This window comes from Lethenteron reissneri, chromosome 46, assembly GCF_015708825.2.
Source record: "Lethenteron reissneri isolate LAM-NWPU_2019-01 chromosome 46, ASM1570882v1, whole genome shotgun sequence".
NCBI classification, from domain to species: Eukaryota; Metazoa; Chordata; class Hyperoartia; order Petromyzontiformes; family Petromyzontidae; genus Lethenteron; species Lethenteron reissneri.
Genome location: NC_083824.1, coordinates 5,065,245 through 5,136,982, shown reverse-complemented (window position 1 = coordinate 5,136,982; position 71,738 = coordinate 5,065,245). Strand labels below are relative to the sequence as shown.

General features: G+C 49.4%; 2 protein-coding genes across 2 annotated transcripts; one reads left to right on the top strand and one right to left on the bottom strand.

Annotated features, from left to right (window-relative positions):
* Positions 1-14,068: 14,068 nt before the first annotated feature.
* LOC133354172 (uncharacterized) lies at positions 14,069-20,665 on the bottom strand. Its single transcript, XM_061570806.1, has 2 exons — positions 18,803-20,665; positions 14,069-14,998 (listed from the first exon to the last, which is right to left on the bottom strand). The coding sequence occupies exons 1-2, from the start codon at positions 20,102-20,104 to the stop codon at positions 14,984-14,986; spliced, it is 1,317 nt and encodes a 438-aa protein (XP_061426790.1). The 5' UTR covers positions 20,105-20,665; the 3' UTR covers positions 14,069-14,983.
* Positions 20,666-22,953: 2,288 nt separating this feature from the next.
* Positions 22,954-47,240, top strand: LOC133354089 (tetraspanin-3-like). The gene is given in 8 exon segments (XM_061570661.1): positions 22,954-23,191; positions 29,416-29,427; positions 29,429-29,608; positions 35,162-35,236; positions 38,483-38,584; positions 39,438-39,590; positions 42,820-42,903; positions 46,852-47,240. Coding segments are annotated over 8 exon segments (765 nt in total). The 5' UTR covers positions 22,954-23,128; the 3' UTR covers positions 46,948-47,240.
* Positions 47,241-71,738: the final 24,498 nt, after the last annotated feature.

Sequence of the window (71,738 nt, the reverse complement as noted above, 5' to 3'; positions counted from 1 at the left end):
GTGGGGGGGTCTAACAGTGGGGGGGGGTCTAACAGTGGGGGGTGGGGGGGATCTAACAGTGGGGGGTGGGGGGGATCTAACAGTGGGGGGTGGGGGGGATCTAACAGTGGGGGGTGGGGGGGATCTAACAGTGGGGGGTGGGGATCTAACAGTGGGGGGGGGTTCTAACAGTGGGGGGGGGTCTAACAGTGGGGGGGGGGATCTAACAGTGGGGGGGGTCTAACAGTGGGGGGGGGGGTCTAACAGTGGGGGGGGGATCTAACAGTGGGGGGTGGGGGGGATCTAACAGTGGGAGGGGGGGGTCTAACAGTGGGGGGGGGTCTAACAGTGGGGGGGTGGGGATCTAACAGTGGGGGGGGGGGTCTAACAGTGGGGGGGGGGATCTAACAGTGGGGGGTGGGGGGGATCTAACAGTGGGGGGTGGGGGATCTATCAGTGGGGGGGGGGGTCTAACAGTGGGGGGGGGGGTCTAACAGTGATGGGTGGGGGGGATCTAACAGTGGGGGGTGGGGGAGATCTAACAGTGGGGGGGGGTCTAACAGTGGGGGGGGGGGATCTAACAGTGGGGGGGGGGTCTAACAGTGGGGGGTGGGGGGGATCTAACAGTGGGGGGTGGGGGAGATCTAACAGTGGGGGGGGGTCTAACAGTGGGGGGGGGGTCTAACAGTGGGGGGGGGGGGATCTAACAGTGGGGGGTGGGGGGGATCTAACAGTGGGGGGGGGGATCTAACAGTGGGTGGGGGGTCTAACAGTGGGGGGTCTAACAGTGGGGGGGGGGGGTCTAACAGTGGGGGGTGGGGGGGATCTAACAGTGGGGGGTGGGGGGGATCTAACAGTGGGTGGGGGGGATCTAACAGTGGGGGGGGGTCTAACAGTGGGGGGGTCTAACAGTGGGGGGTGGGGGGGATCTAACAGTGGGTGGGGGGGATCTAACAGTGGGGGGTGGGGGGGGTCTAACAGTGGGGGGTGGGGGGGATCTAACAGTGGGGGGGGGGATCTAACAGTGGGGGTGGGAGTCTAACAGTGGGGGGGGGGGATCTAACAGTGGGGGTGGGGGGGATCTAACAGTGGGTGGGTCTAACAGTGGGGGGGGGGGGATCTAACAGTGGGGGGGGGGATCTAACAGTGGGGGGTGGGGGAGATCTAACAGTGGGGGGGTCTAACAGTGGGGGGGGGGATCTAACAGTGGGGGGGGAGATCTAACAGTGGGGGGGGGATCTAACAGTGGGGGGGGGGATCTAACAGTGGGGGGGTCTAACAGTGGGGGGTGGGGGGGTCTAACAGTGGGGGTGGGGGGGATCTAACAGTGGGGGTGGGGGGGTCTAACAGTGGGGGTAGGGGGGTGGGGATCTAACAGTGGGGTGGGGGGGGGATCTAATAGTGGGGGGTCTAACAAACGATCCCATTATTTGAACTGCCGTGTAATGAGAGGCAAAAGTAACGTCTGGACCAAGGGCGTCCTACATTATTCAAATTATATATTGAAAAAAAACTTGTTTTTATTGTACTCAAGCGCGGAAGCGTGGGGATTGCATCCAGCGTCCCCAGCGCCGTGGGCTTCGTGGCTCTGACCGATGCAACGGGGTGAGCGCGGCTCCAACGCAGCTGCGGCCTGTGCCTTCGGCGAGAACCCCAACGCGGTCGAGTGTGGTCGACATCGTCGCCACTGGATCCGAACGAAACTCGCCTCCGGCAACATCCTCATTCCGCTTTGTGCCGCGCCAAACAAATTCAAATGAATCGCCCCACCTCTGGTCACGCGCGTCCGTGTCTTTTTTTTGTTGAGAACGTGGTGGTGGTGGGGGTGGTGGTGGGTAGGCGGAAAAGGTGTGCAGCACGTGACGGTGCCACGTCGTTTTATTTTTTTACTTTGTCCACAAAATATGCGGTCAGGTGAGATTATCATACCCAGGCAAACAACACGTGATAGCAATGCGTGGGTTTTTTCGCAGTTGCGCTGTACAGGGTTTGTCCAGGATGTCTTGCGACTCCCGTTTAATTATCTCCAACTTTACATATTTCCTGTAGACAGAGTGTCCCAACGAGCCATCAGGTCTCTTCTCGATAAAAACATCCAGGAATGGTAGCTTGCCATCATTTTCCACTTCCATGGTGAATTTGATAGATGGGTGTATGGAATTGATGTGATTGAGAAATTGGTTCAGTGCTGGCAGGCCATGTGGCCACCCACACGGATGCCTATCTTAAGCCTGACTCCCACCACCATCCAGCCTAGAAGAATTCCCTCATCAAAACACTACACCATAGGGCCCGTTGTATATCCGACCAGCACCACCTAGCCAGTGAGCTGGAGCACGTACACCAACCCCTCTGGATGAATTGATATTATGACCATATAATCCGCAAAGCTGTCTCCCCAGCCATGGGGAGACAACCATCTGAGGATCCAATCAAACCAATCACCTTGCCATACATAGCAGGGGTTACCAAAACGATTTACAAAATCTTAAACAAACACAAAATCCAGGTTCGTTTCAACACAGTACACAAAATCCGTGATTTGATCCCATCTGTAAAGGATTTGATTCCTGACATGCAATACCCTGGTGTCTACAAACTAAGTTGTGGCTGCGGCAGCAGTTACATTGGGGAAACGAAACGACATGTCTCGGACCGTGTTGACGAACACAAGGCGGATCTGAAACATGGTAGGACCAATACCTCTGCCGTTGCTGATCATTGTTTTAACGCTGTGGGCTCACACGAAATGGATTTTTCTAAGACGAAGGCACTCTGCAAACCCACCGGCTATCATCAGAAATTTGTTCATGAAGCCATCCAGATATATAAACATAGACACAACTTCAACCGAGAAGATGGGTACAAACTGAACAATCATTGGAAGGACGTTATTAACCAGTAAAGTCTTAACTGACTATGATGTTTCCATCCGACCTGCCAATGTCAGCTGTTATTTCTGACTCTTTGTGTGTCTCTCTCTGTGTCTCCCTCTCACCATGTGTACCTCTTGCTCTTAGGGATTTTTTTTATTCCTGTTGCCCGGCTCTCTGACATTGACATGCTAATCTCTCACATTTACATACAAATCCCTTCTCTAGCTCCGCCCACTTACCCTTGGGTTGGGCCCACCAAAATCCTATATAAACTCTTGTTGCAGCAGCTCTTTCTCCTACGTCAGCAGTCCTCCTGCTGTGTTTGTTTCACACCTGATGACGGTTGCTTGTGTTGCGATCGAAACGTCGTGATCTATTATTTCTTCTACCTACGTGACTTTACCGAAGGAACCAAAGAGTATGGATTCCTGCAGTCACAAAAGCTTCAAATCAAGATTCTGTAGAACTGATTTTTGTGTTTAGTTTGTTGTCCTTCCACCGGCACCTCCGATTAGCACGGTTGGTTAGGTACTGTGCGAAAGAAGTTTAACATACGTACATTGAAAAAAGTGAGGCTATTTATAGGTTTCTGTACTCGGGTGGCAAAATTCCACAGGTAACTGAAGTCCGATTATGAGAATACGTTCATGATGGTAAAACGAAATCTGGTGCCATTTTCGTAACTTTTCAATCTCCAATTAAATAAAACTGCGTCATCGGATGATCAGTCGAGTCGTGGGAACGTCTCCTTAACTTGTTTTTTATCGTCTCGCGAGACAGGTTTTTACGAAACGTTATTGTGGTCGTAACTTTAGGGCATACACGCGAAGAAGAACTGAAAATCATGGGTGGCTGAGTGGCCCAAATATTTTTTGGAACACTGTTGCTGACCACAGGCCCACAATGTTAATAGGACAGCAACAAATGGCATGATCAGAGTTGTAATAGATATCAGTTTATACTACATTGAGCACTCTACCTCCTTAACCTCTGGATTTGAAGCTTTCGTGACTGCAAGGATTCATATTCTTGGGTTTTTTCGGTAAAGTCACGTAGGTAAAAAAAATAAATTTAAATTAATAAAAGTAAAATAATAAAAAAATCACGACATTTCGGAGGCAACACAAGCCTCCGTCTTCAGGTGGAACCGTCACAGCACGCTCGCTGTATCAAGTAAATGAGAAATTCCAAGAGATCCGACCCCGTATATATAACCTCCTTCCATTACTTTCTTAAAGCCTCACCTCTTCTCTATTTCAACATTATCTTCCTCTTCCCTCCCTCGCCCTTCCATTCCTTTTCGTCCCTCCCCCGTATAGCCATTTCGTGATTCTCAAGCACAGCTCTATCGCTGTCACTCACTCCTAAATCGTTGTAGCACTGCCCCTGTCGACTCAATCGTCAACTCTATCATTCAATTCTGTCAGCGTTTTGTAAGCGTTGTAAGCCAAGTCAAGCTATGCCTTGAGTGAACGCACTCTATCAATATAGATTCGATTAGATTAAATTGGGCGAAGTTATACGAACTTGGAAAAAGAAGATGATGGGAGGGAATATCACAGCCGACGAAGCAGATAAGTGTTGTTGCCTGCAGCGTGGTCGATGAACACTGAATGAGACGAAAGTCAGTTTGGTAAACATAAAATATTGTTTTTGTATATACCGGCATTATTGTCATGAACCCTCCATCAGCTAACACGATTGTCATGCTTATAAAAAATATTGCAGTATTTACGTGCCAATGTATTGATCAATTTCTGACCAATAAAGACTTTTTATGACTGAATTTAACATCAAAATATGTCGGCTTACACAAAAGCATTTAAGTTTAATCGGGTATTAAAATCTGGTCTAAATGGGTTATTTCCACGTAGAAAAAATTGGGTCTGGCTACTTTTGACGTGTACAATTTTTCAAACATCTTCAAAGAAATCTATTTCAACGGATTAAATAAAGTGGGCTACTGTTAATATTTGAAGAATTATTTTTTTAATTTATATGTAAAAAAGTCTTTCAAAAGACCGCATTGACATGGACGCATTGTATGAATGGTAATGTTTCGTGTAATTAGTGAGTCGTATTGTTCTTACAATTTACTTGTCAGGTTAAATGTATATATTACTTGTGTTGGTTCTGTTTTAATAATGAGTGTGACATTTAGTTTGAAGTTGTCTTCATTACTCTCTGTCCAAAATATCTTATCTGATTACACGCTGCCAGTATTATTCGATTTTGTAGAGGACATCCACTTGATCGAAATCCACCATGTCCCCCCGCCCCGTGACACGCGTGCTCTAACAGTCTGGTAGGCCGAGCCGTCAACAAGGGCAGAGGAAGCTCACATAAACGGTAACAATGGTAGTAGCAATAGCAGAGTGATAAGGAGGCAACTGTTCACTGTGTCCCAGACTCTGATTCAGCACCATTGAGACCCTGGGTTCGATTACGGGGTTCGGCCAGCCGTGAATACGGCATGATCTTTGTCTGTGGGAATTCGTGAGCTTATTAGGCTCAGCCGAGATTTTGAACAACAGTATAATATGGTCCCACTCTGCCACCTGTCCTAATTTGAGTACATTTTACAGGGAATTAGAAGGCTGATTCAGTGAGTGATGTGTCATTGCATTTGGTAATAGTGTCATCTACAAAAAACACTGTTTAGGAAGGCAAGAAATATCCTGCTCAACAATTGTTTCCTCGTTATAATTAGAATAATAATGATTTATAAGGCGCCCTCAAACAATGCATCTCAGAGCGCCGTGCACGTAAAGGAGGAAACAACAGAGAATTAATTCTAGATTTGAAGTTTTCGTGACTGCAAGGGTCCATTAAATCACGACGTTTCGGAGGCAACACAAGCTTCCGTCTTCAGCTGGAACCGTGACTTCAACTGAGAAGTAACCCGGGGGAGAGACTAAAGAGACGAGATAGAGAACTGGAGAGGCACGTTTACAACATGTTGTGTCTTCAGCTGGGTCTTCAAATCTCCATCGACTGTGAGCTCGCGATTTCTCCTGTCGCAGGGAACTGCAGAGTTGTGTGGCTGAAAGAACCTCAGTGCGGCGAGGATGTAGACGTGGGAGAATGAGTCAAGGAAGCTCCCTTTAGGCAGATAATTTAGAATCATGAAATAAATGATCATATGGTGAAATATGGCATCGGATCGCGATGAATGACAACGCAAAAACTTGAGTAATCGCTTTAATCTGCAGGCTGTGGCGATTTTCCCCACAGGCAAAGTCACATGATGCTTCTCTCCACCCACGCCTGTTCCGTTGGGACACGCGCAGCTGATGTCAGCAGATAAAAATACCTCCGCCGCGCTCAGGTAGAGACTCGCATTCTGCCGTGAGGCGGTTCATCAAGGGACCCGTGCCACCGATTATCACGGTTAGCCACGCACGGTGGGAGAAAGAGTGAGAACTATATTGTTGTGTTTTTCAGCATCTATGATAAAAGCCCGGCGTTCCTGTTGTCCGTCAACTGAATGATAAGAGCCTTTCAGAAGACCTGATTCAAAAAGTTACAAAAAGTGGAGCCCACCCGCCACCAGATGTGGGGGTGAAAAGTTGATCCAACTTGGTTACAACAATTGTCGACCCCCCCCCCCCCCCAAAAAAAAATGTCACCCCCCCTCCTCAAAATAATTGTATTTCTAGCATACATATATATGTCGACACACCCTACATACAATAGAGTCAGTAGTATTGGGGGCGTTGGTGGGGGGGGGAAGAGGACATCATTCTAGATTTGAAGCTTTCGTGACTGCAAGGATTCATACTCTTAGGTTTTTTCGGTAAAGTCACGTAGATAAAAATAAATAATAAAAATAATAGAAATAATAATAGAAACATTTCTATTATTTATAAAAATTAAAATATAAAATAATAGAAATAATAATAGAAATATTTATATTATTTTTCTTTTTATTATTTACTTTTACCTACGTGACTTTTCCAAAAAAACCTAAGAGTAAGAGGACATCAGTGGGGGTGACAAGCGTGGCGTAAAGCGCCGAGAAGCCCTTCGTGGGAGGGCTACGAAAGGCAAAAAAATTAACCCGTAAAAACAAAGTTTTTTACTATAAATCCTTTATATGCGTGGCGGCTAGAGTCCTCTCGTCCTCTGGCTTGAGATGGCTGCCACCTATGGGTCAGATGATTGTGTGTCAGCATTAACCAATTGGTAAATACATATTTAAATGTTTTTCCCTAAACAGTGTAACATTTTGGAATTTTTTTCACGAAAATTCATTGTCACGCACAACGAGTCTGTGTGCAAAATGTCAGCTCGATTGGATCACGGGAAGTGGGTTAAAAAACGACCGAAAGATATGCACGGTCGTAAGCAAGAAAGCAAGCACGCAAGCAAGCGAACTTAATATAAAGGATTTAAAAAGGACCCATACACATAACTGATCGAGCCTAACTACAAGTGTTCTGATACTTGCATTTGTCTTTGTACTGTCCGCCTCTTGGCGTTCTCTGATCTAACACTGGCGAGGCAAGGCCTTAAAGAGGTGTGTCTCTGGTGTAGGCCAATCCGTTTCAAAGACAACGCAAATATTATCAGAGCATGTTTTATTTGCATGTTTTTCCACAAGTACGTGTGGTTAATGTGGGCCTGATGCCTTGCAAAATGTATCTGTTTCGGTGTTTGGATATCTTAACACCTACTGTTTTATTTCCAGTAGGGTAAACAATATTCTTATTTTTCATAATACTGGTAAAAAGGTCCAAAAGATATCCATACATCTGCTACTTCAGACGTACAGATTATAATTTATTTTTATTTTATTTCCACCGAGATGTTTTCAATTTAGTTCTTCTCTATAAATTTAGCGTCGTGATTTTAAACTGTCTTGTAATTTAAATATTTTCTGATGATTAGAAAATGTATATCATTTTTTGTGGTTTGAGATCTTGGTTTTCGTAACTATAATCGTTTTGTGGTGCTTGATGCATTAATGTATTATGTAGAACTTCTTTCGCACTGTAGTGTCCAACCGCGCTAATTCTGAAAAAAAAATTCTGTACTTATTAAATCGTAAGTTACATTTCATTATTTTAAAAAGCCAATTGAAATATTGCCATGCTCAAATGAGTGTGTGACCATGCTTGATTTCACTGGCGGCCTGAAAGCGGCACTGGAAATTCCATATTCCTATGACGAGCGCTGGTATCTCAACAAGGCACCCACTATTGACTTCTCACAACGCGTGGTTCATATTCCCGACCGTCTGGAACTTCCTTCCCCCAGCCATGCGTGCCATCGACTTCCTGCCCCTGTTCAACTCCACGCTCAGCACCATGCTTTCACTTAGGGGCCGTCCATAAATGACGTCACGCGATTTTGGACGATTTTTGACCCCCCCCCCCCCTCGTCACACGGCGTCACAAATGTCTGAACCCCTCCCCCCCCAGGTGCGTGACGTCATTATGGACGGCCCCTTACCTATATGGACCGATTGCGTCTTTCTCGCAGTTCAGTATTATTATATTCTTAGGTTTTTTTCGGTAAAGTCACGTAGGTAAAACATCAAAATTAATAAAAATAAAATAAAATAAAGATCACGACGTTTCGGAGGCAACACAAGTCTCCGTCATCAGGTGGGACCGTCACAGCCAGATTAGCTGCATCAAGTGAGGCAGGGATTCAAGATGCAAGCCCTTAAATACAAGTTGAGGTGGGAGGAGAGGGGGGGGGCTTATCAGAATGTGGTAGCCAATGAATGGAACGTATCGGGAGGGAGGGGGGCGGGAGCTTCAAATCTAGAATTAGTGCAGTATTACTTGAGCATGTGTCATCCTGGGATTTAATATATTTTTTAAACGTCTCTTAATTGCCCTTATGCTACAGCGACCACTACTGTTAAAATTGTGAATTTCTGTTATAATAAAAATGTCATGACGACTCAAACGTGCATGTCGCAAAGCGTCCGTTCTGTTCGTGGGCGGTGGTAGAAACTCCACATGCCCGCGACAGGGGACCAGTCTATCCATAGCAAACCCATGGTAGACCTCCCACAAAGTGATACTTCCGCTGCAAATTCGCAGCGTTCAATCCACACGGACTTTTAAGAGACAAACCCACGTCCATGTTTGTCTGTGAACTATTGAAGCGCGTTATAAATTGCATTACCACATTAATATATCATTGCCACTTTTATCATGATGAGTAAGCCACGTGGAATTTATGGAAACATTTCTCTGCACTGTATTACCAAACTACCGAACATTAAACCTTGTGCCACACAAATATTAATAAACGTCCAGTTCGCACGGGGGTCGGCAACCTGTGGCACCGGAGCCGCATGCGACTCTTTGGCTGCCCCCTTGTGACTCTTTGGCAATAATGATTTGACACTTTTAAATATTTGTGCCTCCAATGTTTAATGCGGCAATAATGCCAGAGAGGGTATAGCCTAATCTAGTTTCATTATTTTGATAATGTCAAAATAACCCATATATAAGAGAGATAGAGTTTAAATACGAAACTTTTTTACACCATGGGAACTGATGTTATATTTTAAATGAATAGTGACGCTATGGATAGCTTTTGAGAAACATACAACCCCATCAGTCATCACAAAGGTATGACGACATGATCCAATTTGTATTAAAAGTTAAATTATACAATTTTGTCGGCACGCTACATTATGGGTGGAACCTATTGTAGTCAGGTCAATGACACCCCAATGAGCATTATCCACTTAGCGACTCATTCCTGAATCTAATGATCCTTGCAATATGATTAGAGAAGCTCTCCACATCACTAAGGATCAAAGGTAGCTGATGATTTGGGGATGCTGCTGCTGGAAAACCGTGTCAACTCATGGTTTACCCCGTATTCTTATACAGGGAAATTTAATTTCCAGGTTCATACGGCATACAGCCGTTTCAATACGGGTGATTGTAGTGGTGAGTGTGCTAGTGGTGAGTGTAGTGGTGAGTGTGCTAGTAGTGAGTGTACTGGTGGTGAGTGTTGTGGTGAGTGTGTTAGTGGTGAGTGTAGTGGTGAGTGTGCTAGTGGTGAGTGTACTGGTGGTGAGTGTTGTAGTGAGTGTGTTAGTGGTGAGTGTACTAGTGGTGAGTGTATTAGTGGTGAGTGTTGTGGTGAGTGTGCTAGTGGTGAGTGTGCTAGTGGTGAGTGTGCTAGTGGTGAGTGTAGTGGTGAGTGTACTAGTGGTGAGTGTACTAGTAGTGAGTGTACTAGTGGTGAGTGTAGTAGTGGTGAGTGTAGTGGTGGTGAATGTAGTGGTGAGTGTGCTAGTGGGGAGTGTGCTAGTGGTGAGTGTGCTAGTGGTGAGTGTGCTAGTGGTGAGTGTAGTGGTGAGTGTGCCAGTGGTGAGTGTGCCAGTGGTGAGTGTGCTAGTGGTGAGTGTGCTAGTGGTGAGTGTACTAGTGGTGAGTGTGCTAGTGGTGAGTGTACTAGTGGTGAGTGTACTAGTGGTGAGTGTAGTGGTGAGTGTGCCAGTGGTGAGTGTGCTAGTGGTGAGTGTACTAGTGGTGAGTGTGCTAGTGGTGAGTGTACGAGTGGTGAGTGTAGTGGTGAGTGTGCTAGTGGTGAGTGTGCTAGTGGTGAGTGTACTAGTGGTGCATGTGCTAGTGGTGAGTGTACTAGTGGTGCGTGTGCTAGTGGTTAGTGTACTAGTGGTGAGTGTGCTAGTGGTGAGTGTGCTAGTGGTGAGTGTGCTAGTGGTGAGTGTGCGAGTGGTGAGTGTGCTAGTGGTGAGTGTACTAGTGGTCAGTGTAGTGGTGAGTGTACTAGTGGTGAGTGTGCCAGTGGTGAGTGTGCTAGTGGTGAGTGTACTAGTGGTGAGTGAGTGGTGAGTGTACTAGTGGTGAGTGTGCTAGTGGTGAGTGTGCTAGTGGTGAGTGTGCTAGTGGTGAGTGTGCGAGTGGTGAGTGTGCTAGTGGTGAGTGTACTAGTGGTCAGTGTAGTGGTGAGTGTACTAGTGGTGAGTGTGCCAGTGGTGAGTGTGCTAGTGGTGAGTGTACTAGTGGTGAGTGAGTGGTGAGTGTACTAGTGGTGAGTGTAGTGGTGAGTGTGCTAGTGGTGAGTGTGCTAGTGGTGAGTGTGCGAGTGGTGAGTGTGCTAGTGGTGAGTGTGCTAGTGGTGAGTGTGCTAGTGGTGAGTGTACTAGTGGTTAGTGTAGTGGTGAGTGTACTAGTGGTGAGTGTAGTGGGGAGTGTACTAGTGGTGAGTGTGCCAGTGGTGAGTGTGCTAGTGGTGAGTGTACTAGTGGTGAGTGTGCCAGTGGTGAGTGTGCTAGTGGTGAGTGTGCTAGTGGTGAGTGTACTAGTGGTGAGTGTGCTAGTGGTGAGTGTGCTAGTGGTGAGTGTGCTAGTGGTGAGTGTAGTGGTGAGTGTACTAGTGGGCAGTGTAGTGGTGAGTGTACTAGTGGTGAGTGTGCCAGTGGTGAGGGTGCTAGTGGTGAGTGTACTAGTGGTGAGTGTAGTGGTGAGTGTACTAGTGGTGAGTGTAGTGGTGAGTGTACTAGTGGTGAGTGTACTAGTGGTGAGTGTAGTGGTGAGTGTGCTAGTGGTGAGTGTGCTAGTGGTGAGTGTAGTGGTGGTGAGTGTAGTGGTGAGTGTGCTAGTGGGGAGTGTGCTAGTGGTGAGTGTGCTAGTGGTGAGTGTGCTAGTGGTGAGTGTAGTGGTGAGTGTGCCAGTGGTGAGTGTGCCAGTGGTGAGTGTGCTAGTGGTGAGTGTGCTAGTGGTGAGTGTACTAGTGGTGAGTGTGCTAGTGGTGAGTGTACTAGTGGTGAGTGTACTAGTGGTGAGTGTAGTGGTGAGTGTGCCAGTGGTGAGTGTGCTAGTGGTGAGTGTACTAGTGGTGAGTGTGCTAGTGGTGAGTGTACGAGTGGTGAGTGTAGTGGTGAGTGTGCTAGTGGTGAGTGTGCTAGTGGTGAGTGTACTAGTGGTGCGTGTGCTAGTGGTGAGTGTACTAGTGGTGCGTGTGCTAGTGGTTAGTGTACTAGTGGTGAGTGTGCTAGTGGTGAGTGTGCTAGTGGTGAGTGTGCTAGTGGTGAGTGTGCTAGTGGTGAGTGTGCTAGTGGTGAGTGTAGTGGTGAGTGTACTAGTGGTCAGTGTAGTGGTGAGTGTACTAGTGGTGAGTGTGCCAGTGGTGAGTGTGCTAGTGGTGAGTGTACTAGTGGTGAGTGTAGTGGTGAGTGTACTAGTGGTGAGTGTAGTGGTGAGTGTACTAGTGGTGAGTGTAGTGGTGAGTGTGCTAGTGGTGAGTGTGCTAGTGGTGAGTGTGCGAGTGGTGAGTGTGCTAGTGGTGAGTGTGCTAGTGGTGAGTGTGCTAGTGGTGAGTGTACTAGTGGTTAGTGTAGTGGTGAGTGTACTAGTGGTGAGTGTAGTGGGGAGTGTACTAGTGGTGAGTGTGCCAGTGGTGAGTGTGCTAGTGGTGAGTGTACTAGTGGTGAGTGTGCCAGTGGTGAGTGTGCTAGTGGTGAGTGTACTAGTGGTGAGTGAGTGGTGAGTGTACTAGTGGTGAGTGTAGTGGTGAGTGTGCTAGTGGTGAGTGTGCTAGTGGTGAGTGTAGTGGTGAGTGTACTAGTGGTGAGTGTGCCAGTGGTGAGGGTGCTAGTGGTGAGTGTACTAGTGGTGAGTGTAGTGGTGAGTGTACTAGTGGTGAGTGTAGTGGTGAGTGTACTAGTGGTGAGTGTACTAGTGGTGAGTGTAGTGGTGAGTGTGCTAGTGGTGAGTGTGCTAGTGGTGAGTGTAGTGGTGGTGAGTGTAGTGGTGAGTGTGCTAGTGGGGAGTGTGCTAGTGGTGAGTGTGCTAGTGGTGAGTGTGCTAGTGGTGAGTGTAGTGGTGAGTGTAGTGGTGAGTGTGCCAGTGGTGAGTGTGCCAGTGGTGAGTGTGCTAGTGGTGAGTGTGCTAGTGGTGAGTGTACTAGTGGTGAGTGTGCTAGTGGTGAGTGTACTAGTGGTGAGTGTACTAGTGGTGAGTGTAGTGGTGAGTGTGCCAGTGGTGAGTGTGCTAGTGGTGAGTGTACTAGTGGTGAGTGTGCTAGTGGTGAGTGTACGAGTGGTGAGTGTAGTGGTGAGTGTGCTAGTGGTGAGTGTGCTAGTGGTGAGTGTACTAGTGGTGCGTGTGCTAGTGGTGAGTGTACTAGTGGTGCGTGTGCTAGTGGTTAGTGTACTAGTGGTGAGTGTGCTAGTGGTGAGTGTGCTAGTGGTGAGTGTGCTAGTGGTGAGTGTGCTAGTGGTGAGTGTAGTGGTGAGTGTACTAGTGGTCAGTGTAGTGGTGAGTGTACTAGTGGTGAGTGTGCCAGTGGTGAGTGTGCTAGTGGTGAGTGTACTAGTGGTGAGTGTAGTGGTGGGTGTACTAGTGGTGAGTGTAGTGGTGAGTGTACTAGTGGTGAGTGTAGTGGTGAGTGTGCTAGTGGTGAGTGTGCTAGTGGTGAGTGTGCTAGTGGTGAGTGTGCTAGTGGTGAGTGTACTAGTGGTTAGTGTAGTGGTGAGTGTACTAGTGGTGAGTGTAGTGGGGAGTGTACTAGTGGTGAGTGTGCCAGTGGTGAGTGTGCTAGTGGTGAGTGTACTAGTGGTGAGTGTGCCAGTGGTGAGTGTGCTAGTGGTGAGTGTGCTAGTGGTGAGTGTACTAGTGGTGAGTGTGCTAGTGGTGAGTGTGCTAGTGGTGAGTGTGCTAGTGGTTAGTGTACTAGTGGTGAGTGTAGTGGTGAGTGTACTAGTGGTCAGTGTAGTGGTGAGTGTACTAGTGGTGAGTGTGCCAGTGGTGAGGGTGCTAGTGGTGAGTGTACTAGTGGTGAGTGTAGTGGTGAGTGTACTAGTGGTGAGTGTAGTGGTGAGTGTACTAGTGGTGAGTGTACTAGTGGTGAGTGTAGTGGTGAGTGTGCTAGTGGTGAGTGTGCTAGTGGTGAGTGTGCGAGTGGTGAGTGTGCTAGTGGTGAGTATGCTAGTGGTGAGTGTGCTAGTAGTGAGTGTACTAGTGGTTAGTGTAGTGGTGAGTGTACTAGTGGCGAGTGTAGTGGTGAGTGTACTAGTGGTGAGTGTGCCAGTGGTGAGTGTGCTAGTGGTGAGTGTACTAGTGGTGAGTGTGCCAGTGGTGAGTGTGCTAGTGGTTAGTGTGCTAGTGGTTAGTGTGCTAGTGGTGAGTGTACTAGTGGTGAGTGTGCTAGTGTAGTAAGTATATATGGAGGCTTGACGACAGGATCGGAGGCACACTTATTTATTACACCAACACAGTTGTACAGGTCACTTGGCTACAGGGATTCTCGACAGCTAACCCCTCTAACCTATATCAATTCCTCCACTACGGGACTAGGGGAGGCTATCTGTCCCAGCTTGGTTAAGCTGGGATCCCGGCTCCCTGAGTCACCAGACCAGCTTCGTCTGGGCTCTCGGGGCCACGCCACCGGCTTGCCCTGGTCGGCCCTTATAAGGACAGCGAGCCAGGGGAGCTCTGGGGCCTACACTAGCTGGTCTTCCGTCTTCTCTGGTTAAAGCTGAGTCCCGACCTCGAGCCCTCGAGCTCATCACCTTTTATAGGACTCGCCCCCGAGGGGGGGCCCGTGGGGGATACACATGCGGACGTCGGTGCTAGCGCCACCCTTGTGTACGGCCGTAACCCCGCCCCTTGTGTTTGTTGGCCATCCGTGGCCATGCATAATCACACCTCAACATTCGTAGCCATGCGCAATTACACCTCTACATCACCCCCCCCTGTACAGCTCGCAGCCGTCCCTGGCTGCAAAAAAAAATCAGAATAAAGGTGCATCCCTCACAAAAACCCCGTGTGTGTGCCTCGCGTAATTTTTAACAAGAACAAGAGAACCTTAACAAGAACAACAACAGGAAGAGAGAGAGAGAGAGAGGAAAAAAAATAACCCGACGCACCCCCCCCGAATAAATACCCCAAAACCAACATATATACACACACTCCGGACGCCACCCCTCCCATTTTCCGCAAGGCCCCCCAACGGCCGACCTCACAATAGTCTGCGCGTTTTGGCGCGCGTCCGCGCGGCGGGCCCGTCACAAGGGCCCGTCCTGGCACGCTCAGTGACGGTTGTTGACGGTCCGGGTGCAAGAGAGTCAGGCGTCGCTGCCGAGTGACCCCCGACCCCTCCGGGAGGGGTTGGTGGGTGTGGACCCGTCACTCCTGTTTCACCTGGGGACGGAACAGTTGGCGTCAGGTTAGGCGAGTGCAGCGACGACGGGGAGTCGGCGACACCCTCACACGTTTGGCCATGCGTGTGTGTGTGTGAACCACGGGGCGGCGCGACAAATGGTTTTAACCTTGAGGGGTGCACATACCACCGGCGCCTCCCCCATTTGACGCGAACACATTGCGGCCGCAAAACCTGCACGACCTCCACTGGCCCCCGCCACGGCCGTACCAATTTCGACGAGGTTGCCAGCGGCACCTGAGGACAGTGCAACCACGCCCTGTCCCCTGGTTCCCATTTGACCACCTGCACCCGCCCCAACCGAAGCCTCTCGTTCGCCTTCTGGCGGAGTTCAGAATTTTGCACGGCCGCTTCCCGCGCCTCAGACAATTTAGCGATGTTAAATTTAATGTGTTCGGACAAATTAGACTTCGCCGGGAGCGCCGAGAGCTTCAGCTGGGTCGCCACAGGGGGGTTAACTTCGCGCCCATACATTAAAAAGAAAGGGGAAAATCCGGTGGCCGCATGAGGAGCCATTCTGTAGGCCTGCAACACACCGGCTATGCGGAGGTCCCAATCCGTCTGGGATACCGACACCTGCTGGGACAGCATGGACGTGATGGTCCGATGCAGCCGTTCCACCATCCCGTCAGTTTGTGGGTGATACGGAGAGGTCCGAACCTTCTCCGTACCCAAGAGGTCGCACACCTCACGTAGGAGTTTACCAGAAAAATTCCTACCCTGGTCAGTAAGCAGCCGTTCCGGAGCACCTTTGTCGAGGACATAGCCCTGGACAAAGGCCTCCGCGATGGCTGCTGCCGACTGGTTCGCCAGGGGCCAGGCCATAGGCCATCTCGTGAAGTATTCAACCCCCGTTAGTAAATACCTATTGCCCCTGGGCGTAGCGGGAAATGGCCCAAGTATGTCCAGAGCGACGAGCTCGTTAACCCGGAAACTTTTATGGACTGCAGCGGAGGGTTGGACCCCCTCGCAGGCGGCTTCCTCTGCGCGCATTGCGTGCATGACCCCAAGAGATCCCCCACGTCCTTTTCCATGCCCGGCCAGAAGAAATCCAGCTGGAGCGTGGCAAAGGTCTTGTGAACCCCCAAGTGCAGAAGCCGCTCATGAACAGCCCATACCACCTTACCCCTTAAAGCAGCAGGCACCACAAGCCGCTGGCGCCGGGTTTTTCCATCCCAGTGCATCAAAAGACCCTGGAACAACCCCCACGAGTCAACGTTTTCCACCCCCTGACCAGCCCCCCCGACGCGACGGCGCAAAGCGAGGAGGGAGGTGTCCTCCATTTGGAGGCGTCCCCATTCCGCGACCGGCAACCCCAGCAACGAATCCCTCCCTTCTTGCTCGATAGGACCCGAAGCCGAAGGTGCATCGGTAGCGGCCACGAGGACCGAATCGGTGGTGACGTTCGGGGGCCTACAACGCCCCGAACCCAACAGGCACGCGCACTCCGAAGTGGGTGGCAATCGTGACAGGGCGTCAGCGTTCGTGTGGCGGACACCCTTACGATATGTGGTGACAAAGTCATAGTCTTGGAGGATCTCCAACCATCGAGACAACTGGCCCGATGGTTGTTGAACCCGCAGGGCGTACTGTAGGGCCGCATGATCTGTACGGACGGTGAACCGCCGACCGTACAGATACGGGCGGTACTGCTGAATGAAATAAACAATGGCCAATAATTCCCGACGGGTAACGCAGTACCGCTGTTCGGCTGGAGACAGTACCCGACTACCGTAAGCCACCACATGCTCTACGCCCCCGATGAGCTGGGACAGCACACCCCCGATGCCCGTGTTACTTGCGTCAGTATCGAGCAAGAAGGGTTGTGAAAAATCCGGGTAATTCAACGGCGGAGCTCCCACCAAAGCATTTCTGAGGGCGCGAAAAGCAGCCTCCTCCTCCGGCCCCCAATGAAACCTGACTCCCTTGGACGTCAAGGCATGCAATGGTTTCGCAATCGTAGCGAAGTCAGCCACAAATCGCCGATAATACGACGCGAACCCAATGAAACTCCTGACCTCTCCCACAGAGGTGGGAGTCGGCCAGGAGCTGACGCATTCAGTTTTGGCGGGATCAGTGGATATCCCCGAGCGCCCAACAATGTGACCCAAATATCGCACCGATTCGCGGAGTAAATGACACTTCTGTGGTTTAAATTTCAAATTGGCAGCCCGCATTTTGAGAAAAACAGCACGCAACCTCTGGAGGTGTTCCTCGAAGGATTTGCTAAAGACGATGACATCGTCTAAGTAAATCAAACACGAATCCCATTGCAAACCTGCCAAGACCAATTCCATTAACCGCTGAAAAGTTGCCGGCGCAGAATGTAAACCCATCGGCAAACGGTTAAATTGGAAGAGGCCCTGCGGTGTACGAAAAGCAGTCTTAGGTTTCGATTCGTCATCCAGAGGAAGCTGCCAGAATCCAGATAGCAAATCAAGGGTGGAAAAGAATCGCGCACCGGCCAAGGCGTCGAGCGACTCATCCATCCGAGGAAGCGGGTACGCATCTGCCACAGAGATTTTGTTGAGACGCCGAAAGTCAACACAAAATCTCAGTGAGCCGTCGTGTTTTTTCACCAAAACGATCGGCGCGCCCCACGGGCTGGTGGAAGGGGAAATGATATCGGCGGCTAGCATGTCATCAACAGCCGATTTGACATGATCCTTTTCGGCGGGACTCAACCGAAAGGGATTTTGGCGGATTGGCGCGCTGTCACCCGTGTCAATATGGTGTCGCAGCAATTTTGTACAACCAATATCAAATTTGTGTTGACTAAAAACGTCAGCAAATTCGCTCAGGAGAACTCGCAGCTGCGCGCGCTGCGAGTCAGACAGGTCCACTGAACCCGCGCAAAGCGCATCCAGCCATCCGTCATCAGAGTCCGAATGCGGTCGCGACGGAGGATCGGTGGATACCTGACCCACGAGTGGTTCCTCATAGGGCACCGGCGTTGCGTGTGCAAGCACGGTCCCTTGAGGAACCACGGCCGTTCGCGATCCCACATTAAGGACTGCAATGAAGGGGTCCCCATCCCCTCTCACCATAGTCTGAGCCGCGAGCAAATCGGGTCCATTGACCCCGGCCCGAGATGGACCCAACAAGACCCCCCGATCCGCAACCCCTGCATCAAACGGCCGACGCAACCTAAGAGGGACGAGCATCTGAGCCCCCGGAGGCACGCGCACAGTTTTTGTGACGAGCGCCTGCACGGTGGCAAACGCCCGACGCTCCGTGGTGGGGGAAGACAGAAATGTAACGCGTCGGCCCGATGGGAGCTCAATGCACCCTTGGTCAATAAGGATACGGATGGGCATTTTGGCCAGAAAATCCGTCCCCAACAGGCACGGAACCGCGAGTGAGGAGGAAACCAAAACAGGGCCGGATAATTTAATGTCCCCAATGCAGATAGTGGCGCGGATTTGGCCAATAATGCCCAGAGAGCCCCCGTTAGCGGCATAGCACGGCACGTCAACAGGGAGCAAGGGACGACTTTGAACGGGAAGGATGTTATAAATTAAATCAGATATAATGGTCGCCGATGCCCCTGTGTCAATTAAAATCCGCACCTCTACCCCATCAATGTGACCGACCACGACCGATGATCCCGCCGACGCAGCAACGACACGATGGGCGAGCTCCGACCACTGACCCGGTTGGAGCGCTCGCCGCATTACCGAACAATCGCGCGCGACGGACGGGGAATTTGGAGCCCTGTTTAGTTGAGCGCGTGAGTGTGTGTCGGATGTGTGCGTGGGCCAAACGTGTGAGGTGCCGCGACTCGCCGTATTTCTCTGCTGGAGCTTGGGAGGAGACGGCGTGGCGTCCTGACGAGGTGTCGCCCCGCGCTGACGGGGAGCCCGGCATCCAGACGCAACGTGGCCTTGCAGGCCACAGTTGTAGCAGCGTGTGAGCGCCCCAGATGACCTGGGCTGCTCCTGGCGGCTCGGTCCATTCCGAGCCTGCGGTGCCGCCGATCTCCGTTCCCCTCGCCGCTCCACCCCGCAGACCTCCTCCGATGGGAGGGCGGTGGTCGCCATGGCATGGCCGGCCGCCCCCTTTGCCGCCTTCCGACGCAGGGACCGCAAGCCCCCGTGGATGTGGCGCGCGACCAGCAGGGACGACATCTCCGCGTCGTCCTGAGCCAAGACGTTGACGTCCAGCTCGTCAGCGAGTAGCAGCAGCTTCTCAGCTACCATGGCATCCACTCCTTCCTCGTCCATCCTTGGGAAAGCAGCCTTTGCCAGAGCCAGGAGAGCCGTCCGGAAGGCCAGGGGTGACTCGTTGGCGCCCCGACTCCGATCGTGGAACAGCTGCCTGCAGTCCGAAGGCGGCCCATAGACGGCTGACAGCAGCTGCAACGCCAGGTGTAGAGTGGCGCGCTTTTCCCTCGGCGCCGAGGTGAGGGTAGCCAGGGCGTCGTTGTCCAGCATCGCTGGCAGCGCGCGTAGAGCCTCGGCGTCCGTCCAGTTCGCCATCTCTTGATGAGCGATGAACCGCCTCTTGAAGCCGCCCCAGTCTCCGTCAGCGCCGACAAATTCTTTAAGAGGCGGCAGACGCTGTTGTAAGGCGGCGTCCGTGGCCGCAGAACGCTCTCCGTCGCTCCCCGCCGATGATACAGTGTGGGCGGGCCGTGCACATGGCATCGCCGGTCGCTCTGATGTTGACGCGCCGGCCGGCGTTGATGATGTCACGGCTTGTGCTTGGCGCTCAGCAGACACGTGACGCGGGCCGGCCCCGCCCTCCGCTCGTACTGTAGAGATGGCGGGAAATTTGACCGCGAGCCGCGTCGGGGTGGCGGGAAACGTCGCCCCGCGCCGGCTGCCGTCGTCGACCCGCGCTGCTCCTCCAGCCCCCAGCCGCGTGATCTCCTCCAACGCGGCGGCCGCGGCGTAGAGCAGGTCCGCCAGGCGGGAGTGGGCCAGCCGGAGTCCTTCGGCCGACGCATCCCCCTCCTCCTGTCGTAGCGGCGCGGGCGTACTCGGCCCCGGCTGCTCCGATTCGACCCCGGCCATCACTGGTGGAGATTCGGCCGCGGCGTCTTCCATCTCCGTCTCCCTGGTACGTGTCGTCCCTCGTGTGTCCATCGTTGGACGTTTACTTCTGACACCAGATGTAGTAAGTATATATGGAGGCTTGACGACAGGATCGGAGGCACACTTATTTATTACACCAACACAGTTGTACAGGTCACTTGGCTACAGGGATTCTCGACAGCTAACCCCTCTAACCTATATCAATTCCTCCACTACGGGACTAGGGGAGGCTATCTGTCCCAGCTTGGTTAAGCTGGGATCCCGGCTCCCTGAGTCACCAGACCAGCTTCGTCTGGGCTCTCGGGGCCACGCCACCGGCTTGCCCTGGTCGGCCCTTATAAGGACAGCGAGCCAGGGGAGCTCTGGGGCCTACACTAGCTGGTCTTCCGTCTTCTCTGGTTAAAGCTGAGTCCCGACCTCGAGCCCTCGAGCTCATCACCTTTTATAGGACTCGCCCCCGAGGGGGGGCCCGTGGGGGATACACATGCGGACGTCGGTGCTAGCGCCACCCTTGTGTACGGCCGTAACCCCGCCCCTTGTGTTTGTTGGCCATCCGTGGCCATGCATAATCACACCTCAACATTCGTAGCCATGCGCAATTACACCTCTACACTAGTGGTGAGTGTGCTAGTGGTGAGTGTGCTAGTGGTGAGTGTGCTAGTGGTGAGTGTGCTAGTGGTGAGTGTAGTGGTGAGTGTACTAGTGGTGAGTGTGCTAGTGGTGAGTGTACTAGTTGTGAGTGTGCTAGTGGTGAGTGTGCTAGTGGTGAGTGTACTAGTGAGTGTACTAGTGGTGAGTGTACTAGTGGTGAGTGTGCTAGTGGTGAGTGTACTAGTGGTGAGTGTACTAGTGGTGAGTGTGCTAGTGGTGAGTGTGCCAGTGGTGAGTGTACTAGTGGTGAGTGTGCTAGTGGTGAGTTTGCTCGTGGTGAGTGTAGTGGTGAGTGTACTAGTGGTGAGTGTGCTAGTGGTGAGTGTACTAGTGGTGAGTGTGCTAGTGGTGAGTGTACTAGTGAGTGTACTAGTGGTGAGTGTGCCAGTGGTGAGTGTGCTAGTAGTGTTTGTCTATGTGTTTGTGTTCCTCCCTTGTGATGGGACTTTGTAGGATGAACTTTGAGATTTATAAGGGCACGAAGTGACTAATAATGTCTGAATTGGTCGGTAACAAGGTCGGCCACTGATAAGGAGTTGACAGGTGTGTAGTAGTGGAGTGTATAGTGTATTGTACAGTGTGTAGTGTCGTGTATAGTAGTATATAGTGTAGTGTATAGGATGAATGTAAGAGATTATATAAGGGCACGGGGTGACCAATAAGGGGCCGTCCATAAATGACGTCACGCAATTTTGGACGATTTTGACGCCCCCCCCCCCTCGTCACACGGCGTCACGAAAAGTCAGACCCCCCCTCAAATATGACGTCACAAAGCTCTGCCCCCCCCCCCCCCCAAAACCATATTTCCATTTTGAAAATAAAACACGCTTAAAATCGCTTTAAACTATTGTCATTGTAGTACGTATTTAATGTGGCGCTGCACTCTGATGTTGTAGGAGAAAACATTTATTTAAAAGTATATTTAATTAAGTAGAACGCGTTGTCTATATTTATTTAAAGTTGCGCATTTTTGATGTGACGTCACATTTCTCAAACCCCCCCTCGTCACAAATCGTCACAAATGTCTGACCCCCCCCTAGGTGCATGACGTCATTTATGGACGGCCCCTTATCCCTTGTGATGGGGCTTTGTAGGATGAACGTTGAGATTTATAAGGGACACGGGGTGATCAATACGGTCTGAATTTGTCTGTAACAAGGTAGTCCACTGAAAACGGGTTGACATGTAGTAGTGGAGTATATAGTGTATTGTGTAGTGTATAGTGTAGTGTATAGTGTAGTGTATAGTGTAGTGTATAGTAGTGTATAGTGTAGTGTATAGTAGTGTATAGTGTCGTGTATAGTAGTGTATAGTGTAGTGTATAGTAGTGTATAGTGTCGTGTATAGTAGTGTATAGTGTAGTGTATAGTGTAGTGTATAGTGTAGTGTATAGTAGTGTATAGTGTAGTGTATAGTGTAGTGTATAGTAGTGTATAGTGTAGTGTATAGTGTAGTGTATAGTAGTGTATAGTGTAGTGTATAGTGTAGTGTATAGTAGTGTATAGTGTAGTGTATAGTGTCGTGTATAGTAGTGTATAGTGTAGTGTATAGTGTAGTGTATAGTGTAGTGTATTGTGTAGTGTATAGTGTAGTGTATAGTGTAGTGTATAGTAGTGTATAGTGTAGTGTATAGTAGTGTATAGTAGTGTATAGTGTAGTGTATAGTAGTGTATAGTGTAGTGTATAGTAGTGTATAGTGTAGTGTATAGTGTAGTGTATAGTGTAGTGTATAGTAGTGTATAGTATAGTGTATAGTGTAGTGTATAGTAGTGTATTGTGTAGTGTATAGTAGTGTATAGTAGTGTATAGTGTAGTGTATAGTGTAGTGTATAGTAGTGCATAGTAGTGTATAGTGTAGTGTATAGTAGTGTATAGTGTAGTGTATAGTAGTGTATAGTGTAGTGTATAGTGTAGTGTATAGTAGTGTATAGTGTAGTGTATAGTGTCGTGTATAACAGTGTATAGTAGTGTATAGTGTAGTGTATAGTGTAGTGTATAGTGTAGTGTATAGTGTAGTGTATAGTGTAGTGTATAGTGTAGTGTATAGTGTAGTATATAGTGTATGGTGTCGTGTATAGTAGTGTATAGTGTAGTGTATAGTAGTGTAGTATATAGTGTATTGTGTAGTGTATAGTAGTGTATAGTGTAGCACACAGGATGAATCCGAAATTTTAAAAAAATGTTGAGTGGTGACATGACGTCATCAGGCGGCCACGCTATAAATGACGTCACGGCGTGGACCCACCACCCACCCACCACGTGTTTCCGGCCGAACAGCTGTTTACTGCGTAGCTCCAGTCGTCGGCTGCTCCCCGACCACCCAACCCCACCAAGTCGTGGTTGGGGCGGCCTTCTTCCACGGACAATTAAAGCCTTTTGAAACTAAGCTTTGACTTCTAGACGGGTTTAACAGCCACGTGAGCGATGGCGACCTGCGGCGTGGTGTCTTCCAAAACGTTCCTCATCTTCCTCAACCTCGTGTTCTGGGTGAGCGCGGAGAGCCGAGGTTGTTTGGTGGCGTCTCCTTCGATGGTGGTGGTGGTGGTGGTAGGAGGGAGGGTTCGGTTCTCCTGGTGGGACGTTTATAGCCCCTGATGTGGTGCCAATGTTTGTGTTCCGAGTGTGTTTGTTTGTGTGTTGTTCGTAGCCTTGCGAGTGCACACAGCCTGGCACAAGCGCCGTGGTGACGTCGCCGCCGCCGCCACCGCTTTAGTGGCGAATGGCGGTTGTTGTGGTTGTTGGTTGTCGTGGTAGTTGTGGTCGTTGTTGTGGTCGTCGTTGTGGTTGTTGTTGTGGTCGTTGTGGTTGTTGTTGTGGTTGTTGGTTGTCGTGGGAGTTGTGGTCGTTGTTGTGGTCGTTGTTGGTTGTTGTGGTTGTCGTTGTTGGTTGTCGTGGTTGTTGTGGTCGTTGTTGTGGTTGTTGGTTGTTGTCGTCGTTGTTGGTTGTTGTTGTGGTCGTTGTTGTGGTTGTTGGTTGTTGTGTAGCGTTTAGCGCGCTACGCCACGAACCCGGCGACCCGAGTTCGTCGATTCCCGCTCACGATCGATAAGTGGCGAATATCTGAACCTGGCTCGACTCAGAGCCTCAAATGAGCACCTGGTGCGGTGCGTGAACATCGCCACTGGGGAGACAAAGGCGGCCGGGTGTGGTACTAGCCGCCCACACCCCTCGTGTGCCGTGCCGGCCTTAATAGGTGCTCGCGAACAGCACTTGCCCCAAACTTCCCGTGTGCTCTGCTGTACTTGGGGCGATGTTAGCATTTGAATGCGTTAAAAACCATAATACCTGGAACTGTGGCACTTCACTTGAATGGCCTCAAAGTGCACCTAGCCTGGCACGCGTTTCGTGACGACTCCGTGACCCGGCGTTGAATGTCGGCTGTTTGTGATCGATGGCGTAGCCAGGTTTGGTTTGAGTCCCGATCATGATCGATAAGTGACGAATATCTGAACCGGTCTCGACACCTGGTGCGGTGCGTGAACATCGCCACTGGGGAGACAAAGGCGGTCGGGTGTGAAACAAGTATTTTAAGCGGCCAAAAAAACGTTTAATATCGAAAGCAATGTCTCTCTAGTCGTACAGGGTGCTGTGTTAGGCGATTATTTTTTTCCGGGGACACATGACCCTGAACTCTAAGGTTGTACCTGAACATTGTGGATGACAATTCGTGAGTCTGGCACGCTAATACTGAACATTAAGATATTCGCTAGCGTTCCTGGGTCTGGACCTCCGGAACAAAGTGGATTTATTAATATTGCACTAAGAATATTGAATAAGTGTTCCAGCAAAGTCTCTGTCCCACGCAGCGTTAAACTTTAACGTTGATCGCTAAGAATCAAACGAACCTGACCAGGAGCTGTCCTTCATTTTTATTCTTAGGTTTTTCGGTAAAGTCACGTAGGTAAAACATTAAAATTAATAAAAGTAAAATAAAATAAAAATCACGACGTTTGATTTTATTTTACTTTTATTAATTTTAATGTTTTACCTACGTGACTTTACCGACAAACCTAAGAATATGAATCCTTGCAGTCACGAAAGCTTCAAATCTAGAACTGTCCTTCATTGTTTACGGATCAGAAGCAGGAGTGAGAACTTTCACTTTACAATTCCAAGGGACCAGGAGGTCTGTCCATAGGACAACCGCTTGACTACTCACAACGTGGTACTCATTTTATCAACCACGGAGGAATCATGATGGGTCAAGTTCACCCGCATTTGGGATTTGCAACTCGTGATCTCCTGATAGCGAGTCGTGCGTTTCTGATCATTGTGCCACATCGTTGTGTTTCACCCATATTAAGGCTCATCAGTTTAGTGAAGCTCTGTTTTCACTTATTGCAATATTGTGCCTTTCCACTATTCAGCTGTTCTCCCAACCTGCACTTATCAGTGTGGTGAAGTATGGTCAAATGACCGCCCTGCAGCCTGCATGGCATAGGGAGCAGAGGTCGCAAACGGGTTTTGATTCCTTACTCGGCCGCACCAGGGTCGCAAACGGGTACCCGTACCCGGCCGTACCCTACCCGTACCCGGCCGGGTAGGGGTACGGGTATCGGGTACCTGATTGCGACCTCTGGGATGAAGCCATGTTGCAGGCGCGGGTGGGTTGATTCTAGGAACTTGAATTGTGAGAAGAGACAAGACGTTGGGCAATGAGTGACAAACAGTTACCAGTGACTCACGGTCTACCCGTACCCGGCTGCACCAGGGTCGCAAACAGGTACCCGTACCCGGCCGGGTAGCCGGGTATTGGGTAGGGTACGGGTACCCGGTTGCAACCTCTGATAGGGAGGCACTGATCCAGCAGTGGCTTGCAAAGAGTCTTCAATACATTACTATTGCAATGTAAAGATAATGGTACAGCCGTTAAATTGTAATATTGTATCAGTACACTATGGGCTGCTTACACGATGGACTGCACAACTTCCATTGAGATGATGAGTCCACTAATCTTGATCAAAACGGGTGGCTCAAGTAGCTTATGACCATGTCCGAGTAATTATGCTGACATCACTAAGTCTCTAAATGTTGGTTTCAGCTGCCTATAATTAAACTTGTAATGAGGTTTATGGTCTCAGCCTGTTCACCAATGACTATTACACAATAAGTAATCGCATCAAATGTGGTGATTGCTTAATTTGTCCTTCATCCCTGTGAACTGAACAGTTTGCGTTGCTTGGCATGTGAACACCAGCATATCGGTGGCAACCACATATTGTGACTAAGAGGCAATTGATGGGGCTTTGAAGTAGTTATGTGAAGTCCTCTTTCATGGCCCATCTATGACACGTTATGTAGTCTCACTGCTCTCTGCTCGATTTTCCAATGGAAATGTTTTCCGTTTCTTGCCAAGTTTTACAAATGTCAACGCAGTGGCTTCTTGCTCAAGTTGGCATGGGACAGGGCTCGTCTGCATTGACCATCCAGAGCCAGTGATGGCAATTCTGCATTTTACTGGTGGGGTCTATCCATGTGACCATCGTGGTTATTTTTTTTAGCCTGTAACCAAATTACCCAGAATGTTGGCCAAATATTGTCAGCTTTCGGAAGCTACGAAGTGCTGAGCATGGAAGCGAGTGCTTTGGATAGGTGACAAACTTGCACAAACAGGTTGTCGATAGGCTCTGGGGCCACGAGGTAGGAATTGGAGCACAGTGCAGCAAGAGCCATTGTATTTCTATGCTCGTCACCTTCAACCTGTACCGACCAGCGCGGCGAAGTATGGTCATGATATCTCCCACGATCTGCGTGGTGTAGGAAGGACCTCATCGACCAGTGCACTTACAAAAAATGCCACGCTTGTTATTTTTTATGTGTGTTTTTTTTTATCAATGTGGGATTTGAAGACTCCAGGCAGTAATCCAGCCAGAAAAACGGTTAACTAATGTCGAGTATGCTTTGTTAGATTTGTATCCTTTCGAGTAAAAATCAAGTTTAACGTGTTTTTTGCATGGTCATTGGTGACCTTGCTGAGACTACTCTCTGCACATGACAACCCCATTTTTAACCATGGGTGAGCGGCTGAAACCCAGTTTGAACCCAGGATCTTGTCAGCGCCGGTTCGGTTTCTCAAAGCAACCCTGATCTGTACACTTGTTAGTGGCCATATAGATGTGTTGGCTGAGCTTTGAACCGACACGTTATATGAAGTGCACACGACTAATAGCAGAGGTTATGTTTGCGCTTGTGTGTGACACAAGTTTGTTTACCTAGACCGTGTCGACAATTTTCTCTTGCGCTCCCGGTGGGGTTGATCAGGAAAACTGCCATTAGGGTTCTATCCTGGCGGTCCACTTGACTCACAATGAGAAGGTCAAAAGTTTAAATAAAAGTTGTAGTGCGTTGATTGGGTCCTGACTTGGTCCGACCGATAGTGTTTTTCTCCCCCCCCCCCCCCCACCACTTCTTGCAGAGATTTTCGGTCTGAGTCCCAAAGCCAACTAAGCAATAATAAAATTACGCTGCAGTCTGCTTCACAGCGGCGAATGTCAACAGATCGAGTTGCATTATTCAAAACAAAGAGTAGTAAGGGCCATGTGTGCTGGTGTTGTGTTGTGCCGGGTCGTGACCAAAGTGGGCTCCTGCAGGTGATTTCTGGGCCTTTTTCGGGAAGTGGTATTTTGGCTGTGCCAGAGGTCTTGCTGCCTTACGATATGTCTAAACAATGTTGGTTGCTGTACTGTGGTTAATAGGAAAGCTCCCATGAATAACGATCAGAGTTGATCTTTTTAAAATCCTTTATTAAGTTCACTTGCTTGCTTGCTTAGGACCGTGCAAATCTTTCGGTCGTTTTTTAACCCACTTCCCGTCATCCAATCGAGTTGACATTTTGCACACAGACTCGTTGTGCGTGACAATTAATGTTCGTGAAATTTTTTTTCAAAAATTTTACACTTTAGGACAAAAATATTATATTTAATTACCAATTGCTTAATGGTGCAATGCAATCATCTGACCCATAGGTGGCAGCCATCTCAAGCCAGAGGACGAGAGGACTCTAGCCGCCACGCATATAAAGGATTTATAGTGAAAAACTTTGTTTTTACTGGTTATACTTATTCAATATCCAGCACCCATGAGGAATGTGGAATTTTTTTCTGTCGTCGTCAGGGCCACGCAGGGAGATATGAGCATTGCTCCACGTTGCTTAAGCAAAGCGGCATTTTTACAAATTAGAAAATTCACCCCCCAACTTACTCGTTTGGAGAAAATGCGTAGCTGTCGTCCGCCACTCGCTGGAAACTTAGTAGGACCGTCTTAAAGAAAAAAAATTGACAGCTGAGTCTTTCCTGGGTAAATGAAAAAAGGAAAATTGGAGATTGGGGTCAACATCAGGCCTTGGGTCAATTGCAGTTATAATTGCATCCAATGAATTACAGTCACAATGTAGTTGGGTCTATAATTTGAGTGCTGCTGTGTTTATAGTTATAATTGACTCCGGGTCTATTCGATGTAGCCCATCGTCCCTTGGGGCCATAAATTAAGTGCCTTTTTTAAGTTATCAGTGGCCATCGTATATAGGAGTGTGAAATTGCCACCGCTGGCTAAGACCTACAAAGATGACAGTTTTTCAGGGAGATGCTTGGGCTTCTGGTGCCAGATGGGTTGTTGCATCGTGAGACACTGGGGGGAGGTCTTTTATCCAGCAGCGAATTGATCATGGGTGATAATGAAGCCTCGTCGTCATTCGAGTTTATTTCACCATGTACTGGAACCCCATTTGGACAACACGTGTCGCCCACAAGGGTGACCCTAGTCATGACGGGACAGCAGGACACTGCAACCTGATACACGCGGAGCTAAAAACAGACTTGTAACTTAACCGTCGGGGTGTGCAGTACATATCAAAACATTGGGAAACGCTTCGCAGCATTGTTCTGTTGAATTAAAACATAAAATTGAAATAAATTGGAAGGAGCGGTGGTGCAGTGGTTAACGCACTGCACTATAAACCTGGTGACCTTGGTATTGTTTCCTGCCCGCCCCTAAGATCGGTGTCAATGGCGAGGGTTATCCGGTCCTGGATATCTCGTAGGTCGACTCGGCCTTAAATGAGTACCTGGTGCGGTGTGTAAACATCACCACTGGGGAGACGAAGGCGGCCAGGCGTGGTGTTGGGCACTTTCCTCCTCGTTCGTGTACCGTGCCAACCTTCATAGGTGCTTGCTAACAGCACTTGCTCCAACAGTCTGTTAAGGCTTTATGGGGGATGTTTTGTTTTTTGTATATGGGTGCAATAGCATTTGTGATTATTTATTCAAACTACTACATTTTATTTAGCAGGTAAAGCCCACTGAGCTTATTAGGGAACCAAGTTGGTGGAGAGATAAAATGGGATTCTGTGAGCTGGCAAGTGCCTTGAATAAAAACTATAGTTGGGGAAATCTTTCTAAAAAAGCGAAAAAAAAAATATTTCACCAGGCAATGCCCACTGAGCTATTATACATCTCTTTTTCAGAAGCAACCTGGCCACAATGATAGCTTCATCGAAGTGGCTTATCTGCAAATTTATAGCAGCGAAATACAACGCACGTTTCTAAATTAGGAGGAAAAACCTGACCTGGAGAAAAATCCACGTGACCATTGTGAGAACGTGCAAACTCCAAATATGCAGGCGTCAGGGTTGGACCGAACTCGCGACCTTCTACATACCAAGCGAGGGAGATAACATCTGGTCATCGCGTGTGTGCGTGTGTGTGTGCGAGCAGGCAGGTGGTGGTAATCCTGTGCTATATCGGCGCCTACGTGTTCATCACCTACGACAGCTACCAGCACTTCCTGGAGGACCGCTACGCGCTGTTGGCGCCGCTGGTGGTCGTCGCCGTCGGCATCTTCCTGTTCGTCGTAGGCATCGTGGGCTGCTGCGCCACCGTGCGCGAGAGCAAGTGCGGCCTCTCCACGGTGAGCGTGCAGCAAACTGCAAACCGCCATGGCGCATGTCCACGACCAGAGGATTTGTCCTTAAGTCCGGCGTGCTATGATGTCACTCGCTCGTCCTGAATGTCAACCCGGCCAAATAGCTCGGTGGTGAAGCGAGCGGCGAGCAGCCGGAAGGTTGCGAGGTAAAATGCTCGTTGAGGTTGACTCGTCCCCATCATCCCTCCGTGGTCGATAAAATGAGCTCCACTTTGTGGGGGAACTCGTAATTTCTGACACTGGCTCGTGGCCATCTGTGTAGATGATCTCGACCCACTGCATGTAAGAGCAGCGAGTCAAGTTTTTCGAAAGCAGTTCAATGTGCATATACGAAGCAGGGATACCAGACATGGTTGGCAAGTGTACGTCCGGAAAGCCCGTTGGTTGATTTGTGTTTTTTTATTTTTAGCTGTGCTGTTATGATAATTATTTTTTTCTCTCGTCATTAACAGTTTTGAAGACTGTAACTGTTTAATTTGTCTTAACAAATCTGCGGCGTGTAACTTTTTTGGCAAATGCTGTTATACAGAAAGCAATTATCTGCTGATATACAGCTGCACATCTAGGCTTCGTGCCCTTGGCAGTCCTGCAAGGGTTCTGAAAGCTTTGTTGGTGAGAATTTGAAGCATTTCAACATCTCAGTCGTGTGATGTGCGGGGGGTAGCGCCCTCTCGTGGCATCAAGCCCAGCTGGAGTCCTCTCTCTGCCACTTATCACCCCGACTGACCACATGGTGCATGCTGAGAGCCATTCTGCCATGGCTTTTCTGGGGGGGGGGGGTCCCTCTGATTTTCCTCCCTAGCTAAACATGTACAACATAATCTGTGTTGGTCAAAAACATACATATGCGCCTCCGATTGGCACTGCTGGCTATGTACGGTGCGAAAGGAGTTCAACATGCACATGTTAGCAGTACCCCTTTTGAAAAATAGTCTTTGGGCTTTTTGTGGCTTTCCTGGGATAAATAACGAATAATTATTATTATTTTTGTCTAGGAAGCCCAGTGCGTAGTGGGGGGGGGGAGGGTTTAAATCGTAATGGCAAAGCTGTGAAATGTGCACGGCAGCTAGCATTTTAGAGGTGAATTGGCCGTTTGGTTTAAGTTACAATAGCGGATTTAAACGGCAGAGTGACTGCGGTGATTGTTTACATAACGTAAGCAAATGGCACACGGTTGTTTTTTGGGGAGGGTTGGGGAGTTTGTTCTTTAAATCTCAGTTGCTGAGCACAGGAACCAAAGGCACAAAACGCCAAGCCGTCAGAAACAAACGGCACTGTTTAAGTAGTAAGAATTGAGCAAGGTTTTGGAATTTTCAACGCTGGCTTGGGACCATTGGTGTAAAGAACACCCTACCCCTGCTGCTTGTGTAGTAGTTTAGGTTTTTAAATTTCGAGGCTATTTGCCGTGTTTGGAAATTATTCGTCGGGAAGACCGATTTTTGACTGAAGTTTGTCATTTTAGTTTCAGCAAGGAGACTTTTGAACCGTTTGCTTCGTCTGTGACGCAACCAGAAGACGCTGTCGCGTTACTCCCGACAATCCTTTCCGAAATGAGACTGGGGAGAATTCCAGAGTTGGGAGTTGAGAGGAACGAAGCACCGTCTTTCAATGAAATCCCTGGTCTCTTAGATTTTTATTTTTTTGTCTGCTTGCCAAATACATTTTTTTTTCCCCAATTGCACCGTCGGTTTCTTGTCGTGAAACGCGCGGGGCCTGATGCGTATAGAATTAGTTTTTCACACTTTTGTGGAATTTGCCGCACATGCCAAAATGTTTAAAACTGTTAATTATCTTGGGCTGGAATGTAGTAAAAAAATTCGTGAAAGATCTCATTTTAACGTGCTGGGCAATTATCGTGAGACTAGGCTGAGAGCAACTGGCCTACTTTTTGATATTCTGTTTGTGTTCGTCACAGTTGCCAAGCACAGGTCACAAGAAGGCGCTGCAGGCAGCGACAAACCACACTTGGATTTGTAATAGGCGTTGATGCGTTTTTTTTATTTGAGCTCGGAATATAATAGTTAGTTTTTTTTATTTAAAGCTTTCGTGACTGCAGAGATTCATATTCTTGGTTCTTTCGGTAAAGTCACGTGACTTTACCAAAAGAACCAAGAATTTAATTAGTTTTTTGATAACAGATGGTTGTACAGAATCTCTACGTTGTCAGCTCTGTGTGACCGCTGAGCCACCCTTGCTTCACCTGCCACGTGGTGCACTGCTGTCGCACCGACTGCGTTGGCAGGTTTGCGCAAGCTGTGTTCCCATTAAGCGCCGAAATCCATCCACCCACCCAGGGGCCAGGTGTCAAACTTGACGCTTTCCTCCCACGTGCGTTGAGGTTTCCCGTTCTCCACAGCGAGGGGAACGGTTTCCTGCCCCCTCGGGTGGGAGAAGCGAGGGAATTTGTGGGCGTCGTTGTCGACAGCTGTGAAGTTTGAAGGCGCTAAATTTTGGCGCTTATTTGCGTGAGAGAAAGCGAAAGTTTGGGTACCCAATGGGGCCATCGCGAGCATTTGCACGGGAACATGTTACGCAGCATGCATAATAATAATAGCGATGAGTAAAAAAAAAATTCAAACAATGTTCCGTAATGAATCTTTCCATGACTCGTACGTTCAAATTGTACACTTGAAAATGCGATTCCAAGCAAGCTTTTTTTTTTGTCATCGTCATCGGCCAAGGTCAATCCACTGCTAGATGAAGGCCTCCCTAAGTTGCTGCCTCCCCTCATGATCCTCCATTGTAATAATTATCCACCTGTCACATGCGCACAAACTGAATTTTAATCGAAATTAATCGAACAGCAATTCTTCTTGACCTGCGGAGTCAAAATTATCACCAGCCATTGCCTCCCCACCACAGCTCGTGATCCTGCAGTGTAATCCAACCAGCTTTAGATTTCATCGCTCCATCTCCTTTCCAGACATCCCCTCAAACGCGTTCCCAAGTGTAGCGTGGTGATGATCTCAGCCTGGTGACTGACGAATTAAAAAAAAAAATCACATAGAGTTTTATTATGTAAATTTGGCTGAATTTCTGAATCTCAGAAAAGGAAACTATTGGTTTGACTCGTGTGGTGCACATAATTATCACATGTGGAGCGTGAAAAAAGTGCTTCTCTCTTAGTGTGTGCCAGAGGTTGATTTGAAGGCATCTCTGATGTAGCTCTCTCAACTTCTGAGGGCTTTTCTTTAGCAGGAAGGGTTGTGGCACTGCGGGAGCTGGAAGCAAATGTACTTTGTCTCGTGGCATGATTCTGAAAGCAGAATCTTGATTTGATCAATTTGGTGGGAAGGGGGGAGATAAAAAAAAATCTAACAATTCTGAATTTATAATTGACCTATCGGCGTCGTGTCACGAGATTTGGAAAAGTTTTTATTGGCGACTGTCCGAGCGAGCGGCGTGACATCGCACTGTGTGAGCAAACAATCCTGGAGGCCGTTGCGTCTCTAAGCGTGGAATAATGTTAAGGGCCCTCTTTAACACTAGGTGGTGCGTCTGCACGCGCGGCGAGAAAATCGTTGCACGGTGTGCCAATAAAACGCCACCTGTTTAGCCCACAGAGCTGGAATGAGACGAGCCGAAAATAAATAACGAACTGATTGTGACTCCAATGTGCGCTATATAGCCAGGAGATTCCTGCATGAAATGTGGGTTTTTATTTCTCCTGGATTATTGCCACTGTTTAAAATCTCCGTTAATGTCGGAGGGATTCCAACCGTAAAGCTGGTACATTAGCATGTGGCTCAGTGGCTCTGGCATGGCCATTATGAGCCCCCCTAAGCCTCCTATTTGGCCACCACCTCAAGTGCCACCCATCATGAGTTCCCAATGCATTCCAAGACGACTTTTGTATTTTTATAAAGGATTAGGTTCCAAGAGGCTACATATAAATTTGTAGTATTTCCTTGGTCGCGTACAAAGGCTTGCGTTTCTTACTAGAGGGCACAGAAAATGTTCGAGGTGACCTTGGGCTGGCATTTTTGTGCAATTTGTAATGTACGATTTTGCTTGCCTACATGGGGAAACTGTGATACAGTGCACAGTCGTTTGTCCCTTGAGCGATGACTTGAGAACTGTTTACGGAAACATTATTTTCATTTGCCTCTCTGTTCCGTAGAAGCAGAATGTTTCCTTCTCCCAGCGGCGCTCCATATCCTGCCTCGATATTGATTGTGTCCCGTGTGTGTGTACGTGTGCGCATGTCTGTTTGTCCAAGTGATCGATAACTAAACACAAAAAATACAAATAACCTTATTAGGAGTGTCGGATGGCTCTGGGAGTGATGATAACAGCGGCGTTAAAACACGAAGCCACACATTTTTGAGAGCCTGGGTTTGAATCCAGATTTCAGCCACCCGTGATTAAGCTAGGTTCTCGGTGTCGTAATTTTCATGGTCTCGGGCCCGTTATTAATTGCTCCATGGGAAAATCGATAAAATATTTTTTTCCACTTCTCCTTGGCCTAGCCCAACTCTTGTTTAGCTAAAGATAAAAGTAATGACCTTTCAATCCTGAGTCCCAAACCCTGTACCCATTATGCTCCAGGCCTGTTTATGTACATGCACAGATATATAAATTCTCGTGTACATAAATTCACAATGAATTGATCTATTTTCATCTACCCTCAAACGCACACTGCGAGAATTAACATTATTTGGACGAATTTGTGTGTGAACTAATGCTGCTGAAATTATGCATTCCCAGTAGGCCGTATGGCTGATGGGATGTCCTAAAATACTTTTATCTGGGAGGCGTTCATCGCAGAAGGGAAGGATGTGGTGTTTTTTTTATTCTCTTAGTTTTTTCAGTAAAGTCACGTAAAAAATATTAGGACAAGGCTGTGAACTATTGCTGTTAGTGAGCTCCTATTAAGGCCATGGCACACCATTGTGTTGGTGTAGCAAGAACCCGTAACTCCCAGCCACTTATCATCAATACTGATAATGACGACCTCCCCTTATCACTAGTTGATCAATTGGCCACCTATTGACTTTATTTGACCCGAAGCAAACCCATTGATGGATTGTCTTTGGCTCGGGTGGCTTAAGTCGACGAGAGAAGACTGCGACGGTGGCGGCGGCGGTTGCACAGGGCAGCTGAGACACGAGCACGCACTGCTAACGACGCATCACACAGGCGAAGCTGCGTTTTCTTGTTAGCGGCAGACGCCGGTTGTCAAAGCTGGCGAGGAGGAGAGCCATTCTCCCAGCAATTACTCGCGTGGTACTGCCACGCACGGTGCAGCAACAAGTCACGGCGTCAGCGTAGGTCACAACAGAATGCTGTTGACGGTTAACCATTGCAATGGTAAACAAATGGCGAGGCGACATTCCGAACTCTGCTGGTTAAGACATCGCTCGCCAGCTGATGTTGGTCGTGGCCGAGGAATCAAACTCTGGTTGCTGGGTTGGGAGCGCAGTGTGCTAGCCACTGTGCCACCACTTCACCCTGAATGTGTTTTTTTTTGTAAACTAGATGTAATATGTATTTGTTAACCTCCAACCCCCTGATCTTTTTGTCACCTCTCCACTGCAGTTCTTCATCCTCCTGCTGGTGATCTTCTCCCTGGAGGTGGTGGCTGCTCTCCTGGGCTACGCGTACAGAGGCCAGGTACGGGAGACGTGCAGAGACGCGTACACTTGGCAGTCCTCGTTGAGATGCGTGGCTTCAGGGATGACTACCAGGTCCCCAAAACACCGGAACTTAAACGAGTTGGCATACATTTTGGCGGCCATGGGGCCAGACGTTGCCCGCGGAGGCTCCTGCAGTGTCCCACAGAGCAGTGGTTCACCGACAGATACAGATTGAGATGGAGAAATTAACTAATAGATGAGAGCGCTGTAGACAAGCGATACTCATTACGCGGTCGCATGTACAGATCGGATGTTCGTTTGCGTACACCAAGGAGCAGGCCATTTTCTTGGTTCTTTCGGTAAAGTCATGTAGAATGGAAATAATAAAATAATAAAAATGAAACGTAATAAAATAATTATCACGACGTTTCGGCCACAACCCGTTTTACCAACAATTACAGAGTCTGCCAACGAGAGACGTTCCATCTCGAGGGATTTTCCACGTGGAATATTTTTCCAATTAAAAATTTAACAAAACTTTGCTAAGCAAATGGTGACCACAGGATGATGAAAAGATAAAAATATGTATATACACGCTTTGTGAGTTCTGTTTGTACGATTTAGCGTATATGCGGCGAACCTACTTCTACACAAAGTTCACTATGCGGTTTGAAATCGCTCGTGAGGCTGTGGTTGGACAACACTGTGCTGTATGTGCCTACTCGTGTGTTTTTCCCTTGTGCGACAATTTTTGGAATGCATCTACCGCATAAAGCGAGGGGAACCCCGTACATTAAGTTTAATGTTTGACGTTTTTAATATTCTATTAGCTGCAGTTTTTCAAAAGGGGCACATTTTTGAAGGTAAGCTATCAACGCTCGTGTTTAATTTATACGCATATTTTTACATAAAAAAACCCTTGTGAATAATCCATGGGGGTGCGTCTGCCCTTCGCTGCTGTGTAAAACAGCCGTGTGATGGCCGGGGAGTGACATTATTTTTAGATGTCACCCAAGAGCTCATTAATATTAAGGATTAATGATCAATTTTTACATTTTCCAGTTCGGATTTTGGAGTTAATTTCTTTAATTATAGCATGCAAATATGATTTTTTTAAATCGATTATTGGTTTGGCACACCTATCGAAATGTCCAAATGATTGTCCCAGCCTCTCTTGGAGCGTGGAGAGCGGTAGTGGAGTGGTTGGCGCACCGTTTCACGACTTCCAGCGATCCGTTTTCAGTTCCCACTTACGACCAACAACAGCAACGAATATCTGAACTCGTCTTGGCCATGCCCTAGGTGGACTCGACCATAAATGAGTACCTAGTGCGGTGTGTAAAGCATCAGCACTGGGGAGGAACAGTAAATGGGGCATAGTGCAGGCCATTGGGCAAAATTGTGCATGGCTACATGGGGGGGAGGGGGGCGGGGATCCTTTTTTCACCATACCACGTGATGACTGATGGGCTCCGTCGCTGCTCCCTTGCCATGGTGACCGATCGCGTTGGAACACGTCGTGCATTTTTTTAACGTTTGCGGGTACGAATCTGTTCAATCGTTACTAGAATTGAAATTGATTTGATTTACCTAGTCCTGGCTTGTTGCAATCGATAATAAATTCTTAAAACAATGATTGAACAATCGATGATATAATTGGTTAACAACTGCTAAAATACACAGTCGAACCGAGGGTTCATAAAAAAAAAGTCAGATTTGTGTGGATATCAAACACTAAGTAAGCTCAAATAAAACAAATTGTAGTTTATGAGAAAGGTCTTGTGCTGGCTTGTGTAGCTTTTTTGGTTTTTTCTTGTTGGCTTAGCAAGTCGTAATATAAATAATACGTCTGCTGTCCATCCTGTTGGTGGCTTCTGCTCTGGGAAGTGGTTGCCAATGTTTGACTCGGACACTGGAGTTCTGAGAATTTTATCCGTAAACCAAAAACACATTCCTGCGGAGGGAGCTGGTAGGAACGTTGGGTTGCTCGGTCAATGGCCAGGGTCAACGGCGGCGTGGTGTATTCCGCAAATATGGCCGACTGTGAGGGCGGGCACAAGCCGGCGTGAGTAGGTTAAACGTTGAGTTTTATAAGGGCACCACGGGTGACCAGCCCCTCCCCACCCAGCCCCACCCAACCCTCCCCTCCACACCTGGCCCCTCCCCACCCTCCCTTCCCCACCCAGCCCCTCCCACCCCACCCAGCCCCTCCCTGCACGACGGACACAATAATCCCCTGTGGGCTGGTGGAACCAGGAGGTTCCTACCAGTATAAAATATACCTTTTAATATGGATGTCGAGCTTTGATCATTAAAACAACTGAACTTGTGAAGTGACTCTCAGACGCACTGCCATGGCTTGCTAGTGAAATCACTGCAAGTGATGTTGCATTACAAAGTAACAGAACTACAAGCCTCTTGTCACTGGCATTTGATTTGCAGTCAGTGTGTGTACATGCAAACCCCATTTTTCAGTCCACCGCTGCATGACTGTCTCTGTACCAAGAAGCTCAAAGAGATTTGCGCATTCTAGATTTGAAGTTTTCGTGACTGCAAGGATCCATACTCTTTGTTTTTTTCCGGTAAAGTCACGTAGGTTAAAAGAAAAAAAAAATTAAATGACGACGTTTCGGAGGCAACACAAGCTTCCGTCTTCTCGTGGAACCGTCACAGCAAAATTACTATATCAAGTGAAGAGAGCTCTAAGAGACAAGACCTTATATACTGGTTAAGGGGAGGGGGGAGGAGCCAGGATGGGCCGTGGGGGGGGGGTGTAAGCTAGTGAGATTTGCCCATGTTTAACCGCGCAGTGCCGGTTGCCGTAGGCTGTAAGCATAGACGTGTTGGGGTGGCGACTCTGATACGACCATTGAACCCTCCTGAGTCACCCAGCCGCGTACGAACCACTTCCCGTTCCGATGACCTACGTTACGTCATCGGTTATTCTTCCAATTCTGATCCGATTTTACGCACGTTTAAAATCATTGGAACGGAACCGACTACGATTGGAGTCGAATTGACTCCGAACGGAATCTGAAGTAAGAGGTCGTGCGGGAGAGTGTGTGGCACAGTTTTGGCGCCAGCTATCGTGCGGTCGTGTCGCTACAGTTTTCTGCAGCAAGTACAGTACAGTGTCTTTTTAAAACAGCGGCGCTGCGCCTCTAAATTAAATGAATGCTAACCGCTTGCGCGGTCTGAGATTCCGAGGTGAACGGGACACCCACCCTGCGACTTGCAGACGTCTCTCTGAAAGGGTTACTCTCCCGCGCCGATTGCATTGCAGGTGAAGGACAAGGTGGAGGGGACGATCTCTCAGGTGTTTGAAGAGTACAACGGCACAGACTCCAACACGGCCAGTCGCGCCATCGACTACGTGCAGCGTCAGGTGAGTGCACCAGGCATTCGGTGGACATTGGAAGGTGACGGTTAAAGCTGCAGCCGTATGCGTATTTTGTTCTTGCGCTGTTGCTGGCGGAAGGAGTTCTGGAGAAGCCCCTCTGTAGAGGGTGCTTTGGGCCTATTCTTTCATGCACACGTCTTGGAAGAGTTGAGTACTCGCACTGGATCTGGGGGGTAGTGGCACACCGCGCTAACATTTTTTTAAATTCCCAGCCCACTAGCAGTGGTTCGTGATAATTCGAATCGGTCGTGGCCCACCCCTAGGTCCACTTGGCCTTTAATGAGTAGCTAGTGCCACGTGTGTGATCATCGGCACTGGGGAGACAAAGGTACCATCATGTGGCACTGGCCATGCCATGTGTTTTCAAAACATGTGAACACGTGCGTGTGTGTATTTCAACGTTTCCTTTGAGTGTGTATCAATGTTTGTGTTCACTTTGTAGGTGTCTTGGCCGTCATCGGTGATCTCTAACGGCACTTGCCCCAAGAGTCTGTAGGCTACTTTAGGGATCTTTGTGTGAAATGTGTTGCGTGTTTAGCGGGGAGCGGTAGTGCAGCATTTGGCGTGCTGCACTACGAACCCAGTAATTCCTGCTCACGCTGAACACAGGTGACGATTATCAGGTTCTGGGTCTCCCCTAGGTCTACTTGGCCTCATGAGTACCTGGTGCGGTGTGTAAACATTTCCACTGGGGAGACAAAGGCGGCCGGGCGTGGTGCCAGCCAACCACCCCAACTCGTGTGCTGTGCCGGCCTCATAGGTGCTTGCTGAACAATTGGCCTCAACGGCCTGTTAAAGGCAACATGAGGGGATCTTTGTGTTTTGTCATTGTGTTTAGCTCAAGTGCTGTGGCGTCAAAAACTACTCGGACTGGATGGATCGTCCGTGGTTCAATCGCACGGGCAACAACAGCGTCCCCGTCAGCTGCTGCCGGAGCAATGTCACCCACTGTGACGGCAACATGAAGCATCCGAGGGACATCTACAATGAGGTGACGCAGCAGCAGCAGCATCATCAGCAACAGCATTATCAGCATCGATGTCTTTGTTAATTTGGGCACTTTTCCTTGTGGGTTGCATTGGGAGTTCTTACTGGGGACGTGAGCATTAATATAGGTTGCACATCATGCGCAGCAGGAAATGCGTCTTGATTGGTCATGTCGTAGTGAGACGGAACGGCTTGCAGAAGGAGATGATCGATTGTTTCGGGAAAATAATGGAGGTGCCACACCACGTTCGACACGGGAGCGGTGTACGGACAGGTGAAAAGTGCAGCGGGGGAGGTGGAGGAACGTGGAGGCGATCATTGTTGCCTCGGACCCATCTACAGATGGAGCGCTTGCCAACAATGACGAATCGCCAACCGTTGCAATCGTCCCCTTTAGCTTGAGCAGCGGAATTGTCGGAAACGGCAGCTGCACTAGCGTCACTGTTAACGGCGGTAACGTAGTCGTGTCTATTTATACGTGGCTTGTTTTTTGCATATTGCATTTCGAAAGTCTGCAGAATTTTGTAACCCGCGCCGAGGCGTGGGTAACCATGGGCAAGTGGGAAGGCAGCCAGAAGCGGCGCAACCAAAAATTTTCCAAGTTCTGTGGTCCTATATTTGGATGCTTGGCCAAATCTAATGATTGTCTTTAAAATATTTTTTTTTACAAAAACTTGCAGTGTAATCCACCAACCCTCTCCTCCGCAGTGTTTAGTTGCAGGCACGCAGCGTAACCACCAGCAGTCCGCTGGACGATCATCGTTATCTTTAGCAGCAGCGACAATAATATTAGCGGCATCATAAAAATCGTCCTTCACAGCGGCAACACAAAACTAGTTATTTTCACATTTTGTTCAGAGCTACATGTCGTCCTCATCATGGTGATCACAGTTTGTAGTTTCCTATCGTGTTTATTTTGGGTCAGATTGTCGTGAAGGTGTACATTTTTAATTTGAAAAGTATAGCCCTCCACCACCTGACAGAGCCAATGTAACAGATGTCGCAAACGGGTTTTGATTCCTTACCCGTATCCGGCCGCACCAGTGTCGCAAACGGGTACCCGTACCCGGCCGGGTAAGGGTAGGGTACGGGTATTGGGTACCTGATTGCGACCTCTGGGATGAAGCCATGTTGCAGGCGCGGGTGGGTTGATTCTAGGAACTTGAATTGTGAGAAGAGACAAGACGTTGGGAAATGAGTGACAAACGCTGACTCACCAGTGACTCACGGCCTACCCGTACCCGTACCCGGCCGCACCAGGGTCGCAAACGGGTACCCGTACCCGGCTGGGTACGGGTAGCCGGGTATCGGGTAGGGGTACGGGTATCGGGTACCCGGTTGCGACCTCTGCAACGTAATCACTTTGACACCTGGGCAACGGAGTTGTTTTTTTGTCGACAAACCAGAATAATGTTGAATAGCAAGCAAAATTGACAGTTGTGTGCAGCATGCCTACACGATGTAACCCAAGAGAAACCGCTTGTGAATCGTGACACTGAACGTTGCAAGTCTACGTATGAAATTGCTTTCATCATGATTAACATGGTTTCAAATCATCATCATCTTTGTGAGCATTGCACCATCGCAATGATCCTTAACAGAATGTGCACATTGTAAAAAAAAAAAAACTCGCATGCAAGCGGGCGGCACTGCATTATCCACACGCCATCGCAATCCCGCTTGCTCAATTGCTGCCTGCTGGCCCACCTCTCTCAGTACGGAGCACACGCTGATCTCCCCAACGTCCACCAACGCCTTCGTGTGAAGAGGTTCTGGATTTCTGTCAACGTGCCATCCAACATCATCTCTCGTCGGCCACAACCGGACTCCTGTCACTAATTTGCGTTTTTTTTTAAGAACCGGTTGCGTTGTTTAATTGCATTATTGAGTTGCTTTTGGGGTGACGGCTTCTGAAATTTCCGATTTTTGCGAGCGATGGAAAATTTTACGCCTGTCATTTACACAAAAGGGTGCCGATGCCGCTGATGATAGCGCCTTGAATTAACGTACAAAAACACCGCCTTTCCACCCCCCACCACGCACGGCTCTCCGCAAAGAAGAGAAACCCTGCATGCGGGAATATAATTGGGATCCGGTGTCATGCGTGCGTGCGTGCGTGTATTCCAAAAAGATATGGACGTGTACCGAGTGACGGTTTAATAATGAGGCTGCTTTAGCACAGGCGGGAGTGCTTCTTTTGTTAAACCGAGCACGTAACGGTCTTAAAGAGGTGCGCTCGGTTTGCCTGCTGGAAGCCAAACGCGTGCACGAGGGGATAGGACCAGGAAGTCTGCCCTCGACACAACAAAGCAATTGGCGACCTTGATAAAAGGTGCGCGTGCGTTTTTTGCCTGGCTCCTCGTCCACTCACTTGGCGCAACACGTCACCCTGTTGTTCGGATAACGTTGCTTTTTGTACACAAGCGGTTTATTTGTTTTGCTCTGAAAACACGTGGCAGGCACTGGGAAGCCAGGTGTTAAGTAAGAATGGGTTTTCTACAAAATGTTCTCTTATTTTTGCAAGTTTTTTTTCATGAGGGCCCTGTACTTGCATCGTTTTGGCCGTTTTTTTTTTGTTCACTGCCTACCTGTCCTGTTTTTTGCCTGTCCCAAGTTAGCTCGCATACTAGGGGGATAGTGCTCAAAACGTCAATGAACAGACTATCGACTCACTTTCTGTACTGCCATTACCTGGTTGCCTTGCATCCCAGCCATGTGTGTCACCGGGTCTGAAAGATCAAGTCGCCCCTGAATGGGGGCCCTCCAATTTCTGAAGCAAAGCAGGGTTTGAACTTGGGTTGTGAAGGTTGCCTGGGAATACCAGGTGTTGTAAGCTTGGGCTGCGATATGGCTGTGGGATGGCAGTGAAGGAGTTGGTTGAACCTGAGGTTGTCTCCCCGTGTACCTGGTGGATTTTCAGGTTCTCTGGTTTCCTCCCACAAGCCAAAACATCTTCGTAGAATTGGTCAAACAGCCAAACATAATCGGTACCCAAATAAAAAAATCTTCATCTGTTCTTGCTATGAAGGACCATTTCTAGAAACTTCCCCTCCCATATATAAATATTTATTCCTTTTGTGGGAGTCTTATTGACGAATGTGTAACTTTTCGTAATGTATGCTTCTGCATCACTGCCAACGGAGGATCATCATCATCATCCATATTCCTACGCATGATCTGGCAAACCGCGCGCGTGCTCTAGTTCTCCTCTCGCCTCCGTGTGGCGCGAGCAGGGCTGCGAGGCGTTGGTGGAGAAGACCATTAAGGATATCCTCAACTACGTGATGCGGGTGGCACTAATCTACGCGGTCGTGCAGGTGAGAGTGACCCTTGTCCAGCCGGCACGTCTTGCATCGGTTTCAAGGACAATGCTTGTTTTTTGTTTGCATTTGACTGCAAGTATTGTGGAGCCGTTTGGTGTTTATACTGAATCAAAATCCTAAAGCGTGGCCATCTGATGCTGTTTTTTTCTTAAGCAACTTGCAGCAAACCCACAGTTTTGTGAAGGTGCTATTTTTTGTCTTGTTTTTTTACTGAGTGACGGTTGCGGTATTATTAAAGTGCTCGTGACTTGGCTAATGCACGCGTTGGCTTCGTGCTCTACTTTTCGTGCTCGCCCATTTCCTGTGCGCCACCACGAGGTGGTGATGTCACATGGCAGACTCGCGTTTCTTCGCTGCCGTATGTAAAAATAAGTTTTCACACCTAGATTATGAAAACCGTTTGCTGATTTTTCTAAACGACACGAACTAACAATTAGATTTTTTTCTGCATTTCACAAGTCAGAGGTGAAGATCTTCCAGTGGATGAAAAACGTGTAGGTGTGTGACCCAGAGAAATTGGGATTGTAATATCTCTGGGAGACCTTTAAAAGCCCAGGGAGGAGGTCCACTGCCCATCTAAATCGTAGTTATTTTGAAGAAGACGACTCCACACTGCACCCGATCTCATCTCGGAAGCCAAGCAAGGTTTAGCCTGGATAGTGCTTGAATGAACAGCTGCCATGGCCAAACCGTTTGTTTATTGGGCTGCATTCTGTGCAGCAAGGGGGGGGCGCAGTGTGGAAAAATCCGTTACTATATTGTACATCTATGCCCTCCCACATCTGTCCTCCACCTTAATCTACCCACACTGATCAGCGTGGTCAAGTACGGTCAAACATGCCCCCGTGATCAGCACCCCTCGTCCAGCAGTGGATCGTCGTTGGTGTCCATGTGTGTGCGTAATACATATTGGGCAAATCGGTGGACTATTACGCAGCAGAATGTTCGGTGCGTCCCTGCTCAAGCGATGGGTGGGGCCCTTCAAGCGACAGCCCCTGTTGACTTTGTTACTCGTGCCGAATTGCGATAGAGAAACGTAATTGCCTTGGGTGCTCGAGCAAGAAATAAAGAAAGGCAGAATAATTGTCGCAGGGGAAACCGGGCGGACGATCATTGTTCTGTAATATTAACTGTGCCCATGTCGCAGCGTACGTTTTTTTTTTATATCGGCGTGCGCTTGGGAACACTGTGCCACGCACACAGAAGGGAATGGGTAGAGTGACCTACTGTCACTCGGCAACCTTTTGCTGGGCCCGCTCGTTGTAACGGGAGCGGGCGTCCGCTGATCTATTGACGAAAGGTGCGCCGAGCAGCAAGAAGAAGGCAAACTAACGAGCCAGACAATTTCGGGGGCGTCTCTCTTTATTTGGGCATCCGAATGGATGGGTTGAGACAGGATAACCGACCTTGCTCCCGTTTCCTGGCACCCGTCAGCTGCCCTGCATGGTGCGTGTCCCACAGGAGATTTCCCACCTTTAGAGACACGGGTGGACGGGATCCTGGGGCTGCAATAATTATCACAGGGGCACGGGGGTAATTGACCACCGTGTTATTTTGTAGTCTAGTCAACTTGATCAACTAGATGTCCCCCAGCTCTGCAGTGTAACATGTGTGGGGAAGTGATTCGGGATGTAACATTTTCCGGCCTCCAGAAAACTGCGGCTCAATATCTCCGAGCAATTCGGTGCTGTTGTGTAGTTAAAACCACGAGAGCTGTCACGGACCATCGGGCATGAGTCTGAAGGAAGTGGTTTAAGTTTATCGGATTAAGGATTTCCCATTCAGAAATCCGTGAGCAGTGTAACGTCTTCTCATGTTTTTGGGGTACGGCCCCCGAAGATGGCTTCATAGAACTACTTCGGGTGTTGCTTCGGTTGCCTTTTTTGACATTCGATGGACGCCAACATCTTTATATGGCCCTGCATGGAGATGTTGGTATTTGACTATTGGAATATGTGAATCCTCATGGCTGGGATGTGCTGAGTCAAGTGACACTCCATTTTACAGTATCTATGGGACCTTTTTGTAAAAAATAATGAAGAAAAAAATAATGGATGTCACCCTTTCTGGCAATAAAACAGGTGTTAAGACGTTCAAACGCCAAACGATCCATATATTATCAGAGCATGTTTGTTTAAATGTTTTGCCACAAGTATGTGTGGTTAATGCAGACTTTTGATGCCTTGCAAACGGCATCTGTTTTGGTGTTTGAACATCTTAACGTTTTTTTTATTACCAGACGGTAAAACCTATTCTTATTTTTCATACTTTCATAGGCCTCTTTTTGCATGCAGCCCATTTGTAACCAGGGTGAGATGTTCAACTCTACTCAAAAAACCCATTTGAGTCATGGGTGGCTGAAATCAGATTCCAACCCAGGTTGTCATTGGTCCCCAGCCCTGGTAACTTACGATCGTTATCATCCCCTTGTGCTTTTGGGTGGGAGTTGAATGGCGTTCGGACGACGGATCGACCAGGCCCCCAGCGCAATGAGTGTGGAATTTCCATCAGTTTTCCCGGCGCTTCCTGCAGATATGCTCCACCGCACCGCTTGATCAGTTGAACAGGGGGACACTTTTTCTCGCGCCTGCCTGCTAATCTGCACGGTTGAAGGCCATCATTATCACCAGTAAGACTGCATGCGAGTTCGCCCCCAAGTGATCTGCTACCCACTCATTTCCCACATGTCAGGGCCGCACTCTGTGATCAGCAACTGCTCAATCTCTCCATGTCCCACGGCTATAAACATCAAGTCTGCATTAAAAAAAATGCTTCTCTTGTAGAACGCCTCGTTTGTCTTGGAACGGGGAGAGCCTGTATTCTCTTCCCTTTTTGCTGTGGAGCTTAAAACCCAAATCCGAATCTTTATGACCAATCCCTTGGGCAAGGAGACTTCCTTTTGGATTTTGTCCAGAGCATAAACAAAATAACGGCCTTGTGTGTTTTATTGCATTTTATATTGCATATTTGTATACCGTGTCTTAAAACATTCTGTCGTGTTAATTTTCTTGCCTTAGTAAGTGGTCTCGGCGCGTTTATGCTGTGCGATTTAAATTTTTTTTGGGTCGCGACGTGCACAGCTGCCAACGTGTTGGTACTTTTAAACCCCCTGTTGTGAATTGAGTGTAAATATTTAAAAAGGCACGCACTACCTGCTGCTACCCCGTATGGCTCGGCAAAAACACGGTCGTGAACGAAAAATGTAGAACGCAAACGGAAAAGTTGCGCACAGAGACGGGAAAGAGGACCGCCGCGTTGCGTGTGTGTCGGCAAGAAGCGTCGCGAGTCGCGAGGGTTGATGGCCGATGGTTCCGGAATGACAACGAAGGAAGAGGACGTTGGAGATCACGTCCACCTAGGAGATGGAGCAATGAAATCCGTCCAGGTTATAGGTGGATTACGTTGCGGGGATCGTGAGGTGGTGGCGGCCACAGCTTGGGATTTGATTTTAGTTTTAATGTCGATGTTGCACGTGACTGAATTGTCGTTTTGATTTTGAATTACGTTTTGGGGTTAAGATTCAATTGGATGATCGGTTTTTATTTTTGTCCAGTTGTATGATCTCATTTGTATCATCGGTTTCATTCTTTGCACAAGCCTGGAAGGGTAACTTTCGAATGAAATTGCCATGGGGTACGTACCAATTTTTTTTATTAGGGATGCAGCGATGCATCAATTTATTAACATCGGTTTTTTTTTTGTATGTCGCATGCATGCAGAATCTGTTTTTTAACCAGTGAATCGATCGTTGGCAGTCATGATCTTACAACGATGGTGCGTTTTGTACGTTCAACTTCTTTCGTACCGTACGTAGCCAACCGTGCCAATCGGAGGTGCGGGTGAAGGACAACAAACTAAACACAATCCAGGTGATGGTGGGAAAGCTGGTTTGTAACGCGTACAACTCCTCGCACTTTCCCTTCGTTTTCTCTCCCGCCGCAGCTGCTGGGCATGCTGTGCGCCTGCATCGTGATTTGTCACAAGAGGAGGGCCCACCCAGAATACGAGCCCCTGGTGACTGGGGGAACGCAGGCTTGAGAGGTGGGGACTGCAACAAAAGCGGCGGCAGCAGCAGAAGAAGATGAAATCGCAGCTCCGGATCGCCTCCGTTCCGGAGCATATGGCTGTGAGATTAATACGCGTTGAGGGTTCTGTGTGTTTTTCTCCTTTAAACCCGTGTGCACATGATTAGCGGTGGGGAGGGGGAATAATGGGGGGTGGATGAACGTGTGATGACAAACGTGGCAAAACGGTTATGTGCAGAAATTAATCTGCTTGTTTTTGACGTGCAAGTAATGCAACTGATTTAATAAAAACTGTCCTGGATACGACATCGCTGTTGTTGTTTGTTAATACCGAGTGACTTTTCATGATCACTGTTTAATATTGATCAGACGAATGAACTTCGGACACGAGTGTTACCGTATTCTCTGGATTACGAGACACTGGGGAACGTAAACTCCACCCCAGGCTTGTGTGGTGGTGGTGTCAAGTTAAATACACATCTGGTCAACACCTACTGGATTGTAAGATGCACACCCACCCCCCCAACTAAGAAAAATATTGGTGGTATAAACTTGTGTGTCCTTGTAACCCGGATTAATGTGGCTACAGTCTGTAAAGCATGTGGGATGCACACGGTTTTCACTGCTGCCATAGAGCCAACAATGTAGATTCCACATCATGGTGGCGGGGGGGGGGGTTCGAAATGTAATGACCCAGGAGGCATGATCTGACTCCCATCCACCCAGTGACCCGGATTTTAAGTTTGCAACCTTTCCCATTCTCTTAGTTTTTTCGGTAAAGTCACGTAGGTAAAAAATGAAATTAAAATTAATACAAATCAAATAATAATAAATCACTTATTAATTTCATTTTTTAACCTACGTGACTTTACCGAAAAAACTAAGAGTGAATCCTTGCAGTCACGAAAGCTTCAAATCTAGAACCTTTCCCATTGCCTGCTGCTTGTCACTGCTCCAAGCAGCAGCAGCGGTAGGATGAGGAGGAAGACCCTTGACGTGTTGGTCCCAGGGTTTTCTTGTCAAAGTCTGGAGTGCGTCTCCTACTGCTTCAAATGAGAATCGAGGAGGTGGGGGGGGGTTGGCGCTCGTTTACAATGGCAGCTCTAAGTAGGCCTGAGTCCAATTCCTCAACCGATACGCGGTTAAAAATTCTGTTGTTTTTTTCTGTGTCCGGGGTTGGGTAGCGGCTTACATAAGCACAGCAAAACAACCCGGACAGATTTCACCAAAACAGTAATTCCGTGTCACGGTCTTGCGTTCCGCGAAGAACGATTATGGCGGTGCTAAAACATTTTGGGCTTATGATAATCTGCAATGGGAGCCTCGCTAAAATGGCCTGGCTTTTGACAGCTTTTCTTGTCTCCCCCCCCCCCCCCCCCCGGAGGTTTTGATTGCTGGAGCGGTGAGCTGTCCGGTGATGCTGAAATTCAAGAGCGCAGCTTTTACAGCCGGCAGTTAATGGCACTTAAATCATTGCACATTTTAATGCTTTAGTCGTATACTGCGAAAATGTAGTCCCCTAATGGTAGTGTTTAGTTGCCGCAAGCGGTGGAGGCTGCTCAAACTTGATTCGTGCCTAAAATCCCAATTGGTTACATTTTTTTCTTCCCTTTATTAAATATAAATATATTTGAAACCGTGCTACGGTAAATTCAAATTCCAGTCGCACTCGGATTGCTTTGTGATTGAAATGTGGCCGGTTATGCTTTATGGCTCTGTTGATTTTAGTGATTTGGTTTTGAGTGTTATTAATAGCGCGTTTAATTTAATTACCCTTAGTCCTTTTTTCTGTCGGCCCAGTGGGTGAGTGTGTGACTGCTTGACACTATAGCAAAGTTGCGCCGCGGTGGCGAGATCTTAAATGCCTTGCCTGCTATACAGGAGGTTGTGGGTTCGATCCCAACCCCTGACGCCTGCCGTATATTTGGAGTTTGGGTGTCCCCTCGCCCTGTGGTCGTGTGGATTTTTCTCTGGGTGCGGACTGTCCCTCCACATTTTAGAAACATGCGTTGTAGAGTATTTTTAAATCCTTTATATTAAGTTCACTTGCTTGCTTGCTTGCTTACGACCGTGCAAATCTTTCGGTCGTTTTTTAACCCACTTCCCGTGATCCAATCGAGCTGACATTTTGCACACAGACTCGTTGTGCGTGACAACTTATTTTCGTGAAAATTTTTCCAAAATTTTACACTTTCTAGGAAAAATAAAATTAAATATTTAATTTCCAATTGCTTAATGGTGGCAGGCAATCATCTGACCCATAGGTGGCAGCCATCTCAAGCCAGAGGACGAGAGGACTCTAGCCGCCACGCATATAAAGGATTTATAGTGAAAAACGTTGTTTTTACGGGTTAATTTTTTTAATCCTTTATATTAAGTTCACTTGATTGCTTACGACCGTGCAAATCTTTCGGTCGTTTTTTAACCCACTTCCCGTGATCCAATCGAGCTGACATTTTGCACACAGACTCATTGTGTGTGACAATGTATTTTCGTGAGAAAAAAAATTCAAAAATGTTACACCTTTTCGGAATTCTTTTTTATATTTAATTACCAATTGCTTAATGGTGGCAGACAATCATATGACCCATAGGTGGCAGCCATCTCAAGCCAGAGGACGAAAGGACTCTCGCCGCCCGTTTCAAAGACCAATGTGGGCTGGGTTGTGGTCCATTGAACACGCATATAAAGGATTTATAGTAAATTTTTTAGATACATGTCCACACGAGAAGCCACTTCATTGGGCTATCTTTTGTGGGCAGGTCTCTTCTGAAAAAGTCATATAGCGCTGTGAGCCTTGCCTGGTAAAGTATATAGTTCAGATGTAATGGTTAAAAATCCTGCAGGTGGGTCTCCTTGGCCCCATCGTCTGCCAGCCGAAATAAAATCGGCATCACGTTTCTTTCAGCCTGTAGCATCCCATTGCTGGACAAAGACATCCCCCCCCATGATCTTCCCTTGCTTCTCTGTAGCCGTTCCTGTCCAGTCGTGGACTCTGATTCACAGGTGGCGGAGGAGACATCCCAGTGATGCACTGCGATCCTTCCGATCTCTTCCACCTGGCTCGTAAACGACCATCGGTGTGAAGTTCTAGAGCTGTTGCTCTGCAGCAGACACGCGATGAAGTGGACTCCACATTATTTCATTGATTCCATCTTCACCATCCCTTCTTCTGGCTGCCTCTGCTTCTATTGCGGAAGGCCAAAAGGGGGTCATTCCTGGGGTGAACTGGCCCCAGCCATACGAGTGATTATGTCTTGGGTTATGAGTTCCATTTTGTGGAGAGGTCGCCCGTGCTCGTACAATGGGAGAGATTTTTGGGCCACCCTGTATATTTACAAAATCGCCCCCCCCCCCCCCTACGTTGCCTTGGGCATAAAACACATTCCTGCGGAGGGAGCTGGTAGGAACGTTGGGTTGCTCGGTCAATGGCCAGGGTCAACGGCGGCGTGCGGTGGTGTATTCCGCAAATATGCCCGACTGAGGGTGGGCACAAGCCGGCGTGAGTAGGTTAAACGTTGAGTTTTATAAGGACACAACGGGTGACCAGCCCCTCCCCACCCAGCCCCACCCTCCCCACCCAGCCTCACCCTCCCCACCCAGCCCTCCCCACCCAGCCCCACCCTCCCCACCCAGCCCCTCCCTGCACGACGGACACAATAATCCCCTGTGGGCTGGTGTAACCAGGAGGTTCCTACCAGTATAAGCAACTTGCGTTTTAGTGGCAAACATCGCCGTTGAGGAACCCAATGGATGGGCATGCATTGCTCCGAGTTGGTCTCAATGGGTGCTCTCTAACGGCGCTCGTTGTCACAGTCCGTGCCTAAACTGTGGTGCCCTAAATTGTGGTGCCTAAATGGATGTGGGTCTGGCGTTATTCCCCCCCCGCCCCCCGCCCGCCCCGAGCAATTCCCTGTCACGACGCGAGGCTCCCGTTGACCGTTCCAGAAGGACGTGTCTCATCCCCTCTTGACACGGCTCCAATAGTGGCACAATTAGGCTATAATTGGCGATAACATTTAAAATCAGACGAGCTTGCTGGCCCATGACCTGACCCCTTGTCCAGCTGACTACATTATTATTATAATAGGTGCGCATGGCATAGAGCGCAGTTTATGGGAAGAGCAGCGTCTCTCTGTTTTGATATTAACAGCTTAAATCCCAGCCACCGTTGTTGGATGATCATATTTGTCAACGTTAGTGTCATCGTCTGTCAATCATTTTATTAACTATCATTGTCGCTGTCATTCTTAATTGGGCATCAATAGGCGTTCACCATTTGTGTCATGCTCGTCGCCATAATTAAGGAGTGATGCTGCCACTGCATTGGTGTATCTGCACACTGGACTTGCAAACCAGAGCTCCCTGGTTCAATTCGATTTCCCGGTGCGGCAGTTGAAACTGTGGTTTAAAATAATGAACTCTAATTACCATTGAACATATTGATCGTGTTGTTGGTGATGTGGTTTTTGGTTTGGTTTATTCGTGAAAAGTTAATTCGGATTTGAATTGGAACTGATATTTGTTTGCACCCGCTATTGTCAATATGGGTCTCGTTGAGCTACTTAGGGTTATCAGCTTTTTGCTTAAATCCGCATTCAACTCGTGCCACCACATCCGTCCAAATGAATACATCTCATATTAACACGTAGGCTTTCGCGACCAATGTTATTCATAATCAACGATTTTTGGGTTTAGATCGCGTTTATTTATAAATGTATCGTAACCCTCCACCACCCGACACGGCCAATCAGTAAAAATGTGTCACGTTGACAAAGACAAATAGTTCACTGCTTTAGCCCACCGGTGTGTTGAAGCAACAACATTTACAATTTGAGTACGACGTTTCGCTGGTAATTGCAATCAGCATCATACAAGCCTGAATTGCCCGATGATGCTGATTGCAATTACCAGCGAAACGTCGTACTCAAATTGTAAATGGTGTTGCTTCAACACACCGGTGGGCTAAAGCAGTGAACTATTTGTCTTTGTCAACGTGACACATTTTTACTGATTGGCCGTGTCGGGTGGTGGAGGGTTACGACACATTTATAAATAAACGCGATCTAAACCCAAAAATCGTTGATTATGGACATCTCATATTGTCTCGTTTGTTCCCCGCTTCTTAGCAGTTGGCTCTTTACCCAGATCCAAGCGGCCGGGTGCATCCTGGGGCCTCAATGAGTAGGCGTACTGTGTTGCGTAATCCTCTCGCACAAAATAAAAAAAGCCCCGAAAGTCACGTTTACCAGACGGTACATTGAGAAACGGTGGCTCCGTCAAGCAGCAAATGCCGTCATCTTTTTCGCAGAGCATGCAAAATGACATAATTTGGTAATCACATCCCCGCGTCTCTAATTATTGTCACAACCCCTTGTTTGCTGTTGACAGATTAAGCCAAATAAAGCTATGCTTGCACGCACAATTGGCGTGCATACAAGCCTGTGCAAATACGATCTGAGTACGTGCGGAGGTATGAAAAGCCAGGTGGACAACGTGAACACAGTGTCACCTCGACGTTGTGACGCAGACAGAGGTATCTTGCAGACACCACATGTAGGGGGGCTCATAATGAAAATAATAATGATTCTAGATTTGAAGCTTTCGTGACTGCAAGGATTCACACTCTTAGGTTTTTTTTCGGTAAAGTGACGTAGGTAAAAAATGAAATTAATAAAAGTAATAATAGAAATAAAGTAATAAATCACGACGTTTCGGAGGCAACACAAGTCTCCGTCATCAAGTGGGACCGTCACAGCTAGATTTACTGTATCAAGTGAGGCAAAGATTCCAAGATACAAGTTCTTAAATACAAAATAATGATTAATTAATTGTCCAGCTCATAACCCTTTCAGTAGGGCCCTAAATTTGTTTGCATTTTAAGACTGTTTCAGCCAATTAATACGCATTTATATAAGTGTCGGGAATCCAGGAGCACCCTGCGAAAACCCACGCGTGCAAGGGAGCAACCCTCTATCCCCGTACAGATGGAAGCAAATGGCGATTAGTCCACTCGCTGGATTGCTTTCTCCCCAGCGAGCCAGGGTACGGGCACCTCCCCTCAACGCCAACGGGAAGGGAGTTTCACACCATCTGTGCGGTGATTCACCAACCCTCGCTGCTACCTTCACGGAGCTGAATCACACAGGCAGCTACGGGCATAGCCAAGGCCGCTCTGTGCCCAGCTAGGGAATGCTTCGCGGTGGTTACTGTGCAGCTTTCAAACGGGATCGGCGAAGGTCACCCCCCCCCCCCATCCACGTCGTCACGGATGAGACACGTTCTCCTGCACTATAATTATGTAGAATCTTCACAACTCCTGGCGACTGCGGGCTCCTTACGGAGACTGCTCTTTGTGCGCTCCTCTGTTTTTAGAAGTTCCGTCGTCAGCATGATCAGCACTGATAACACATTGCTCTCTTAGCCACGTGTACACATGTGGTGGGTGTCTCCTAGTCACATGTACACATGTAGTGGGTGTCTCCTAGCCACATGTAAACATGTGGTGGGTGTCTCCTAGCCACATGTACACATGGAGTGGGTGTCTCCTAGTCACATGTACACATGTGGTGGGTGTCTCCTAGTCACATGTACACATGTAGTGGGTGTCTCCTAGTCACATGTAAACATGTGGTGGGTGTCTCCTAGCCACATGTACACATGGAGTGGGTGTCTCCTAGCCACATGTACACATGTGGTGGGTGTCTCCTAGTCACATGTACACATGTAGTGGGTGTCTCCTAGTCACATGTAAACATGTGGTGGGTGTCTCCTAGTCACATGTACACATGTAGTGGGTGTCTCCTAGCCACATGTAAACATGTGGTGGGTGTCTCCTAGTCACATGTAAACATGTGGTGGGTGTCTCCTAGTCACATGTACACATGTGGTGGGTGTCTCCGTGTCACATGTAAACATGTGGTGGGTGTCTCCTAGTCACATGTACACATGTGGTGGGTGTCTCCTAGTCACATGTACACATGTGGTGGGTGTCTCCTAGCCACATGTAAACATGTAGTGGGTGTCTCCTAGCCACATGTAAACATGTGGTGGGTGTCTCCTAGCCACATGTAAACATGTAGTGGGTGTCTCCTAGCCACATGTAAACATGTGGTGGGTGTCTCCTAGTCACATGTACACGTTGGGGCGGGTTGTGTGATCAACGACGTGGCTGTGGCTGCTGTCCATCGCACACGGCGGACGCGAAGTGTCCTCCTGCGCTCCCGTCCCACCGATCATCTCCCGCGGGTCACCAACCTCGACCCCGAGCATCCAAGCAGCTGACGGTCATCGCTGCCAGAGAGACAATCGAATGCGAGGGCACGAGGGCACCGCGAGGCTGCCCGTGCTGTCTCCGCATCTCTCATCTCTCTCTCTCTTCCCCCCCTCCTCCACCCCCGACCCAACACCCATCCGCCAACCACGGCGCAAACCTCTCCATGAAGTCCTGCGATGGCGAGGAAAGCGGTCGCCTCCCCGGTCACCGGCACCTCGCGAGCGGTTCCGCGTCATCGCTGGGAGTCGCGCCGAGACCCTTTCGGGGAACTCCTTTGGGCTTCATCTTCGCCGGTGCGAGTTCAAACCCCGGACGGGCGAAGCCTGGGGAGCTGAACGGAGTTCGACGGAGCTCGTCAACACCGCCTCGCTGTGAACGATCCAATGTAGAGCATCTCCCGGAGTTGATGTTTCACGAAGATCGTGGTCCGCCCTAAGCCGCATCCACCGCCACAAACCGTGGCAAGAGATGCGAATTCGCGGTGATGCAGAAATGGAAAATGGAAAAACTGTCCGGTCCTGTGCGACCATGGCCATCCAGAACAGACAACGCATAACGCGTTACGCAATGCACGGATACACACGTACGAAGGAGACATCACAGCGACGATGATGATGACGATAATGATGACGATGATGATGATGATGGCGATGATGATGATGACGATGATGATGACGATGACGATAATGATGATGATGATAATGACGATGATGATGACGATGATGATGATGACGATGATGATGATGACGATGATGATAATGACGATGATGATGACGATAATGATAATGACGATGATGATAATGACGATGATGATGATGACAATGATGACGATGACGACGATGATGATGCACTACTCCGCCACTGCTCCTGCTGACGCGGTTGCCTGCTGGCCGTGACCAAGCTGAGTGTTGAATTGTTGTCGTTGCTCTGCATCGACATCAGCAGCCGTTCGACAACAACAACAACACCAACAACAACACCAACAACAACAACACCAACAACAACAACAACACCAATAACAACAACAACACCAACACCAACAACACCAACAACACCAACAACAACAACACCACCAACAACAACACCAACAACAACAACACCACCAACAACAACACCACCAACAACACCACCAACAACAACAACGCCAACAACAACACCACCAACAACAACAAACAAGAAGACGACCAAGCAAGAGGCCACCACCGCCAGCCTTGAGCATTCGTCCCCGGAATCGGTTACTCGGCCCGCACTCATTCCGTGAACATTCATCCGGTTACGTGGCCCAGGTTATTGCCCAACACGGGTGCTCAATGTGATGCATGCCTCCACTTTACCTCGAGGCCCCACTCTTACGTGCTGTGAAGGATATACCTATTCACCATTGGAACCTCATTTGCCAGTAAAAAATATGATAATTGGTTTTTTACCTTTCTATCTGGCAACAAAACTGACACCTTTTTTTACAAGGAGTCATGTTTGCATAGACCACAATACCTGCAGTCATAATGCAAACAAAAAAGATAACTCTGATAATGTATGCACTGTCCTTGAAGTTGATTGGTCCACACCTGAGACAGCTTTCCTTAGAGCCTAGTCTCACATGGGTTGGACCAGATGACGCCAAAAGGCGCACAACTCAAAGACAATGCACAATCAGAGTATGAGAGCTCGGGTTAAACATTTACACCATTGGAACCTCATTTGCCAGTAAAAAATATGATAATTGGTTTTTTACCCTTCTTTCTGGCAACAAAACTGACACCTTTTTTACAAGGAGTCATGTTTGCATTATGACTGCAGGTATTGTGGTCTATGCAAACATGACTCCTTCTAAAAAAGGTGTCAGTTTTGTTGCCAGATAGAAGGGTAAAAAAACAATTATCAATATGCCTATTGCCTGAAACGTCGGCTGGTATTTGTTTTTCGATGAATATGTTGAGGTTATTGTTGTTGTTTGTTGTTGTTGTCATTTGTGATCTTGTGCACCGCTACCAACGCAACGCATCACCAGATGCTGTTTATGTTCAATGGGCGTAAAATGTAAGGGCGCAGCCCTGAAGTTGCTTGCTCACGCCCTTGCTGCTGGCGGAAGGGGTACGTTGGCCTACTCCTCCACGCTGACCAGACGTCTTGGAAGAGGTGGGACTCCACGCACTTTACCTCCACCGCTCACGGCCTGCCGAGTGACCGATTTCCATCGTATCATCGTCAGCCATGGTCGATCCACTGCTGGATGAAGGCCTCCGCAATGCTGCGGCCACCTCTCATGATCCCGCGGCGATGTGAGACTCCACCGAGCAGCACCTGCACACGAGCGGGTTTCATCGCTCCATCTCCCAGTTGGACTGCCTCTCATACGCGTCGCATCGCTTGAACCCCACGGATTCTTGATTTCTCTTTTTTGACCTACAGCCACCTCCAACTGCGGGCATCGGTTTGCTTATTAATTGACGAAACGAATTTAGAAGAGGGGGGGGCATAAGCCTTCGTCAGGGGGGTGTAGCCCCCAACCCCTGCCCCCCAGACCCCCACCCGCCTCCACATCACAATGAGACTGGTAACCGATGATGTTGAGATTCCGCCGTGGCACAAAAGGTCAAAGGTCGCGTCACCCACGATGCTCCACCGTGACCCCAAGACCCAGCAGAGAAGGACGACTCGACGCGTTGAGGCTGTCAGCGGGGGCTGTTTTTTTCGTGTTTGTTTTGCAAAACAAATGCATAAATGGCCGCAATTTTCTTGACAGTTACAAATGCATTTGGGGAATTGTGTTGTACATTCGGCGTTGCGGGGTGGGTGCGATGGGGATGAGGTGTGTGGGGGGGCGGGTGCACGTCGTGTTATGATGACAAGTTGCGTTGCACTTCTCCCTCGTCGCGTTACTCAACGCCGCCGAACGGGAACGAGTTCCGTTCCACAGGCTACGTGAAATGTCCAAACAGAGTCGACGATTCTGGTCCATTTTTTGGCACGGCGGCGGTGTGGCTCAGTGGCTCAGTGGCTCGATGCTGCTGCTGCTGCTCGCTGCTGCTGCTCGCTGCTGCTGCTGGTCACGACGAGAGGGCTTCAGCAGCGAGAGAGAGAGACAGGGGGCACATAAAGCAAAAAAAAAACGAAATGATGAACGAAGCAAAGTGCCGACTACACCGAGCATCTTCTTGTTTCCTCTGATCGTAAAAAAAGAGAAAGAGAGACGGCGTCATCTGGTCCAACCCATGTGAGACTAGGCTCTAAGGAAAGCTGTCTCGGGTGTGGACCAATCAACTTCAATGACAGTGCATACATTATCAGAGTTATGTTTTTTGTTTGCATTATGACTGCAGGTATTGTGGTCTATGCAAACATGACTCCTTAAAAAAAAAGGTGTCAGTTTTGTTGCCAGACAGAAGGGTAACAAAAACTATTATCAGCGTTCGTGTCGTTGTGCCGTTCCTCCCCCTCCTCATCCTCTAGTTGACCACAGCGGTTTGCTATTTGGGGTCCGTAGTTTGGGTTGCTCGGCCACTATCGCACTGCCGTGGCCTGGTGTCCTTCATTTTCCATTTCATTTGAAAAAGGTTTGCTTTTCCATTTTCCAATTAGCCAAACGATAACACCGTGGGGATTAGCAGAGAGTCTGAACTGTCACCTGAGTATGATGACAATGTGCAAAGCTGTGCACAAAAACCAACAAATGAGGCGTGCGTCTATCCTTAAGGCAAGGTGCAAATAATGTATTTACTACTACTACTATTATTATCACTACGCCAATTTATTCACCCAGGAAAATGCCTTTCCGAGTCTCAAGACTTGTTCTCAGGAGGGTCCTGACGTTACTGTGCATAAACCAAAATTGAGTATTTTCCAGTGTAATTATTCAGCGTTGTGATATTTTGACGAAGATCCGTTCCATGTTATTTCTTTATTTATTATCAAGTCTGGAATCGAACCTGGGCAATTATTGTTGTAGGGCACAACAAGCGTTACCAAATCCGGACCCCGACGCCGGCAACACAATGGCCTACTCTTGGAAGGAACCCACTGATTCCACCAGCCCACAGGGGATTATTGTGTCCGTCCGTCCGTCGTGCAGGGAGGGGCTGGGTGGGGAGGGAGGGACTGGGTGGGGAGGGGAGGGTGGGGAGGGGCTGGGTGGGGAGGGTGGGGCTGGCTGGGGGGTAGGAGGGGTGGGGCTGGTCACCCCGTGGTGCCCATATAAAACTCAACGTTTAACCTACTCACGCCGGCTTGTGCCCGCCCTCACAGTCGGCCATATTTGCGGTATACCCCACGCCGCCGTTGACCCTGCAGGCCATTGACCGAGAAACCCAACGTTCCTACCAGCTCCCTCCGCAGGAATGTGTTTACATTCGCTGTGAAGCAGATGGTGCATCGTCTTATTCCGGTCACTACACCCGCAGTAAAACTATTAACATTTTTTGTTTATTTTACCAGGTAAGGTCCACTGCGCCACGTAGCTCTTTTTCAGAAGTGACAAATGACAGTTCAACCAAGTGGCTTATCACGTGGAAATGTACAGCAGCCAAATACTCTAAACGTGTGATGTCGATTCGAAATGTGGAGGGAACAAAAAACCCGGAGGACCCGGAGAAAAAACCACGTGACCACGGGGAGAGAGACACCGAAAACTCCAAATATACAGCAGCAGGCGTCAGGGTCGGGATCGAACCCACGAACCTCATGCATACCCGGCGAGGAAGTTAACATCTCGCCACCATGGCACCCCTCAGTAGTAACCAGGGCGGCCGTTGGAAATCGTACCGCGAACCTCTGAGACAAGCGGGAAGTGTCACCGCCCCTTCCTTCCTGAGTTTAGTTCTTGTTTTAACTTTTGGCCATTTTGATGACCCCAGGTGTACTCCTGCAAATGAGAATCGTCCTCGTCCCCCGAAATTCGCATCTGGTTACACAAAATCAACCTGAAACGTGAACTCTGGATTTCCATGGATGTTCCCTCGCTTTTTCCTCAGGATTTCCCAACAAAATAACAGCATTCATATTTTTCATTTTGCCATTTGTACAAGTAATGCGCGTTTTAACTGAGCAGTCACCGTTTAGCGAAGCATGCACATGCACACAGAGCTCTTCTCAATCCACTGCTGGATGAGGGCCTCCAGGAACGCTGTGCGGATTGTGTAGGAGGGGGTGGGCGGTATGATTTGACCATACCTCCCCACGCTGGTCAGTGCGGATCGGTGAAGACGGTGAGCATTGACAATGCACCTCGAAAATAAATACAAAAAATGTATTTGCTTATGAATGCAGCTGCTCGCGCAATGAAAACGGCTCGAGTCGTGACAAAGTCATTGCATCGCGGGGGTGGTGGTGGGTGTGGGGACTGGATTATTATCTCCGTTTTTATTATTTTATTGTTATTGAGCAAGCGCCCGGTTACAGAGCGTGAGCGGTAAGGCAGGAGGAGGTGGAGGGGGGGTAGAGATATTCAGCGGACGAGATCCCGAGGCCAGATGATCACGGGGCAGCAGAGAGGGAAGGAGGAGGGTTGGAGCTCTCCCCCCTACTCACGGAGAGGGGTGTGTGTGGGGGTAGGGGCAACGATCGTGAGCGTGGCGTTTTTCTTCGGGGGGAGGGGAATACGAGGGAGAGAGAGAGGGAAGGAGGGGAGGGGGAGCGAATGTTACCCAAACAACAACAACAACAAAAATCTATCAAATGAAATAAGATGGTAGAGGCGCCGAGTGAGTTTGTCATGAGTGTACCTCCCGTGGGGAAAGCGACGATCTGGTGACTCTCTGTCGAGTGGTGCATCATCGATAAGTCCGTCCCTTCCGCCCGGCCCTTGAACCATGTAACGCTTTTTAATATTTAAAAAAAAAATTCCACCAGGTTAAGGGTCCACTGAGCTAAATAGACCTTTTTTTCTGAAGAGACCTGGCCACAAATGATAGGTAGAAACCAAGTAAATGGCTTGTCGTCACGTGGAAATGTAAAGCAACCAAATATTCTAAACGCCGTGATGTTGAGGACCCGGAGATAAATCCACGCGACCACGGGGAGAGAAACACGCAAACTCCAAATATACAGCAGCAGGCGTCGTCAGGGTCAGGATCGAATCCACGGTCTCCTGTAGACCAGGCGAGGTAGTTAACATCTCTTCGCTACCGTGGCGCCCTTGTGCGCATACAGGCCGGGTTCGGTAGGAGCGGGGTAAGGGGTTGGATTCTTAGCACATGCTCGTGTATACATGAGATCGGAGAGATGCGATTAATAGCAAGCAGGAATCTTATACGTGAATCATGTACATATGTTGAACTTCTGCACCAACCGCGCTAATCGGATGTGCGGGGGAACGACAGCAAACTAAACACAGATAGTAGTTCTAACGGAATGAGTTTTCAATCTAAATGATGCTTTGTAAGTGCGTAGCTCCAGTGGATTCCTAATATCGGAAGGAAGAGCGTTCCAGACGGCCGCAGAAGCGCATCTGGAGAGAACGGAGAAGAGATGCAATTCATGGCCAAGCGGAATTATTCCATTTGAGTCATCGTTAGCTGCGCCGTGCTTATATCTCGAGCCACCACAATTACACCCCTCTTGTGTCTCGTCGTCACATTTCGGATGTCTTTGATGCTCAGCCCAACCTCTGGTCGCTCTGACCGAGTCGATAGCGAAACGAAAAAGTCGACCGTGATCACAAAGCATAATTTATCAATCCCCGATTAGTATCGAATGCATTTCTTTGGTTTCATGATATTGGCAACATAAAAAAAACCGGTTCGCTGTAAAATATTAAATAAACGAGCGAGGGAGTTGTAATGTGCAAGCAATTAGCATTCCGCAGGGATGTGTGATTTTGCACAATAAAGGAGGGAGCAGGAGCTTACATGCTTCGTGTGATACAATTGGGATTTATGAATTATCATTATCATTGTCGTCAGCCATGGTCATTCCACTGCTGCAGGAAAGTCTCCCCAAGGCTCCTCCACCTCTGCCAATGCTATGATGTAATAAAGACAAAGATCCCCCGTATAACCTTATTAGACGTTGGGGCAAGTGCTGTTAGCGAACACCTATGATGGCCGGCACAGCACACGAGGGTGTGGGTGGCCAGCACCACGCTCGGCCGCCTTTGTCTCCCTCGTGGCGATGTTTACACGTCGCACCAGGTACTCATTTGAGGCTGAGTCGATCTAGGGGGAGGCCCAGGGCCGGTTCAGATTGTCATTGATGTCGGCCGTGAGCGGAAATCGAACTCGGGTCGCCAGGTCCGTAGCGCAGCGCAGCACTAACCGCGACACGACCGCTCCCTTGCCTAGCAGCTGCACATTTGCTGATCGTGTCGCTCCATCTCGCTCAGCGCACGATCTCTCGCAGGCGTTGCGTTCCTTGGGGATGGTTAACGCAGCCTGAGTGTTGCCTCCCAGAGTGTCTTCCCTTTCCCCACGATTGTCGGGTGGCACTCACTTTCATTCGTGGCCCCGAGCCGGCAGTGAAAACCCCAACATTCTCATGGCACGCCGCGGGACAACCATCGTAGATGATAATTGTTTTTTTACCCTTTCATCTGGCAACAAAACTGACACCTTTTTTTACAAGGAGTCATGTTTGCATAGACCACAATACCTGCAGTCATAATGCAAACAAAAAACACAACTCTGATAATGTATGCACTGTTCTTGAAGTTGTTTGGTCCACACCCGAGACAGCTTTCCTTAGAGCCTAGTCTCGGGTGTGGACCAATCAACTTCAAGGACAGTGCATACATTATTAGAGTTGTGTTTTTTGTTTGCATTATGACTGCAGGTATTGTGGTCTATGCAAACATGACTCCTTGTAAAAAAAGGTGTCAGTTTTGTTGCCAGATAAAAGGGTGAAAAAACAATTATCATATTTTTTATTGGCAAATGAGGTTCCAATGGTGTAAACCATCGTAGATGTTCAGGGTCAAGGCCTTCCTCATCCCCCGTGGGCTCTGGCCGCCCTGTGCCTCTGTCTCTCAGAAATACAGAACTCAGAAAGCCACAATTCGCGTGCATGTCCAAGTCATTGATGTTGCTTCGCAGCGCCGAGAGGAAGCGGTTCGCTTCGCTGAACGTTTTGCGGTGAAATGGACAATGAGTCACTGACCCTCGGTGAGTGAAAAACAGCCCATGATTAAAGCAGCGTACATCGAGATATTTAATTATTATTTTCACAAGCACCGTTAATTAGCAACCTGGATAATCTGTCAACGGATAATTGAGTTGTCCGTATAGAGTCAATCCCTCCATACAACAACCGCTGGCGACTTCCACGAAGTGATACTAATTGTATTGTCCCCCATGTTGATAATGACGGGCTGAGTCTACCTCCATCGGGGGTTTGAACTCGCGACCTTTCGAGCCGAGGCCACCATCAACTCGCTGCGCGTGAGAACCACCCTCTTTCATCACGGGTGGCTGAAACTCAGATTCAAACCTATTAGCTCCTCCACATGTATGGTTTCAGTGGCTTTGACACGGCCATTGTGAGTCCCCTAGGACACCCCAACCACACGATTGTTTTATTATAAATTCATGCTTTCGTCTCGTGCCCCAACCCACCAAGACGCGTGATTTATTCTGCCGCTGCTTTGGGATGGTGGGCGGAGGAGGATTAAGTGAACCCGGACTGGCTAAGTTTTCTCCGTCGGGAATTCAATCTCATGTCAAGATTACGACAAAATATCAACACTGCGGATCGGGGAGGCCACGTAACGAACACGTCCCGGTGACCACCAAACCAGCGACGCTAAGAGCCTGGGTTCAACTCCAGGCCAAGAGCTGTTTCTTTTTCGATTTAAATCTTTCGTGACTGCAGGGATTCATCTTCTTGGTTATTTCGGTAAAGTCACGTAGAAGGGAAATAATAAAATTATAAAAATAAAACATAATAAAATAATTATCACGACGTTTCGGCCACAACGCAAGCAGCCGTCCTCAGGTGAAGACCTGGTCTGTCGGGGAGACAGCGTCATTCAGACGTCATTTAGACGCTGTCTCCCCGACAGACCTGGTCTTCACCTGAGGACGGCTGCTTGCGTTGTGGCCGAAACGTCGTGATAATTATTTTATTATATTTTATTTTTATTATTTTATTATTTCCCTTCTACGTGACTTTACCGAAAGAACCAAGAAGAAGAGCTGTTTCGTTCAGCCGTGCGCGATTGTAGCGCATTATCATCGGGCGTAAGCGAATAATCGACGCGTCGGCCTGGTCGCGTTTTTACACGGCCTGCACGATTTGCATGCACGTGTAAAGAGTGTTCGCTCGTCAGAGAGCTGTGACAGCTACATTTAAGATTGTCTGGATGCTGCCACAGTGGAACAACGGTCAGCGCACCGGACGTCCTATTCAGAGTTCGCAGGTTCGATCCGATCTCCCGATGCGGCAGTTGAAACAATGGCGCAAGATGATGTAATTCCACCCCCCCTCCACCGCCGCCTCTATCCACCCAGCAGTAAAGACGGGAGGCCTTTCCGCCAACAGAGTTGGGGGGGCAAGGAATTGCAGCGCTGCACCTTTATCTTTAACATTCTCATTGCCGGATTGTCCCAACTTAACTGGAAACATGTATTCAATACAAGGGGTTTATGTTTTTTTTTCTTTCATGAAATCGTTGGTGACCAGGCTGAGACCGACATATCACTCCACTTGAGAGATGGGTTCAATCACCGTTAGCTTAAACACAGATTTGAATCCAGGATATCGTATTCTTAGGTTTTTTCGGTAAAGTCACGTAGGTAAAACATTAAAATTAATAAAAGTAAAATAAAATAAAAATCACGAAACGTCGTGATAATAATAAATAAAATAAAAATCACGAAACGTCGTGATTTTCATTTTATTTTACTTTTATTAATTTTAATGTTTTACCTACGTGACTTTACCGAAAAAACCTAAGAATATGAATCCTTGCAGTCACGAAAGCTTCAAATCTAGAATCCAGGATATCGGTCGTGTCGGCTCGGTGTCTCTGACATGGCTATTTATGAGCCTCATAAGCCGCCCAAACCCCCGCCCCACCCACCCCAGTTGCCTTTGTTAACATTCATATACAGTCTTTGGTTCTTTCGGTAAAGTCACGTAGATAGAAAATTAATAATAAAGTGAATGAATATAATAAAATAAAAATAAAAACCACGACGTTTCGATCGCAACACAAGCGGTCGTTATCACGATGCATTGCGATCGAAACGTCGTGGTTTTTATTTTTTATTATTTTATTCACTTTATTATTCTTTTTCTTCTATCTACATGACTTTACCGAAAGAACCAAAGAATATTAATTTCTGCAGTCACGAAAGCTTTAAGTAAAAAAATTCCTTTTTTTTTTTAATCACAGTTACCGAGCTGGCCACGTGTCTGAAAGGCAGCGTTGGTGTTATCCATCCCAGCGGGGGAGGGGTGGCGATGGTGATACTGAACTTGCACACGCAGGATATTGAACGTCCACACTTCTAATTGAGGGGACGTTGCCCTGCCACGCGGTACAGAAACGCTTCATTATTCCACAGCAGGAGCGGCTGAGAGATTGAACCGCATTAGTCACAACGAGACTGGCCACTTGGAGGGTGTCAGGAGAAGGTGTACAATGATGACCCTTCCAGGTAATGGTTTCGACAAAGTGCGGCTGTGATGCTTGAACATAAATACTGGACACATTGATCCTGCTAATGCCTCACAAAATAATCGTTCGCGTGCTTCTGTAGAATGTAAGTAACAGGATAAATAAGCAGACGATACATCCGTCCTGTTCACGTAAACAAATCTAAGCTCTATTTATATTTTACGCTGCATATCCTATTAGCCGCATGGCCTTCTGGGAGTGCGTGATTTAAGCAGCATTTGGTTTAATAGCAGCAAAATGCCGGATCGGTTCCGACATTCAATAGTTTTCTAGTTAGATTTTTGTTGCTATTTCTTTTATGCCTGATGATGATTGCTTGTGTTGCAATCGAAACGACGTAATATGCTATTATTTAATTTATTATTTTATCTTTAGACGTGACTTAACCGAAAAAAACAAAGAATAATTCCTGCAGTCACGAAAGCTCCAAAATTAAGATTGACATTCAATGTCTCATCAGCAGGCGAGGCTTGCTTCAACCAATGCTTGTGTAGAGGTGTAATTGCGCATGGCTACGAATATTGAGGTGTGATTATGCATGGCCACGGATGGCCAACAAACACAAGGGGCGGGGTTACGGCCGTACACAAGGGTGGCGCTCGCACCGACGTCCGCATGTGTATCCCCCACGGGCCCCCCCCTTGGGGGCAAGTCCTATAAAAGGTGATGAGCCGAAAGGCTCGGGAGTCGGGACTCAGCTTTAACCAGTGAAGAACGAAGACCTGCTAGTATAGGCCCCGGAGCTCCCCTGGCTCGCTGTCCTTCTAAGGGCCGACCAGGGCAAGCCGGTGGCGTGGCCCCGAGAGCCCAGACGAAGCTGGTCTGGTGACTCAGGGAGCCGGGATCCCAGCTTAACCAAGCTGGGACAGATAGCCTCCCCTAGTCCCGTAGTGGAGGAGTTGGTATAGGCTAGAGGGGTTAGCTGTCGAGAAATCCCTGTAGCCAAGTGACCTGTAATAACTGTGTTGGTGTAATAAATAAGTGTGCCTCCGATCCTGTCGTCAAGCCTCCATATATACTTACTACATCTGGGGTCAGAAGTAAACGTCCAACGATGGACACACGAGGGACGACACGTACCAGGGAGTCGGAGATGGAAGACGCCGGGGCCGAATCACCACCAGAGATGGCCGGGGTCGAATCGGAGCAGCCAGGGCCGAGTACGCCCACGCCGCTACGACAGGAGGAGGGGGATGCGTCGGCCGAAGGACTCCGGCTGGCCCACTGCCGCCTGGCGGACCTGCTCTACGCCGCGGCCGCTGCGTTGGAGGAGATCACGCGGCTGGGGGTTGGAGGAGCAGCGCGGGTCGACGACGGCAGCCGGCGCGGGGCGACGGTTCCCGCCACCCCGACGCGGCTCGCGGTCAAATTTCCCGCCATCTCTACAGTACGAGCGGTGGGCGGGGCCGGCCCGCGTCACGTGTCTGCTGAGCGCCAAGCACAAGCCGTGACATCATCAACGCCGGCCGGCGCGTCAACATCAGAGCGACCGGCAATGCCATGCTCACGGCCCGCCCACACTGTATCATCGGCGGGGAGCGACGGAGAGCGTTCTGCAGCCACGGACGCCGCCTTACAGCAGCGTCTGCCGCCTCTTAAAGAATTCGTCGGCGCTGACGGAGACTGGGGCGGCTTCAAGAGGCGGTTCATCGCTCATCAAGAGATGGCGAACTGGTCGGACGCCGAGGCTCTACGCGCGCTGCCAGCGATGTTGGACAACGACGCCCTGGCTACCCTCACCTCGGCGCCGAGGGAAAAGCGCGCCACTCTACACCTGGCGTTGCAGCTGCTGTCAGCCGTCTATGGGCCGCCTTCGGACTGCAGGCAGCTGTTCCACGATCGGCATCGGGGCGCCAACGAATCGCCCCTGGCCTTCCGGACGGCTCTCCTGGCCCTAGCGAAGGCTGCTTTTCCACGGATGGACGAGGAAGGAGTGGATGCCATGGTGGCTGAGAAGCTGCTGCTACTCGCTGATGAGCTGGACGTCAACGTCCTGGCTCAAGACGACGCAGAGATGTCGTCCCTGCTGGTCGCGCGCCACATCCACGGGGGCTTGCGGTCCCTTCGTCGAAAGGCGGCAAAGGGGGCGGCCAGCCATGCCATGGCGGCTACCGCCCTCCCATCGGAGGAGGTCTGCGGGGTGGAGCGGCGAGGGGAATGGAGAGCGGCGGCACCACAGGCTCGGAATGGACCGAGCCGCCAGGAGCAGCCCAGGACATCGGGGGCGCTCACACGCTGCTACAACTGTGGCCTGCAAGGCCACGTTGCGTCAGGATGCCGGGCTCCCCGTCAGCGCGGGGCGACACCTCGTCAGGACGCCACGCCGTCTCCTCCCAAGCTCCAGCAGAGAAATACGGCGAGTCGCGGCACCTCACACGTTTGGCCCACGCACACATCCGACACACACTCACGCGCTCAACCAAACAGGGCTCCAAATTCCCCACCCGTCGCGCGCGATTGTTCGGTAATGCGGCGAGCGCTCCAACCGGGTCAGTGGTCGGAGCTCGCCCATCGTGTCGTTGCTGCGTCGGCGGGATCATCGGTCGTGGTCGGTCACATTGATGGGGTAGAGGTGCGGATTTTAATTGACACAGGGGCATCGGCGACCATTATATCTGATTTGATTTATAACATCCTTCCCGTTCAAAGTCGTCCCTTGCTCCCTGTTGACGTGCCGTGCTATGCCGCTAATGGGGGCTCTCTGGGCATTATTGGCCAAATCCGCGCCACTATCTGCATTGGGGACATTAAATTATCCGGGCCTGTTTTGGTTTCCTCCTCACTCGCGGTTCCGTGCCTGTTGGGGACGGATTTTCTGGCCAAAATGCCCATCCGCATCCTTATTGACCAGGGGTGCATTGAGCTCCCATCGGGCCGACGCGTTACATTTCTGTCTTCCCCCACCACGGAGCGTCGGGCGTTTGCCACCGTGCAGGCGCTCGTCACAAAAACTGTGCGCGTGCCTCCGGGGGCTCAGATGCTCGTCCCTCTTAGGTTGCGTCGGCCGTTTAATGAAGGGGTTGCGGATCGGGGGGTCTTGTTGGGACCATCTCGGGCCGGGGTAAATGGACCCGATTTGCTCGCGGCTCAGACCATGGTGAGAGGGGATGGGGACCCCTTCATTGCAGTCCTTAATGTGGGATCGCGAACGGCCGTGGTTCCTCAAGGGACCGTGCTTGCACACGCAACGCCGGTACCCTATGAGGAACCACTCGTGGGTCAGGTATCCACCGATCCTCCGTCGCGACCGCATTCGGACTGTGATGATGGATGGCTGGATGCGCTTTGCGCGGGTTCAGTGGACCTGTCCGACTCGCAGCGCGCGCAGCTGCGAGTTCTCCTGAGCGAATTTGCTGACGTTTTTAGTCAACACAAATTTGATATTGGTTGTACTAAATTGCTGCGACACCATATTGACACGGGTGACAGCGCGCCAATCCGCCAAAATCCCTTTCGGTTGAGTCCCGCCGAAAAGGATCATGTCAAATCGGCTGTTGATGACATGCTAGCCGCCGATATCATTTCCCCTTCCAACAGCCCGTGGGGCGCGCCGATCGTTTTGGTGAAAAAAACACGACGGCTCACTGCGGTTTTGTGTCGACTTTCGGCGTCTGAACAAAATCTCTGTGGCAGATGCGTACCCGCTTCCTCGAATGGATGAGTCGCTCGATGCCTTGGCGGGGGCGCGATTCTTTTCCACCCTCGATTTGCTATCTGGATTCTGGCAGCTTCCTCTGGATGACGAATCAAAACCTAAGACTGCTTTTCGGACACCGCAAGGTCTCTTCCAATTTAACCGCTTGCCGATGGGTTTACATTCTGTGCCGGCAACTTTTCAGCGGTTAATTGAATTGGTCTTGGCAGGTTTGCAATGGGATTCGTGTTTGATTTACTTAGACGATGTCATCGTCTTTAGCAAATCCTTCGAGGAACACCTCCAGAGGTTGCGTGCTGTTTTTCTCAAAATGCGGGCTGCCAATTTGAAATTTAAACCGCAGAAGTGCCATTTACTCCGCGAATCGGTGCGATATTTGGGTCACATTATTGGGCGCTCGGGGATATCCACTGATCCCGCCAAAACGGAATGCGTCAGCTCCTGGCCGACTCCCACCTCGGTGGGAGAGGTCAGGAGTTTCATTGGGTTCGCGTCGTATTATCGACGATTTGTGGCTGACTTCGCTACGATTGCGAAACCATTGCATGCCTTGACGTCCAAGGGAGTCAGGTTTCATTGGGGGCCGGAGGAGGAGACTGCTTTTCGCGCCCTCCGGAATGCTTTGGTGGGGCCTCCGCCGTTGAATTACCCCGATTTTTCACAACCCTTCTTGCTCGATACTGACGCAAGTAACACGGGCATCGGGGGCGTGCTGTCCCAGCTCATTGGGGGCGTAGAGCATGTGGTGGCTTACGGTAGTCGGGTACTGTCTCCAGCCGAACAGCGGTACTGCGTTACCCGTCGGGAATTATTGGCGATTGTTTATTTCATTCAGCAGTACCGCCCGTATCTGTACGGTCGGCGGTTCACCGTCCGTACAGATCATGCGGCCCTACAGTACGCCCTGCGGGTTCAACAACCATAGGGCCAGTTGTCTCGATGGTTGGAGATCCTCCAAGACTATGACTTTGTCACCACATATCGTAAGGGTGTCCGCCACACGAACGCTGACGCCCTGTCACGATTGCCACCCACTTCGGAGTGCGCGTGCCTGTTGGGTTCGGGGCGTTGTAGGCCCCCGAACTTCACCACCGATTCGGTCCTCGTGGCCGCTGCCGATGCACCTTCGGCTTCGGGTCCTATCGAGCAAGAAGGGAGGGATTCGTTGCTGGGGTTGCCGGTCGCGGAATGGGGACGCCTCCAAATGGAGGACACCTCCCTCCTCGCTTTGCGCCGTCGCGTCGGGGGGGCTGGTCAGGGGGTGGAAAACGTTGACTCGTGGGGGTTGTTCCAGGGTCTTTTGATGCACTGGGATGGAAAAACCCGGCGCCAGCGGCTTGTGGTGCCTGCTGCTTTAAGGGGTAAGGTGGTATGGGCTGTTCATGAGCGGCTTCTGCACTTGGGGGTTCACAAGACCTTTGCCACGCTCCAGCAGGATTTCTTCTGGCCGGGCATGGAAAAGGACGTGGGGGATCTCTTGGGGTCATGCACGCAATGCGCGCAGAGGAAGCCGCCTGCGAGAGGGTCCAACCCTCCGCTGCAGTCCATAAAAGTTTCCCGGGTTAACGAGCTCGTCGCTCTGGACATACTTGGCCCATTTCCCGCTACGCCCAGGGGCAATAGGTATTTACTAACGGGGGTTGAATACTTCACGAGATGGCCTATGGCCTGGCCCCTGGCGAACCAGTCGGCAGCAGCCATCGCGGAGGCCTTTGTCCAGGGCTATGTCCTCGACAAAGGTGCTCCGGAACGGCTGCTTACTGACCAGGGTAGGAATTTTTCTGGTAAACTCCTACGTGAGGTGTGCGACCTCTTGGGTACGGAGAAGGTTCGGACCTCTCCGTATCACCCACAAACTGACGGGATGGTGGAACGGCTGCATCGGACCATCACGTCCATGCTGTCCCAGCAGGTGTCGATATCCCAGACGGATTGGGACCTCCGTATAGCCGGTGTGTTGCAGGCCTACAGAATGGCTCCCCATGCGGCCACCGGATTTTCCCCTTTCTTTTTAATGTATGGGCGCGAAGTTCACCCCCCTGTGGCGACCCAGCTGAAGCTCTCGTCGCCCCAGGCGAAGTCTAACTTGTCCGAACACGTTAAATTTAACATCGCTAAATTGTCTGAGGCGCGGGAAGCGGCCGTGCAAAATTCCGAACTCCGCCAGAAGGCGAACGAGAGGATTCGGTTGGGGCGGGTGCAGGTGGTCAAATGGAAACCAGGGGACAGGGCGTGGTTGCACTGTCCTCAGGTGCCGCTGGCAACCTCGTCGAAATTGGTACGGCCGTGGCGGGGGCCAGTGGAGGTCGTGCAGGTTTTGCGGCCGCAATGTGTTCGCGTCAAATGGGGGAGGCGCCGGTGGTATGTGCACCCCTCAAGGTTAAAACCATTCGTCACGCCGCCCCGTGGTTCACACACACACACGCATGGCCAAACGTGTGAGGGTGTCGCCGACTCCCCGTCGTCGCTGCACTCGCCTAACCTGACGCCAACTGTTCCGTCCCCGGGTGAAACAGGAGTGACGGGCCCACGCCCACCAACCCCTCCCGGAGGGGTCGGGGGTCACTCGGCAGCGACGCCTGACCCTCTTGCACCCGGACCGTCTACAACCGTCACTGAGCGTGCCGGGACGGGCCCTTGTGACGGGCCCGCCGCGAGAACGCGCGCCAAAACGCGCAGACTTTTGTGAGGTCGGCCGTTGGGGGGCCTTGCGGACAAAAGGGAAGGGGTGTTGTGAGATCGGCCGTTGGGGGGCCTTGCGGACAATGGGAAAGGTGGCGTCCGGAGCGTATATATATATGTTGGTTTTGGGGTATTTATCCGGGGAGGGTGCGTCGGGTTATTTTTTTTTCTCTCTCTCTCTCTTCCTCTTGTTGTTCCTGTTGGGGTTTTCTTGTTCTTGTTAAAAAAAATTACGCGAGGCACACACACACGGGGTTTTCGTGAGGGATGCACCTTTATTCTGATTTTTTTTTGCAGCCGGGGACGGCTGCGAGCTGTACAGGGGGGGGGGTGATGTAGAGGTGTAATTGCGCATGGCTACGAATATTGAGGTGTGATTATGCATGGCCACGGATGGCCAACAAACACAAGGGGCGGGGTTACGGCCGTACACAAGGGTGGCGCTCGCACCGACGTCCGCATGTGTATCCCCCACGGGCCCCCCCCCTTGGGGGCAAGTCCTATAAAAGGTGATGAGCCGAAAGGCTCGGGAGTCGGGACTCAGCTTTAACCAGTGAAGAACGAAGACCTGCTAGTATAGGC

Coding starts and splice junctions, on each gene's coding strand:
- LOC133354172 (XM_061570806.1), bottom strand. CDS start 20,104: ATGGACACACGAGGGACGACACGTACCAGGGAGACGGAGATGGAAGAC.